Source organism: Trematomus bernacchii, unplaced genomic scaffold (assembly GCF_902827165.1).
Source record: "Trematomus bernacchii unplaced genomic scaffold, fTreBer1.1, whole genome shotgun sequence".
Classification (NCBI taxonomy): Eukaryota; Metazoa; Chordata; class Actinopteri; order Perciformes; family Nototheniidae; genus Trematomus; species Trematomus bernacchii.
The window spans coordinates 4,960,642-5,022,379 of NW_022987714.1; the positions used below are offsets into that span (position 1 = coordinate 4,960,642).

General features: G+C 41.0%; 1 protein-coding gene across 2 annotated transcripts; it reads left to right on the forward strand.

Moving 5' to 3' along the window:
• The first annotated feature begins 27,269 nt into the window (after positions 1-27,269).
• sema3d (sema domain, immunoglobulin domain (Ig), short basic domain, secreted, (semaphorin) 3D) lies at positions 27,270-60,545 on the forward strand. Of its 2 annotated transcripts, XM_034141827.1 has the most exons (18): positions 27,270-27,544; positions 34,785-35,042; positions 38,773-38,933; positions 41,091-41,153; positions 41,244-41,363; positions 41,449-41,542; positions 42,044-42,172; positions 43,769-43,905; positions 46,806-46,920; positions 47,118-47,187; positions 47,262-47,406; positions 48,502-48,724; positions 49,143-49,231; positions 49,493-49,534; positions 50,094-50,251; positions 51,971-52,035; positions 52,233-52,372; positions 59,334-59,798. In XM_034141827.1, the coding sequence occupies exons 2-18, from the start codon at positions 34,835-34,837 to the stop codon at positions 59,796-59,798; spliced, it is 2,424 nt and encodes an 807-aa protein (XP_033997718.1). In that variant the 5' UTR covers positions 27,270-27,544; positions 34,785-34,834. The 2 variants fall into 2 exon arrangements, with proteins under 2 accessions (XP_033997718.1, XP_033997719.1); XM_034141828.1 differs by lacking the exon at positions 27,270-27,544 and having other exon boundaries at positions 34,835-35,042; positions 59,334-60,545.
• Positions 60,546-61,738: the final 1,193 nt, after the last annotated feature.

Sequence of the window (61,738 nt, forward strand, 5' to 3'; positions counted from 1 at the left end):
TGTGTGTGAGTGTGTGTGGTTAAACTTGAACAGGGCTGATCAGTCAGCCTGGGAATTCTCTCAGGGACAGATGAAATCTTCAGTAGCGGGATGAAAAGGGAGCAGAGATAGAGGATGGTGTTTGCCAAATTAGCCTGAGATCTGATTGGATTGACCGAAACTTGTCTGTGTGTGGTCACATTGCGTGTGTGTGTGCGTGTGTGTATTGTGTGATTATGTGTATGCGCTCATTGGCAGAGTGGTGTCTTTACAAGTTGAAGAGAACTCCTATTGGGCTGTAGGGGTCATGGGAACTTGCTCTCTCAGGGTCTCCATTGGCCATCTCATCACACACCCCCACTACCTACACACACACACACACAAACATCTGAGGTTGTAGTGTGACACGATGCTTCTCCCAGCGTCCCTCTCCCCTCTAGAGCAGATTAGCACCCCTTGTATATGCCAACTCGTTTGCAGCTATACAGTACATGTCTTAACCTGTATTCAAGGCCCTGTGAGCCACTGATCCCACCTTTTGAGCTACATACTGTAGGTGTTTATTACCCATGTTCTTCCATATTGGTGCCCATAGGTGGCAGAGTAAAGCTGCCAAGATCAAAACATGCAAACCTAGGCAATAGGATTACAAAGTCTGAATAGAAAATGCAGAAAATATGGAAGGAGGATCATATGTGATGTATAGCTGAAACTGCATGTATCATCCTAATCAGGACTGGGAACTGCACTCCTTCAACGACCCTTTGCTCAGTGTGAGCAAATGAGTAAAGAATGGCAGAATGTTTAAAAATGACATCAAAAGTGATTATTCTTCTGGAATCCGCCGACAATATGATGCATTACCTCAATTAAGCTCGTTTTGGGGGGTCGGATGTTTTGCAATCCATTAAGCAATATGCAAATCACCGTGTTTGTTTGGGGAGGTCGGGGAAGGATGAGGCAGAGAGAGAGAGAGAGAGAGAGAGAGAGAGAGAGAGATAGGAAAATAAGAATTTGGTGTAATTCGCCCGGCTACTTTCCTTTGCTGTGGGCCTAATGAGGTATACATAAACAGACAGAAAGACAGGCTCATACATAAACAGACACATCACATTAAATGACTTCTGTGGTGGTTGTTTGGACTTATGTATGTGAAAGTGTTTTCCTGTTAAATCTTAAAACACAATGAGCCATAGTTTGAGGGGGTTTGGGATATCATTTGTATATTCTCACCTCTAGATTTGTATTTTGAGTAAAGAGAAATTAAAACAAATGTATACTGTATGTGTGTTTTTGTGTGAGTACATTAAGCATACATGAGAGAGCAGCACACTTTCCTCTTTGAATAAAAATGAAGCCCTCCAATTATTCCTCAACAAAGAAGTATAAGCAAATAAGAAAAATAAATAATTAAACTGACTTCCAAATAAAAAGGTCCCGTTGAAAACATCACCTTGCTGCCCTTCGGACTCCCTCTCTGTCTTTGAGAGAGTAAGTGTACGACCTGTAATAAGCTAATCCTTGTGCAGCCGTGGTCCGACCTGCTCAGGTTGACTGTGTTCGCTCAGGCTGAACCATCACTGCACTGTCGCCTCTCCAGCACTTAATGAGTTTCTGCTCCGTGGACAACTTGGGCCAGAGAGATTACATATAAAACAGGGAGGGAGAAGGACAGAGAAAGACAAAGAAAGCCACAGAGAGAGAGACGTGGGGGGTTTGAGCAGTGAAGCATGCCAGCTTCTCTAAGGTGGGACAAATTGGTTCAGGCTGGAGTTGATCTTGATTACTGATGGTCCTGTTCTGCCTGCACTGTCCAGCAAACAGTAACCTGAACATCCTGGTTAACTTAATGATGTCAGCAAATCAATATAAACTCTGATACGTTTTCAAAAGTCATTCAGGGGACTGCTGAGCCTCCAGTGGCACTGGCTCACAAATGCCATTTTGCCGATGAATTTCAATATAAAATCACAGAATCGCCCGAATGAGCAACAATTGTACAAATTACTGACTACTGTTTAATATTCACAAACACCAGGCATCAGTGTTTCTAAACACAAATGAATACCAGGGTTGAAAAAGCTAACAGTCGTGGTATTAAGGGAGTGACTTCAGGGGGACTTTTGTACGGATTCAACAAACAAGACACTTGTTAATTAGTGAGTTTAATAGATGCTGGTAGGCACGTTTTCTTTATGCCACGTTGCCCATTTTTTTACTAGCCTAAGCTTACCGCTAGATTCATATTTAATGGACACATCTGAGGGTGTAATCAATCTTTTTATCTAATTATTGGCAACAAAGTGAATATGCATATTTCCTTTCCTTTAATGGAAATTAGACATATTTAACCTTGTGGCAAGGCCTAATTATGACTTCTGCTTACACAATAACAAATGTTTTCTATGTTGCTGGCAGCTAAAGGGCTGTTGCAAAATGTTAGTTTGAACAAGACTTTTACTGAAATTGATATGAAATGAAACAACTAGGGCTGTCAAGTTAACGCGTTAATAACGCGTTAACGCAAAAAAAAATTAACGCCACTAATTATTTTAACGCGATTAACGCATGTGTATTTTTTGTCCTCGGCCGCCCCGTAGTTTCAGAGCGCATCGAGTTTAAAATACCATCTACAAGCTGATGCTGACAGCCCTACTCCTGCCGCCCGCTTGTGGCAGACCACACTTCCACGCTCACCGGCAGGCCCGGACTGGCCATCGGGAGGACGGGGAGGGTGTGTGTGTGTGTGTGGCGCGACTCGCGCGAGCGAGGCACACTTTACGTGTTGTTGTTGTTAGCATCTGGTGCTAGCTAGCTGCGCTAACGGATATAAGGAGCTGTTTCAATGACATTTCGCCGACAACTGCGCCGAGCACTTGACTTTATGCAGGTAGCCAGACAGTGGGACATTGTACGAAAAGTCAGCACACTCAGCACGGATAGGAACATGATTGCAGCATCCAGGCAGCTCCCGTTGGAGCATATATGCCTTGCTAGCTCCAACGATCCATCACAGTGTCTCAACATTCTCACACACACACACACACACACACACACACACACACACACACACACACACACACACACACACACACACACACACACACACACACACACACACACACACACAGTATTATTGTATGAGAGGTTCCAGGTTGAATTGAGGCGAATATTTGTAATGTTCAGGTTGTTGTGTTTAATATTCATGAGAATATTTGTCATTGTTCAAATGATAATAAACAAACATATAAAGCATATTTGTCCACTCATATGTTGATAAGAGTATTAAAAACGTGAAAAATATCCCTCTAAGGTACATTTAGAACAGATAAAAAATGTGCGATTAATTTGCGATTAATCGCGATTAACTATGGACAATCATGCGATTAATCGCGATTAAATATTTTAATCGACTGACAGCCCTAGAAACAACATTGTAGGTCAGAATGTAAGCATTTTCCTTCAACAGCTACATTATTTAAAGTGTTTTATTTGAGTAACCTTCACAAAACCTTAAAAGCCCTCTCCTCCTTCAGCTGATGGGATTAATAGCTTCTGTAAACTGCAGAATGCTAAATCACACCCACACAGGAAGCAGGACACAGTCAACAGGTGTTGTTGTAATGTTGAGATGTTGTGGACGCACAGCACTATTTGGGGTGGATGTGGAGGACTCGGAGCAAAGCAAAAGTTGTCAAATCATCCCTGAAGAATCCCTGCCAAAAGCCGGATGCGAGCTGCTCCCAAAGTTACTGTTGTCAGACGGTTTTCTCTTAAGTTTCCAAAGTATTACTAGTTTTCATTGCTCACCAAAAAAGAAATTTGAACCACATGTTGCCGACGTCGAGTGGCATTGTGTCACATCAGAGCTCATAACCCTCGCTGATGCAAGTGTTTCACCGCACCTGAATATGGAACACAAATAATCAATGCCACTGTGATTTCAATATCAGATGGCTCAGTCTAATAACAATGCCTCTATTATGTAAACAGATGTTCCATACAAAAATGGATCCGAATACGGACAGCACTCTAGATCTAATGCTTTTGAAATAAATGAAATAAATCTTCCTTGTAGTTGTTTCCCTTTCCCCCTTTCTCCTCTTGGGCCAATTACAGGCCGAGTGGAATTTGTTCCGTCTATGTGCATCTCTCCGTCTGTGACCCCTGGGCTCATTCTAATGCTAAACTACTTTTCATTTGCTAACGACGTGGCAAGGCTACAGTCGGACCTTCTGAATATGTATGGAGGCAGTGAGAAGAGAACAGGTTTTATGGAGATGTGGATCCATTGCTGTCGCTTTCGCTCCCATAGTCCGCTCCATTACTGATGACCCTGCACAGCACATACAGAAGACAACTGAGTGTGTCACTAGTTGTGAGTGTGCCACATAATGAGTACCTGTGTGTGTATGTGTGTTGGTGTGTGTGTAACCCCTCATTTACTCGTCCGTCATTGTGTCATTAGATCCACTGATGCAGAGTAGGCATGGTTCTACACCTAATAGCACTTCTCTGATATGCAAAATGAGCTCTCCACTGCACCTGGCATCCAGACCGCACTTCTCATCAGCGACAGTCTCCTCACCCTAATTTGCTTCCTGTTCAAATGTAACAGGAAACCACTCATACAGTAAAATGTTTTGTTTTGTCCGCCTTGATAATAATGTGTTAAGGGGCTTTTCGCTGAATATCTCTGTATATATTTATGTGGAAAAAAAAAAGGCTTTGTTTAGGTGCAGACAACGGGAAATGGGAAAATAGAAAACAGGCTACAGATGGGGATCATAGTGTTGCTACAGGTGTGTTACATTTTGCACATACTAACATTGGTATTATATTTATTTTTGTCTGCACCAATAATGAACAACAAATCAGTGTAACAATCATGTAATTTATACAGGAGGATGTTGATGACAGCCCATTGCTTCGGTAAATGTATTAACTGTGCTGAATTATCTCCGATACATGTGATAATTAATCATCCAGTGAAGCTCCTATTAACCATGTCTTTGAGTGTGTCTGTCTGTGTGTGTGTGTGTGTGTGTGTGTGTGTGTGTGTGTGTGTGTGTGTGTGTGTGTGTGTGTGTGTGTGTTTGCGTGTGTTTGTGTGGGCAGAAGATGGAACACAAGGTGTGAAAAGCGTATGTGACTACAGGCTGCAGATAAGACAGTCAAGTCGTCTCTCCACAGCGCTCTTTTTAATCTCCTCTCCTTGACTAAATCTAAATAAGATCAGTTGGGTGTTTAAAGTTTTGGCAGAGGCTGAGTCCTAGTTTTTCCTCCTAATCGATTACTAATGCCTGGCAGTAAGAGTTGTTGCGCTGTTAAATTGCTCCTCAAGGGATGGAGCGAAGTCAATATATAACTGAGGATGGTTTGAGTGTCAAGAAACGTGAGTGAGAAGAGCCTACGTCACTTAATATACCTTGAACAAAAATGCCTTTTAAAATGAAAATCCTTTAAAGGTTTTTTCAGGTTTTACATTGGGTCTACCGTAAGCCTCGGTATTAGTTTAGCTTGTCCCCATGAATTGTTGTTGGTTTCGGATTTTGATCCACAAGAGTCTATAATGTGGTACATGTTCGTGGAAGCTCTGCTGTATGTGTGTCAGATTGCAAAGGAGGAACAAACCCTGCATACCTATCTAAAAAAAGGTTGGGAAGGGACACATCACCATGACAACACAGGGAGGAGTAGGATGTACGCCATTAAAAAGATGGAAGCAATGTTGTGTATCCTGGTATTTTGTCTCCAACACTGACAGAAAAACACACGTGTGTAATTTTGTACTGATGAAATAAAATGTGCTCACATGAACGCACATACACACTCGCATGACACCTCCTCTAACACACACCCACCAAGCACACACATTTTGCTAATCCATTTATTCAGTCCTTGCCTAATTTGCCATGGCGATGACAAACTGAAGTAATTTCCTCTACATCTTTTTATTCCAGTTCAATGAACTCTAAAACAATTCAGCTTGAACTTTGATTACTTGCTGCTCATTTGCATAATCTTAGTTCAAGTCAAAATGTCCTTATGTCGGTGGGTTGAGGCAACCTTGGAAGGCACATGTCAAACATTTATCACATGTTTCCCTACTGCACAGTGCTTATTAATTAATTTCATGTGTATCAGATATGCCAATACCATCAGCTGCTTTGTAGTCATTAAAACCATTTATCATCTTGATTGAAGTTTACTTAAGGGTCGTTTTTGGAAAACAACAGTGAATTGCTTTGAACCAAAATGGGCAACTATTATCAGTGTGAGCCAAACAAGTCAGCAAGCGCAAAGTGAGATTTAACACACAGATAATAGGGACATCTAGTGGTCACACAGAACAATGAGCAGGCTTTCAGTATGAGCACTGAAACCTGTGCTAATGACAAACATTAGTTCTGCTTACAGTTTCAGTTTTTCTCCTAAGGTGTGCAAGACTTTGTCTCCAGCATCTCAGCTTTGATTTAACTCTGTTTTCACTGGCTAGCTTTATCTTGTTTTACTATATCTTTCTCTAGTGTCTTCCATCACTGCAAGTGTATACGCACACACTCACACCCCCGTGCGCACATACACAAACACACTTTCTCTAGCTCTGGGAAGGTTGCTTTTCCTCTGTGACATCAGATGTATTTAATCAATCCAGCTCAACCCCAGCTGTCCAACATGAAGTGTTTCCCAATTATCTTAATGTGATTTGCTCCCTGCTGTTGGCTGCGACACTACTGATTACAATGCAATAAGATGCTGAGTGAACACACACAACCCCACCACTCACGCACACACAAACATGTTTTCTGTCTTCTGTGCTCTCCTGTCATCGTGTAGCCAGTGTGAGTAATGACAGGACAAGCTAGGACAAAGGGGGAACCAGGAGACATAAACCCCAAGAGAGGATGGATGGTGGGATGGAGGGAGAGGATGGATGGAGGGATAAAAAGGCAGACAGATACAGAGCTTTCCAGCAGTTCCACTGTCATCAAAACCACAGTGGGTCCTGCAGGACGGCAGGGCAGACATCATCCCAACAATGTGGTGACAGGGCAGACGATACGTTAAATACGCATTAGGAGGCACGTCACAACCCCTACAGGGACCAGGCGTACAGACGGAATAGAAGAAGACACAAAGAGATGACAGATCGGTATATCATTGCCTCGGCCTCAGAGGTCTTGTGAATCCTAGCTGACAACATGAACTTTTTCTGTCCCTCCTTGGCTTAATCCTAAACGGTTGTATACAGAAGAGATAACAGTTTTGGAGCCTGAATAACTTTGTGATGACAGTGTGAACTGAGGTCAGCTAAAAAAGATAGTATGTGGGAAATGGTGGGTCCGAGGTGTAGAGATGTGAACATACAGCACAGCACCTTCCGTGTAGGATCAGACAGCTGACTGTGCGAGCAGTGCAGTGGGTCTGCTGTCAGCATGGTGGCTTTCGTGACATACGAGAGGAAGGAGGGTTAAAAGAGGCAAAAAGTTGTGGTTCTCTTGGGTATTCTTTGAAGACCACGAGCCTATAGGAGATGGTCTGACCCCTGGAGCTGCAACCACTCTCCAACCCCCCTTGTAACCTGGGCACAGGAGAGAGGGGAATAGAGAGAGGATGGAAATGTGCCGCTGCTCTGTTTTTGGAGCCTTGCGGCTGCAGAGAAGAATAACATTTGCAATGCCAAGAGCCTTAGCTTAACCACAGATCATTAGAAAAACAGTAGGCAAAAGGAAATAAAGAGGATGAAAGGGTTCATTCATTATGTATTATGCACTCTGCACTATATAGTTATGATGTAGATTTGGTATGGCATAATATTATCAGTACAACACTATTATTTGATCAGACACAATATGCCTTGTGTGTGTTTAGTCCACAGGAGGCTGATGTGGAACACCATGAGATACGACCCCTTTTGAAATCCAGAAGCTTCACTCCATCACTCCATGTATTGCCTGTAAATATTGACTGAGTTTTTCAAAGTGCTCATTAGAAAAGCATTTTCTCTTTGTTATCTTGAATGTAAATATTTGTGCCAATAAATTTCACGCCCCCTTTTAAGCTGAAAATGGGATATTCGTGGTTAATGAATACTGCAAATCTGGTTTAGCGTCAGCTCCTTGTTTTTATATAAAAATACATCAACCACTTGAACTTAAGCTGCACTGTTTGCAGCATTTTAAGGGTAATTGCCTCTTTGTTGAAGCATCACTTATTGTACTGCCAGAAATAAGTTCTGCAGCTGCTTCATTACCGAACTGTCCTCAACATTCATATCTTTACTATCAATCTTGAACTAGATGCTGACATTTTCCTTACATCGCATCTATCGGCATCGGCTCTCAGCCAGAGAAAACACTGATTCATCCCTTCATGTGTCAGACATCTTGAGTTGAGAGCACGCAAGAACTATCTGATCTTATGCTGAGCTGCCATTATGAAGTTAGAGCACCGGCACTATAATGGCACTCCTCTCCCTGTTTTCAATTTCACACTCAATAGCTTCCATGTGGTAGAGCTTAATTGGGGCATCATCAGGGGAGTCTTTGAATCCGTATGTCTTTGTGTGTGTGTGCATATATACAGTAGGTATTAATGTGTGTGTATGTGGGTGAGTCAGTGTGTTTCATACTGAGTCCCACTGTTTTACTGTGAGAGAAGCTTTGCTAAGACACTTTTATGACTACCCCGAAGCAGGTTTTTTAACAGTGCTTTACCCTTAGTGAACACACTTCACTGCACGCTCTTTAAAAAACATCAATACGTTTCCATATCAAAAACAGAAAAACCTCTATAATAAAGTAAACATCTGGAAGTAAAAACAACAAGGCAGCAATATTTCCACTGCGGTGTCTGTACAGTTTTAAGTCCTGGGTCATAAAAGATAATGAATACATTGAAGTAATCATAAACAACTAATATAATGCACATGTCCACAAAAAACTGTGTTTACACTTAGAATATATCGGTGTGATATACACACTGCCAATAAGACAGCAGATGATTTCCAGAGGGAGAGAAAACTAAGTGAGAAATATTGACTTAGTGCTGCTGCTGTTTTCTTTGAGTCTTTTGTAAGTGTCTTTTTCATATTGGGATGAGAGAGGATTTACAATGCTTGATCTGGATTCAAAAATAATGTTACATCAGGTTTGGTTTAGACAGCACAAAACATAATTGAGTCATCTCATCTGAATATGCAGACAAACTTTTTTTAGAAAACAAACTAGAATGTGGGCCTTATTGATTATCCTTTGATTACATATATTTGTTACAGTCTTCCAGGTGCATGCTCTGAGTTTGACAGTTTGACCTGACAGGTTCAACCCAGCTCACAGACATCAAACACATCAACCTGAAGCTCTATCACTAACCACACATCAAAAGGTCTCAGTACTCTCCGGCTCCATCTGTCCTTTCATTCCTGACAGTCACTCCCTAGGCCCAAAGGGACCCTGTCAGCTCTTTGCTCGGCAGTCAACACACCATTTACTTTTCAAGATAATAAAACAGTTCCCTGGTCTCAAGAAAAGAGTGAGTCCATGAAAATGTGTTAACAACATTGACATTCATTGACGGAGAGTGCAAAGTTGCTTCAGCTAAGTCAGCAGGGGGCAGTTTAAGGATGTTGTCAACAGCACAAGGGTAGCTCTAACACAATAGAGATCTATAATCCTTGGCATGTCCAGCCTGGGGCCCCCAAATTGTTCAAGCTCTCTTCCTTAGCGGCACCCCTGAAAGCATCAACCATCACTGTATTTTTCTTTGTACTGTACATCCAGTGATGGCTAATAAAATAGCTTTACCCAATGGCTATTTGTTCAGGTTTAAAGGGCAGATGATGTTACAAAGCACCATCTTCATAACTGTATATAGTCCTCACTAACACTAAGAAAGTGGATCACATCACTCCTGTTCTGAAGTCCTTACACTGGCTTCCTGTGTGTCAAAGAATAGATTTCAAAATACTGCTGCTGGTTTATAAAGCTTTGAATGGTTTAGGCCCAAAATACATGTCTGACCTACTGCTAAATTATGAACCATCCAGATCTCTCAGGTCTTCAGGGACTGGTCAGCTTTCTGTCCCCAGAGTCAGAACTAAACATGGTAAAGCAGCGTTCAGTTATTATGCTCCAAATATCTGGAACAAACTCCCAGAAACCTGCAAGTCCGCTGCAACTCTTACTACTTTTAAATCCAGGCTGAAGACTTTTCTTTTTGCCGCTGCTTTTAATTGAACTATTCACATCTTAAACTGCACTGTACTGTAACTTTTAACTTTTATCCATGTATTTTTTCTTTTAATGTTTATTTTATTATCTTTTCTTTTTAATGACTGATTTTAAATGCCATTTTCATAATGTCTTCCATTTTTGTAAAGCACTTTGAATTGCCTTGTGTTGAAAGGTGCTATATAAATAAACTTGCCTTGCCTTGCCTTGCCTATATAAATCTAAATCAATATTTTTCTTTTATGTCTCAATCTTAGGAAAGCAGAACAGATGTTATATACAGACACTGACCATATGGATAGACAGGTGGCTCAAGGTTTATGCAATAGCCAGGGCAGAGAGCATACAGCCGTTTCTGATGTCTTTTAGGCTTTGATAAATATAACAGAGTAAAGCCCCAGGACAAATGTGCTGCAGCTGCAAAGATGGAGTTAAAAAGTAAAATACCAAATCCACAAGTAAGGAGGGAGATGCAACTTGATTTGCTCAGTTCAAACATGACATCTTAATTGTATAAATGTGTGTTGGGAATCCTTCATTCAAATGCATGTTGTCATAGGAATTCAAAATGGTTGTCCAGTTGCATGACTTCCCAAGATTTACAAAGTAACCAAAAATGTCAAATATGTATAACACTCTGTTTTTCATGTGGATAAGCCAAAACATTTAGTGACTGGGTTTTATTATTTTTGATAGCTTTACATTTGGGGAAATGCACATTGTTGCCTGGCTCTGTTCAAAGGTAACACGATTGGCTTACATCATCTCTTCATCATCATACAAATGATAATCCATCCAAAAACAAAAGTTTGAAACCAGGAAAGAGGATCCTTATACCTTTGCACCGAGCCAGGCTAGCTGTTTCCTTGAACAGCAATTAGGTTACACATGAAGACATAAAAACATAACAACAGAAAAACAACAGAAAAACAAAAAGGACATCATACAACATGGTTACAGGGTTACAATTTACATACCTAACAACATTTACAGGTACCAACAGTATCAGATTGCATAGCATTTATCCCAGCTTTAAAAACATGCAGTGGAACCAAAATGCTCAGTTTCCATTCTTTTTGCAGACTGTTCCAAGCAAGAGGAGCTGCGCACATAAAAGCTTTTGTCCCTAAGTCAGTCCTTGGCACATGTAACAAAACCACATCATGAGATCTCAGGCAATAGCTACTTTCAACTCTCCGTGTGATTAGAGAGCATATATAAGATGGTAGTTTACCCAACATGGCTTTGTAGATGAACATGTACCAATGGCTGAGCCTCCGTACAGTGAGTGAAGGCAAACCGCCCCTGGCATACAGGGTACAGTGATGAGTTAATACTTTACAATTAGTAACACATCTCAGTGCACTGTGATAGGCGGCATCTAACTTGATCAGGCAATGGGCAGGTGCATTCATAGATCAGATCACCATAGTCCAGCACAGGTAAAAAGGTCACAGAGACTTTTCCTGGCCTCAAGTGAGAAACAGAACTTGTGTCTGAAAAAGAAACCTAGCTTCACCCTCAGCTTTCTAAGCAGATTATTGACCTGAAGTTTAAAAGAGAGGCAATTACCAAGCCAGATACCAAGGTATTTATAATAGGCAACCACTTGAAAAAGTGTGTCTTCCACATTTTTTAATTATTCCTAGTAAATCTAAGAGGCAGTTTATATGCTGGAAGAATCTCATGCAGTACAACTAATATAAATGATGTACATGCAGTACAGTATATCTGACATTGTTGATGTTTCACTGACTGAAGACATTTAAAGGAAACATTAGAGTTATAAAGGATTATACAAGATGGCTTTTAGGGCACAGAACCCTTCAACAAAGGTAAGTGCCTAACATTTCATACATTCACTTTATTTTGGACTGTAGCTATACACTCCCTCTGACCTGTACTATAACTGACAGTAATGGAGACGCTATGAAAACAATATGCCCCATGACTTGGATTCTATCACACTAAAACCAATAATGTACACACATTTGCAGCACGGTAAAGGGTTATGATGAAAGGAGGATGTGTCACAAATGATGACACGGTACATTAACTATAGCTACCAGCTTTATCCATTAGAAGGGCTTGACAAAACTGGCTTAAAGAGCGGAACAGAGAGGCAGGCAGAGGGTTTGGGCACTGGAGACCACATTTTTAAACAGCAGGAGAGTGTATTTACAGACCTGACTTATTCTCTCACTCAGCCAACGAGTCCCTGCAACAGGTGTGGTGTATCAAACTGCACATGACTGAACATGAACACTATAATAATTGCCAGAGCTTTTCTATGAAAAATGCAAGAGTGTTTCCCTGCATTTGTATGAGATAATGCATCTGTGTGTGTCTGTGGGTGGTTGTGTATGTGTGTGTGTGTGTGTGCGTACATGAAGGCAGGAAGCTAATCAAATAAAATACATTCCATATTAATGTGATTTATTACTGCTGTGTAGCCAAAAATCTGATCTTGCAGATCGTCAGCAGGGGGAATAAATCTATATCAATTCTAACTAACGACACATGCCACAGGCCCCAGGATGTGTTGTTTTCCTCTTTGCTGACAGCCTGTGTTCTTCTGTTCGGCCCTAAGGGATTGTGGGATTACAGAAGTCTGCTCTAGTTTTACTGTGAATGATAAACGTAAGAAAGAAATCCCAAATACAGAGCAAGAAATATACAAATCTTCATTCATTCAGACATGAATCAAGTGGTCACATCATATAATATGAATTTAAAGAGATGAAGATTATTGAAGTATTATATAAAAGTAGAGTTAAGAAGGCACAATGACAAAGAAAGAAACTGGAAAACTGGAAAAACATGTCACGATTTCCTCTGTGCCACTGTCAGAGGGAGAAAAGCTTGTTAAGTAGAGAGAATATCAGCGCTCTTACGGTGTCTACCTGCCAGTCAGAACATTATCACTAATTGGATGGTGCCATGTTGTAACCTAGGAAACAGTGGGTCATGCTCAATTCACAACCCACAGAAATGAAGGTCATCTCACAATCATAAAAAACATGCGATTCTCATAAAAGCATTTTTTCCTGTTACTGCACGTCCGTCATAATGATGTTTCCTCTCAGTATGCGTCCACATTTCAGTGAAGCCATAACCAAGTTGGTGGTTACTGTGGCAACATAAATGTCTTATCCCATTGCCTTTACTCTTCTTTGCAACAGTTGGACAAGGTCATATTGTATGTAGGAGCAATTCCCAAAGTCATAGATTATATTAGACCTCGATACATGATATGTTCGAAACAATGAATGCTTTAAACACAAACTCACACACACACACACACACACACACACACACACTAGGTGACCTTAAGCCAGAGACATCATGATTGATTACTAGCCTCAGGCTGTCGCTCTGTCTGAACTTCCTGGTTTTTAAGTCTTGCATCCTGCGAGGATCACTGCTTTCTGTGATGTGATTAACTCTCCAGAATGAGGTCATGATTCATGCTGGGGTCTTCTAACAGGTAGGGGTTACACCAGAGATCAGAGACAGTTTCCCAGGTGGTCTGGCTTAGGGAGTGAGGAGGCTAAAGGTGGGGTGGAGGGGGCAGGAGGAGAGCCACTGGTTGTTTGTTGGGGTTTAAGGTTAAGGTCTGGGTTGAGGCCAGATGAATGGGAGGCTGGGCCTGAGGGAGCTTTCCTTTTATCCGCTTTAGAGGGAGCAAAGTGGTATTAAATGTAAGGCTCTTCACTTTATTACTTTCTTAACTAAGATGAAAAGATTTAACTTCGTAAACACATTTTACAGTTTAAAAAATATTTTCTTTATATTCACTTTCTGATTAGAAAAACAATACTGCTCTCATATCTTTATGCTAATGGTGAAGCTACAGCGAGGCGATGGTTCATGAAGTTAAAGAGACTAAAAGAAAGAAAAGAGTTAAACAGCTAGCCTGGCATTTGATACCTTTAAAACTCACACATTGACACATTATATATTTTTGATGTATGTCCTTCAAAACCAAAGTGTTAGAAACGTGTAGTTCTACATGTAAATAATGAGCTTGAGGAAGGCTGGTGGACAAGCAGTTTGACCCAGTTTCCAGTATATATTCTAACTTAAAGTGGACCTATCATGCTATATTATAATAATATAGTGTAGGACCATACCTATATAAGGCATATTTAAACTTTTTTTTTTTCAAAATACCAAACAGATCATGCATTTTAGCCATGCATCATTTCGCTCAATTTGCACTTTTTTAGCCCTGTTTTTGCAAGGGCTGATTCTGTGAGAACAGCACCACCTACAGGCCTGGCATATGTACTACAGCGTCTCCAGCGCTTTAGAACGGCAATGGCCGTGGCTGTCTCCTCCTGATTGGTGGAGAGTTGGCCCAATAGCCGTAGCGCCACTGTCCTGACGTCAGGATAGTGTTCAAATCTGGATCAGTTTTTATCAGATCCGTTGCAGCCTCTTTTTTAGAGATTTGGGTATGGAGGAAAATAGAGAGGGTTGTGTTTTCTGACACTTGGTGAGTTCCCTGGAACACCGGGGACACATATTCATGTATAAAAGACGTACAAAAGTGCATTTTGCATTATAGGTCCCCTTTAAGCTAATGGCCTCATGAATGTAGCTTTATATTGACTATAAAGATAGTGGTATTGCTCCTCTCGACTAATTCTCAGCAAGGAATTCAAGTAAGACTGCTTTTTTGAGTAATTGACGATGCCTTTAAAAGCGCTATGAAAACACAGGCATTCATTGTTGATTTTTGTCATTTCTGAATACACTGAGAATCACTTTAAAATAAACACACAGTGAGACTTTGTCTTCCCATGTTTTGGTCCACCACCATATGTAGATTCCTCTTTTCTGTCTGTCAATCTTTTGAAACCCAATGCCCTCATATGACCCCGTTAGCTTGCTAATTGAGTTTCTTCCGTTTACAACCATATGGTATTGGTTTCAGTTGCACTGCTCCAATCTAATGAGCAATCCCATGCGGGAAAAAATAAAACCCTTTAGATTTATAACCAGCTCCTTTTAGTGATTCTAAGGACTGACCCCCGTGATTTGAAAGGTTAAAAATTCATTGCAAGCTAGCACAAACTGGTCATTACCGCAAATGAAAAGCAGTGAAAGGTTTCATTTTCCAACTTTATCACTGCTTTACCCCTTTCTCTCATCTCCTCTCTATTTATTGCCAATTTCTCTTATTACGGGAGACAAAGTCAGGCAGGTTTAATGTTCCAGTGCTACCAAGATATTCCCTTACAGCAACTTATTCATACTCTAGGAATAAAATAACATTATTATAAAACAAGAGTCATGTAACTTATAAAGATTTGCAGTCCTATGTAAATAAACAAAGGTCATGCAGTTTAATTCCGTATCTCATGTTGCATGTTGTTGCTGTTCAGGTTTAAAAACAACACGTACTCTATTTATTATGTGCTTTAACACAGTACTGCATCTGTATTAATGCAATCAGCCGTTAAAGATTATGGTTCCATGACACAATTAGGTGTCCATGCACTAGTATGGAGCAATGGAGAGAATGGTGCCAGAGATTGAAACTCCATTTATAAAACATTGAGCTGTTACTTTTATCGATCCCATACGAAGCTACACACACACACACACACACACACACACACACACGCACGCACGCACACACACACACACACACACACACACACACACACACACACACACTAACACGCACGCACGCACGCACACACACACACACACACACCACACACACACACACACACACACACACACACACACACACACACACACACACACACACACTAACACGCACGCACGCACACACACACACACACACACACACACACACACACACACACACACACACACACACACACACACACACACACACACACACACACACACACACACACGCACACACACTCGCAAAGGCTACAAGTTGCTCCCTGTTTCAGCACCAACACCCTTCAGGTTAATAAGCATCACAGTGGATGGAAACCCTGCCACTTCTTCTAGCATATATCCCTGGCTTATCCCAGTGCCACTTTCAGTTCACAGTGAGTCATTGTACCAATCACTCCTAATTTCCTCTCCGGTGAAGGCTTGAGCTGTGTGGTAGCAGCCTGACACAGCACCCATTATGGCCTAATGGAGGTGAAGGTGTTTTTATGGCTCAGTCTGGCCCATTTAGCCAGTCAGGTGCCACACAACCCTCTCTGAGGACCTTATTACAAACTTACATGAATACTTACAGACATACACATATACCTCACGTCTCCCACCTTGCCGGGACCCTGGAGTTTGGCCCCTTCCCACCTAGAAACTTTGTTGTGCCTGCATCATGGCTTCTACTGAACCCCTTAATAAGTGGCCTTATTTATTGGAAATCCTAACTGCTGCAAATTGTTTCCAATTATATTAAATTGGTCAGTTAAATCTTAGGCTTATACTGGACGAAAGTGACTTACTGAACCACCTCAGTATGTATTGTGACCATATTAGCATTGAATTTCTCTGTAACGACACTGAGGTTCCTCAATAATCTGAATGTGTTGGTAATTGGATTCTTAACTGCTCTCAATTGTTCTCAAACTGTAATAGAGTGATTTATGGCCTCCAACAGGCCAGCCAGCACCAGACTGAGTGTTCCCCTAAGTGAAGCCGTAGATTAAAAACACACCTGAGGTAGACAAGGTCACACTCCACTGGCACGCACATTATCGTCAACGCCTCCCTCTGAGACTTAATGAAAGTCATGTAAATGCATTTCATTGTCATAATGAAAAGGTGCAGAAATACAAGCCCAATAATAACTGAGTGAGTGAGTCAGTGGTGCAGCAAAGAAGATTAGACACAACAGCAGAGTTAATGCCGTATCTGTAATTTGATCATATACTGTAGTCCAACTTTGGCTGTGTTGGCACGTCTTTACTAACTTCCAGGGAAAGGATGGGAGGCAGTGACAGTGTTCCTGATAATCTAAAATAATTCCCATGGTTTCTGGTATTTGTTGACAGGATTGAACAGAAACAGCACAGGCAACATTTTCCCCGAATACGTGAGAGGTCATTTGCATGCTCAGTCTCCAAACATGAATGTTTACAGTATTCCAGTAAGGGCAGGGAGGTTATCGCATAATTCATCTCCCTTTCTATGTTGTGCTTTTTCTCCTCTGTCTGCCCCTCTCTCTAGCCTTTATATGCTTGAGTGACCACAATTACCAGCTGAACGCAGCACAGGATGCGGCAGTGATTTAAAATGATTCATTTAAGGAATGCGGATCGCTGACACACTCAAACACATACTCCCACTGCAGCCCTGCATCCCACCCACATGCACTGAAAAAAGACTACATGTATCTACACTAATACTGTAAATTGAGTACACTCACATCCTTTTAAATGAACCACGTTAAGAATGCTCGCCTTTTCAGACTTAGCAAAAGTGAAATGTGGTATGAATGTGGTTTATTTTTTACTTTTTCTAGGGTTACCACACAAGCACACACCATTTGCTCACTGGAATCAGACCGCAACCACTGTTTACTTTGGAATGTCAAATCTTGACTCCATCTTTAAAGGCAACCTGTCTCAATGTTTGCAAATGTGGGACCACCTCAGGGGATAAGACCCCCCTCTCTCACCACCCCTGACTGAGTGATGATGTTTGATAAGCTGTGAGAATGCTGCAGTAATATTCAGCCAAGTTGGGCCACAGGCATTGCTGTTTCTATCTGCCGTCCTCCCTCTCCCCTTGAGCTTTCTATATCTACCCCCCCCCCACTATGTGATGGCCTGAAGGTGTAGATATGAATCACATGTCAACAATGTATCAGTAAAAAAAAAAAAGAGGGATCCGGAGAGAGGGAAGGTGAATCAAAGATAAGAGAGCTCCACCGTCCCCACTGGCACACAACAATTAAGCCTTCTGACAGGAAGTTGAGTGCATATGCCTCCGGTCTCCATTTCCTTACCCCACTGCCAACATCTGACACTCTCTGATGACAACACATATTGAAAGCAATAAATGGCCAGAGAATAATATAATGGCATCAAGCCTATTCACTGAGAGCCTTGCGTCGGCTTGCTTTGTGATGTCCCTCATATCTAGTTTCAATTTTCTTCTGACTGCGATGTATACAAATAATCTTACTTTGTTGTACTTTTTCAGTTTCTAGCTCACAGAAGAGGTTAAATTAGATGTGAAATGTAAATAAAGTTTACATTTAATATCTATTACATTTGTTAAACACTTAGCAGTGAAGGATAATAAGATCAGTAACTGAAACCTCCCTTGTTTGAGTCATTACTGTAGATCTTGGATTTATTTGACACATTGGGAACAGCTGACCGAGGGAGGAGAGGTCTCCCTGATAAAAAGACATAGCACAGCTGTTCTGTATCACAGAGACACATACGCTCACTAACTACACAGGGGAGGATGTTGTTAAATGTGTTTTGTTCAAAGACTCGCAGACCATCTGAGGCCGCATGTAAGCCTCCTCCCCTGAAGGTGTAATTTGCACTCTATCCTTCTATGAGTCTCTCCTGTCTTTTTCCCTTCTAAAAAATGCTATTGGCTTATCAGATGAGCTCCACAGATGTGTATCTCGATAGAGAAGAATGTGAAGGCCTATCAGGACTTCAGACAGATGTCAACTCAAACACTTAGTCCAGATACATTACAAAATATAACAGTAAATATACAGTAGAACATTCTGTCTGGATTTGACTTGAAGGAAATTATGTTTTTTGACAGGTTGGATTGATAGAAGAGGCAGCGTTAGGGTTAGAAAATCCCCAAGATCCTTTATCTATTCAGTAGAATATGAAGCTCAAGCTAACGTATGCAGGTTTTAATATCTGCTACAGTACACCCGTTCTTAGGAAAACATTAATTTTCACAAGATAACAACCATCCATTTCCTAGGAAGGACAGACACTCCCTCATCATAATCAGTACTTTCCTCCTCTTTCCTGCACAAAAAAGATACATTCTAGAGAGAAAGTGATGCTGTTGGCTGATCTTTACTTGGAACCATTTGGGACTACCTGAGTGAGACATTGGTGGTTTCCCTTTGGTTATTTCCTGCACAGAATCGTTTGAGATACAGAATCAGTATGTTTCTGTTCACAGAGTGTTAGGAAAAATATCACTCGTCACCGGCTTGGTCTTCAATATCAGGATTCATGTATTTATTATCCTTGCAAGAATGGAAGTAGTCATCACACACAGAGCTGCATGGGACAAGTAGTTCCCTGAATAGTGTCCTTGAAATGCTTATGAGAGAGTGTTACAGTCACAAAATGCAGAATACCGGTTCAAAGCAGTATTCAATGTTTAGTTCAGATGAGCTAAGGCCCACGTAAGCAATAAACATGACAGTCATATGTCTATCAGATAGACATATGACTGTCATTCAGCCTCTATGGAGATAGACTCTATCTCCATAGAGGCTGAATCATCATGTTAATCGTTGTCACATAGCTATCATACAGTATGCCTAAAACGGTGTGTCTGACTCCTGACGCTCTTCTAGGTAATCATACATCCGGTTACGTGCACAGCTACGTAGGGACTTTGTTATCATGTGCTACTCTGATATTAGAAGGGAACATTCAGTATTTTCCCAACACAGAGGAATACCCTGTTCACCAGCTGGTATACAGCAAATACCTAAGACTACAAAATGAAGAGAGCGAAAAATATACAAGATAAATAAAGTTGAGTCTTTCTTTGTTTTTCAACAAATGCACCTATAGCGTTACTTGGAGATTGAAGATGTATTCATGGCTGAATTAAACGGGAAACGTTTAACATGTAGTGATCACTAATTTACTCATGTTACATAATTCACTCATGGAACTACGGGTTGGGGGCATTGTTTCTGCACGGACACATATGTTGACTGTACCTACTGTATACCTACTGTGTGCCCTCCTTTCTCTTCTTGCCTTCTCTTCCCGGTCTTCAAGCCAGCAACATGCGCTTTTCTGCTGCTCAATAAAGTAAACGTTGCACCTTCGATGCACCGCCTCCGACTCTCATCTCTCGGCACTACAAACAACACTTAAATAACTCTTCTAGCCTGAGTGTGGTACATGCTTTATTATTGGATTTCTTTTAACCCCCTTTTCAAATGTTCTTTTATAGAGTAACATACCTTTTGGTGTCTCAAGCCTTCTGTCTTTTTCTTCTCTCTTCCCAGCTGCTCTATCCCACCTGTTTCCACTTTCAGGTCACTTCACTCCTACTGTAGAGCTTGTTCCTCTCCAAGCCACAAAGCTGCATTTTCCTGCTGAAAATAAATAAATAACCACACGCTTACACACTTGAAAATCACTAACAAACTTAACATATAAATAAACAAAATGGAGACGGAGGAAAACTCATTTTCTAAGTGTGTGCTCACTCTCAACCTCTCTGGCTGTATGTTTTTGCTACAGTTGCCGTCTAATGGGCCTACGTGTTTAGTGTTTACCTTTGGCAGTATGGCTTGCTGAATTTGGAAATGTGCGTGTTTAAGTGTGTGTGTGTGTGTGTGTGTGTGTGCGTGTGTGTGTGTGTGTGTGTGTGTGTGTGTGTGTGTGTGTGTGTGTGTGTGTGTGTGTGTGTGTATTTGGAAAATGCATTAAATTGGGCTGTGGGTTTATTGTTTAGACTGCGAGGCTGTGATGTTTGAAGCTGCGATTGTTTGCCTCCCATTTAGTCTGGGAAATGCACTCTGTTAGTGTTTTGTTTGGGTCCCTGTGTGTGTATTGGAGGAAGAGAGAGCCCATCAATGGAGTGGCTCAAGAAAAATGTGTTTTTATGCCCAAGAACAAGTGTTTGTTTGAAAGTGAGGTGTAAGAGAGGTTTTATAGGAAGTAACAGTAACAAAATAAGCTCTCAATAAGATGAGGTGGTGTGTTAAAAGGCATTGCAGCACATTTGCCTTTCTGGCAGTAATTGAACATGTACTCAAATGTTTCACTTGAGTAAACATAGCTATATTATTTATGGGTTGTAGATTATTCTCCATCTCATTATTTCTGTGTCATGCTATGTGTGTAATGTTTGTCCTTGTCTAACATGGATAAGTAATTGGTCTGCAATTCTTGGCAGGCAGTCCTACACAAAACATGGCTGTTTTGGCTGTCATGCTATTAATTAATAGCATGACCGCTTTGTTTTTAATGCTACACTAAGCAATGCTAACAATTTTTCAATCTGGTTCATTTTAGCAGGGCTTCTTAGCTGTGTCTTCTTACTGTCGTAAAATAGTCTGAAATTGAATCCAAACGTTTTGTACTTCCTTGTTGTTCCATGAATGAGAAGCAGGTGAGGGTGGGGGAGGGATACTTTTTTGTTCGATGGCTTAGCTACAAGCAGCATGTCAAACAACTCTCTGAACTATGTTATGACTTATTGATATAGGCCTATTGAGCAGATTCTATGGCATGACTTAAAGGAAACCTATCATGCTATATTTAAATGATATATTGTAGGGCCATACCTATATAAGGTATATTTATACGTTTCTGTTTTCGAAATACCAAACAGATCATGCATTTTAGCCATGCCTCATTTCGCTCTATGTGCTGTTTGCTGTCTACGGGTCTGATTCTGCTGACCACGCCCCCCTGCAGGAGAGGGGAGACGTGCTCTGATCAGCTGCTGGGCTGTCAGAAGAGGGGGAGAAAAAGAGATCTCCGTCCTCCGTGTTTTATTATATAGAGTCGTTATTCATTTGTTTTAAAGCTCAATAAATAACAAAGAAGACCTTTGACCGGCATTTTTCTAATTTTGTCCGGAACATTTCAACTTTAACGGACATCTTGACCGGCGAAAGAAACTGAAACTGAAACTCTGTCGCACGGTCCCCTCGTTCCTTGGAAGAGGCGGAGAGGTGGGTGTTTGTCATCTGCTGGTGGACTAACCGGAGAGAATTACAGTGCTTGCCTCGACGGGGAGGGATTGCATTGCATTAAAGCAGCGGGAGCAAACGCTTGGCTCGGGGAGGGAGAAAGAAAGCCACAGCGGAGAATAAACAGAAGGGTAACCATGGTAACCAAGTCTTCTTCGCTGCTTTTGTGGCAGACTACAGCGCCACTTACAGGTCTGGCATATGTACTACAGCGTCTCCAGCACTTTCGAACGGCAATGGCCGTGGCTGTCTCCTCCTGATTGGTGGAGTTGGCCCAATAGCCGTAGCGCCACTTTCCTGACGTCAGTAAAGTGTTCAAATCTGGATCAGTTTTTATCAGATCCGTTGCAGCCCCTTTTTTAGAGATTTGGGTATGGAGGAAAATAGAGAGGGTTGTGTTTTCTGACACTTGGTGAACACCTGGAACACCGGGGACACATATTCATGTATAAAAGACGTACAAAAGTGCATTTTGCATGATAGGTCTCCTTTAAATAATGTGGCCCAAAATCATAAAAATGTATATGTTTGTAGGGACCACCCCCTTGTTTGGTTTAGTCCAGCCTGATAAGTCAGTGAGAGGGTATTTAAAGGGAAGTGGGGCTAGGTGTGTGGTTGTTGCTTTTGTAACTGGACATGTTGCTTCCATAAATGCCCACAAGAGCTGAAAAGTAGTGATGGCGAGATGAAGCCTTATGAAGCTTTGAAGCTTTCCAGCCAATTGGTTCTCAAAAGGGTTCATCAACAGGCAGCAATCTCAACAGTGTGATCTTTCTGTGAGTTCCCAATGAGTAAAGCCTTAGAATAATTCTAAACAATGAACATGAAATCATATTTATGTATGAATATTATGTATATATACCTGGCCAGTTACTCTTACAACAAATTAGTATTTGCAGTAATCAAATTAGTCATCATTTTAAAATAAAAATGTAAAGAGAGTAAAATGTATGTTGTCGACAGATGGCACAATATCTTTTTGCTTGCTGTTTCAACAATAAAAGCTACATGCTTAACTTGTTAATTGAAGCAAAAAACCTATTTTAAACAAAAACACAACAAAGCTCCTGGAATATGTTGAGGCAGCAAAACGACTTTGTTGGGTTTAGTGAAGGATTATGATTTGGCTTAAAATAAGTTAGCTTGTTACATTATTTCAGTTAAAGTCAATTTAAAAGGGTCAATGTTGTCCTTTGGTTTCAAGCAGGACAGGATGCCAGTCTCCTTGGTTAAAGTTTGAAACTATTGAAGCATGTTTCCCCCCAGGAAACCCAGAGGTGGAGCACATTTGAATAAAGTTGTACTTGGACTCTCTGCAGCTAGAAAGTGCAGAGAGGCACTTAAAGATGGATCTTTAGGTTACAGAGTGACATCCATAGTGTTAAAAACAGCCAGTCAGGTTATATATACGGCACTGTTGCTGTCATCCCAACACAGCCATAACCTTGATGTATGCTGACAATGGTTTTAATGTTGGCCATTTAGTTTTATTGTGTTCACTGCCATTCATCATTTTCACAGTACATAAAGAGTGTCATGGTTACCTTTCTGAGATTCACTGAAGGAGAAGCTTTTGATATACTGTCTGTGGGCATAAATGCTGAAGGTGTCCTGGAAAATACTTTATTCACCTCTTATATCAAAGTTGCCATTACACAACAAACATTTGAATATTCACACATTTTGTATTGTGTGTATCTTTTTGTCTGCTGCACTTCACATTAGAATTTCAGGGGAAACGTAAAGTCCCTCTATGCTTGTTGACATGTCCTGTTGAAATCTAATTAATGATCCTTATCCCTTATCATCGATAAGTAACAATCATTGATAATTAGCTCCAGTCGTAGTTAGAGCACTACAAGCCTGGTGGCAGCTCATGAAATCAAGATTAGTTAATCAGTTCAAGTCTATTGGCACTAGGGCTTGGAGGCCTGCATGTGTGTGTTTGTTTCCCACATAGGACTCCCTGGGTGACCAAGCCTGGCGGACGGCCCTCTCACTGGAGATCTTCACGATTACTGTAAGAAATTACTCACAGATTGCACTGCCTTCTGTACCCTAACATCCACTATTTGTGTGATTATGCACAAGGCCCTCTCCCACAAGAATACCACAAGCATGTTAAAAAAGCTGTTTCCTTCTGTAAACAACTGAGGACTGTGGACTTACTAATGGAGCATTTATGCCCAAGTTTACAAGATGTTTGGCACTCTCACTTCATTTCACAAAGCATTTCACCCGGCAGGAGAAGGCAACTTCACATTGCTTAAGAACCTTAAGAAAATGAGACAGGGATTATGAACCAAACAATGAAAAGTGATATATTGGCCACTTACATATCCCAAACACATAATGTACGATTGAAAGTGTTTCCAATTTGTAAGGAGTTAATCCCTTTTGAATGAGAAAAGATTTCCCATCCTTTAAATCTCTGCTTCTCTACATCTTCAGATAACACATTCTTCCTCCTCCAATGTCCATGATCTTCTCTTGTTTACATTTGCGTAATACCGTCACAAATGTGTGGGAGTAAAATCATCCCGATCCAAGATGGTATATTTGACTGAAAACCACTAACTGCTGATTTCACATTTCTGCAGCTTCCCACCTCATCCAGAGTGAACGGTTGATCCTCCTTAATGGAGGATAACAACATTGTAGAAATGACTGGGGATTAAGAGGCTATTCTTTGGTTTGCTTTACCATGTCTTGTATTGCCAAATCCTTTCCGTTCACTCACACAACATCATATCAAAGGATAGGGATATTAGAAACACAAAACAAGCTACTATTGTGTAAGAAGTGGGAAGAAACAAAATGATCATGTGTGTAGGCATGTCTTTGTGCGTGTGTGTGTGTGTGTGTGTGTGTGTGTGTGTGTGTGTGTGTGTGTGTGTGTGTGTGTGTGTGTGTGTGTGTGTGTGTGTGTGTGTGTGTGTGTGTTGTGGGGGGGGGGGGGGGGTAGTGAACACATTCATACACACATCATGTTTTCATTGTAACCACATTCCGAAGTAATTCAACTCCATTTATACTTGTGTTGCAAGTCTTAGCAGACATTTTGTTGTGACAATATCTCTTTTAGAAAACTGAACAATAGATGAACAACTATTTGTTTTATGGTCAGATTTCAATTAACTGCTCCAACTCCTAATTGGACAGATGGACCGCTTGCTGTGCTTTCATCAGTCTTTCCTCTTGATTTTTAAATAACTTGACAGCTGTTCTAGGAACATTGCCAACTTCATCTTGACCTACAATTAAAACAGTGTCTCAACTAATTTGAAAGAAAAGAAGATGTACAGTGCTGTCACCATCACTCTGTTTTGAGACTAGGAATGTTTGGAACAAGTTCAAATCCAACAAAATGGCCACAAACGGTCTACTAACCATATCATAGGCATTTTGGAGCCGTGCCTTGTCCTAGGGGTTAAGACCATGAACCTTTTTTTCCCATCCCTCTCATTCGTCTAATATTATCTACATAGGCATAAGAGCATGTATTTATAATGTTTTGGGGGGAAATGGCAAATACTTATATTTTACTTTGCTAGACTTGTAACTTTGTGTCTGGAGCATGTGAAATGTATTTGATAAGTTAAAATTGAACGCTTCTTGGCGAATATCCCAGAAGGAAAATTGTCTAATTGTGGCTTTTTTGTGGAAAAATGTGAACCTCACAATGTTAAATGGTACAGGAATGCACAACATGTTTAACACAACTCTCAGGAGAATGGGCAGGGATGGGATTGACAGCATGTTTAACGTCATCAAATGTAACGTCATCAAATGGTTTTACTCGGGTGTGTGTGTGGGAGTTGTCCTGAGGAAGTACACACTCTGACACTGAACCACCCAACAGGGAGGGAGAACTATGATTTAACCTGTTAACCTTTAAACTATTCCTCTTCCGTAACTGGGACAAATTGCATCTGTTGAAAATACACACCCTCAGAGCTTGAACAGCAATAGGTAAATTACCACCAAAGTGCAATCGCATGCGTATCCAATCTCACCTTATGAGTGTGACACACTGCTACTCTTTTTTCTGGGTTCAACATTACAGCTCTCATCCTAAACGAATGTAACCTCAGTGAGTATTTGGCTCTAACCCTTCTTCAACTTCTACTAAAGTATCAAATTATTTTGTGGCTTTGGACTGGCTCATCTGTGTGCACATCTCTGAGAGTGCCAAAAAAGAAATCAATGTTTACTTGAAAATCTATCTACCAGAGGATTGTGACGGCACGCTCCAGTCTAAAAGACACGCGGCCAAAGAATCCCGCCCAGCAGGATCTGGCTAACCCCAAATACAGCTGTTCTGTCCTCTTAGAAGAGCCCAAGGGAAACAGAAGGAACGGTTCAGAAAGATCAGCCTATAGGCCATGACTAGACATGCATGCTCACATATCCCAAATGTAACAATAGTCGGTTAATCCCAGTGGCATGGGACGCATTTTCTTTATAAAATTAATTTTAATCAATCCCATTTGCTAGAGAAAAACTCATACAAGGCTCTTTGTCTTTCTGCTCTATAGCATTATATTCTCATTCTTATTCTATCATTGAGCTCATTTTATTTTATAGCTAACAATTCTGTACAATTTACATTGTTTTAAAGAGGATTATAAATGGTAATTCATGACTTTACCAATGCTTTATGAACCATTGAACAAATGTGAGTTTTCAGGTTGTGAAAACTCCAACAGCGTGACACTTTCTTGGTGTTTTTCCATAAAAAATACTCCTTCAATGGACTGCTCCTCCACTTCTGGAACAGGCATGGCGAGCATCTGGACCAGAATCCATTTGTAAACAACTTTTGAACAACATTTGCAGCTGCTGACTTGATAGTGTATTTGATACTCCATCCATAGCCTACTTTAAGTAGGCTATAGAGTTGTTAATGTGTGTTAATTTTAAAACATATAATAGAAACCAGCTAAGTAGGCTACTTAGCTGGTTTCTATTATATGTTTTAAAATTAAAATCAATCTTATAAATAATACTTCTACTTTTGCTGGTGTTTCTACAATTTGAGAATTTACCACAATCCACGTTCTCAATTCAGTGTTGGCTGGCAGCTGCAGATGCTGAGGGCCCCTCCCCTCCAGCAGGAGCATAATTGGGAGTTTACCGTCTGTCTTTCCCGGGGCGAACTGCCACAGAGTAACCAGCCATCCAACACACACATACACACAGAGAGAGTGCACCGAGAGTTCAAGAGCGCAAGAGTGCGTTTGACTACAATTAAGGGGAGTGGAAATACTTTGGGGAAGTTTTAAGTTTATCCATCCATTTCCTTTTGGTCTGGACGACGTCGCGCAAGTGTCCGTGCTGAAGATTACGTTTGTCTGAACGTCAGACAATTAGGGACAGTGCCGCTTCTGCCCTCTGTGTGGGCATGTGTTGCATGTGAGAAGAGACGGAGTTAAATGCGCAGGTAAGAGGAAACAAGCAATAACGACAACGAAGATGCAAATCATGCCGTAACGTGGAACTCTGATGTACTTTTTAAGTTCATTTCATGATTTGTAGATATTGACTTTCCAATTCGAAGTAATGTGTAATGTGTAATGTCTCTTGCGACGGTGATTGATGTTGTCCAGAGCTTAGCTGATTCGAAGAAAGAGCCATGTATCAATTCAGGTTTTACTTTAATTTAATTTAATGTTCATATGGTTTTGACACAATGGTGTATGCCGGTTATATTTTACTTTTCAAAACGTATCATTCGTCAATAACGTGTCTATCTAACATTTTGATATTTCATGTACAGTATTCTATTACTTCTGCAACTTTACACATTTCCTAAATCCAACTTTTGAAAATCAGGATTTTGGGCTTGTCTCTCTAAAATGTCAACTTTTTAAGAAATTCAGGACAGCTTTTCTTCTTTTTGTATTAATGATGAGGAGCATAACCCTCTTGAATTGCTGAAAATGTAAAATAATCAAAGATCTTTACATTATGTTCAACAGAAAACAGCAATGTGTTTTTTAACGGTGCTAACACTAATGGGTTGAAAGTTTCCTTTAGGATGTAAAATCATAAATGTGGCATTAATATATTCACACTTTACAGTTAATTAAGCTGAATGTGCAACCTCATGTCAATGTGTCACAGTGTATTTTTATTTTAATCCGCTGACAGATATATGGGGCACGATAGATATAAATATATGAGAAGTTGGTTGAGTGGCAGAATGTTATGGTATACCAAATGTGCTTGACATGTGTTTAGACAGTTTTTGATGAGGGGGGTGAATGTGGGGGCTTCAACCTCAAATTAAATGTGACAAAGTGCATTTACACAGCCTTTTCACTCCTCTTTGATAATCCAAGTATTCACATTGCATCTCTCCAGTACATTAAACATGCTATAGTGAACTTACTTGCTTAACTTATGGAACTCACTGGGATATTTGTGTTTCTGTGGTTTAGCGTATTGGGAAAAAAACCAGCCATGTGGGTTTAGTGTAGTTATTTAACCATCGTTCCCTTCCCTGTAAATCAAACAGTCTCAAGGACCCACTCTGCACTTACTGTGCTTCTAAAGGTTTATCTAACTCCCTACAAGGCGCTTTGTGTTGAAGGGGTGTTATAGAGGCAGAGAAACTATCGAAGTGAGGCAGAAAGAGAGATGGGAGTTGTGCGGATATTGATTTCCCTGGCAGTGTTTCAGGGCTTTCGATCAGCATGACTGGGGAAAATAAATGATTTCTGCTTCGGGCCACAGAAAGACAACTTCGAAAAATCCTGTCTGATTTTCTCCTTTAAACATTGTCCAAACGTTACGTCACTGAAGTGGTGTCTGCCAGGAATACTTAATGCAGACCACTGTATACACAGCAGCTGCGGATGGAGCAGACTATGGGCTGCGGCTGAAATCACAACCTGGAAATGTACGTTGGGACTTGGAAGAGAATTTTGAAAAGTGACAGCATGCTTTGAAAAAGGTTTCTAGTCTAATTTCTGTGAGAGCTCTTTTATAGTTTGGAAAATAGATTTGTTAATAAGTTATAATGCGATTCTGGTACGTGGTTCCCTTCCCTTTGTTCAATGTATCAATGTTTTCAAACTCATTGTGCTAACCCTGAACCACCTGTGCTTTAACTCACCACTGTTCTTGTGTTCTATGTTGCTTGTCTGGACCGATCAAACATTACCCGTAAAATAATCACAGCAACAACATGAAGCTGTGTTATGAATGGCCTCCAGCACCATTCCTGCGCTCTGTGACGGCGTCATGGTGTTCAAAGCTTTTTCCTGGACGGTGATGAAAACTACAAACCTAAAGAGGTCTTTCTCAAAACTCAACAGGATTTGGTTGGGGAGCATTATTGAAACAGATTTGTTATCCTTTTATATGGAGTTTCCAGAATGCGTCTTTGAACACATACAAAGTAGCAAGCACCTTTACTGCAGTGGTGATGTTAGTGTGTTTAAAAAGTCTACAACGTCTAGGTGCCAATGACTTGCAGACAGACATTTCGGCTAGGTTTGCCTGCCCTGCAGCTATTTGGCCTTCCTTCTGTCTGTACTAAACTACACTGGAGCTGGGGTGGAGATAACCACATAACAAAAGCTCTCCCAGGACTAGGAAAGAACAATAGAGATACTTTCCACATTTGTTTAAGTAAGTAATGCTCTTGAAAGGAGTTGTTGCATAGCATACATGGGTGTACCCTTATATCCTCAGGCCGTCAGGAGAGTGAGAGCACTTACAACTGTCAGTCTCTGTTTAGTGTTTTCATGCCCTATTACTCCCATCTGCCTACCTCAGGATGGTATTAGCTTACACACGCACATATGTTCATACATGCAGACTCTCATACACATTCAGAGATGCAGGCTTGGGTCATGGCCCGTTCATCATGTGTAGAGTTACTTGTGTTGTTGTCCCATATTAATCGGCATGTATATCCATACTCCGTTGTCTCAGTTACACGGTTGTTTCTCTCTGTTCTAAATAGCCTCTCAACTTTGTTTCCACTTTGTTTTTCCGTAGCCATCCTCTCTACTGAAAGGAGTTAAACCCCAGATCCAGTGTCTCTTCCCGCCCCCGCTCTCCCACCTCTCCATTCAATCTTAGTGTGACAGCAGACCCGAGCTGGCACTGTCTGACAAAGATCGGAGGATTAAACAGCAACATTAAACATAAAGCGAGACTTAAACAAAGGCAACACAAGTAATATTATGTGTCTTTGGTGTATTTGGTTACCATACCAGCAGTTTCGTAGAGTATTTCTTACCAGTGTTTTCAGATAACAACTAAGGAAGGGACAAAATGTGGACAGACAGGAACTCAGGGCTGGTATTTTTATCCCTATCCTTAGGATTTTCGCCACAGACATACTCTTCACCTCCAAATAGCAAGGACTTCCACTGGAATGTAGTCCGGTCTGGGCATTACCGTCCACCGATTTCATGCGTAGAGGTTTCCCAAGCGTGATTGTCATGAGATGTCTGTTATTTTTAATGTGGTTGTAATGTGTTTATGTGATGCAGAACAGGGCCGGAATGATTCACTCTGAGAAATCTTCTCATACTCTTCTTTACTAGCAGTTGAGTTAACTGTCAGAGTTGTTTAGTTGTGTGAGAGGGGCCTCCTGAAGTCAGACAGCCGTGGTTTTCTGATTTATAGGATTTATTTGCAGGTAAATGGCTGCAGGAAATACAGACTTTCCTAATGTCAAGGGATCAAATTATCCCTGTTCTAGTCCAAGGAGAGGTATTAGATATCCCTACCTCACATGTTTTTCTACTAAGCATCTATTCATGTTTTAGGGCTAATTAATGGCTGCATTTTTAACTTCAAAGCCCATCTATGTCTTGATCACTCGGTTTGGATGATTAGGTTTTGCGCGCAAGGGGATATTTTGGCAATTTATTTTTGCATTCATTGTTTCGGAGTGATATGTAATTTCCCAAGAGATACACATTCTGTGCGGATTGATACGGTGTTTCACTCAGATAATGTGGGGTAATGTTTGTTGTTGGAATCTATAATGAATTACAGCTTGCTGCCTTGATGTTTACTTTATGACTTGACTAAACAAAGTACTGAAAAAAAGGAGCTATACAACAAAAGCCGCTGAAAAGCTTTAGTGTAGTATTTACGTTGAGGTTTTTGATCTGAGTCCAGAAAAATATTACATAGCCACGAGGATCACATGTTTCATATTTACTTGTTCTGTGGCAACAGTTAATTCTCAGCATACGGTTAAATACCATTAAGCTGTACCTAGTGTTTGATGTGTTAACATTATTAAGGCAAAATAGTTTAGATTACAAACTGTTGGACCCTATAGATGAACATTCATATTTTGTATTGGTAGCCTTAGGAGACAGAGCTGACAGTGCTATTTTCAAAAGTATTTTAGTTTGTTATTGAAATAAAAAACACAATATATACAGTGCCAAGACATAAAGCTAACATTCTGCGTCTGTATTTGAACAATGTTTAGTGTTCCTTTTTACTGCCATCCGAACTATATGTTATAGCCAGCAGAACAACTTTAATGCTTTTTCTATATGCTTTATCGTTTGTGTTAAGTGAACACACCAACAGTGTGGCCTGGTGGCTGTCCTGCATGTTCCCTTTGAGACATGAACTCACACAGACTCACTGGGGAGTTGCATGCTTGCTTAAATACAAGGTAAAAAAAAGATGATTGACTGTTGCCAAGAAAAACAACGAATGTCTTGAGAGCTAGAAACAATTACCTATGTTGTTCTGCCAGGTCAGTGCCTGTGGTCGGGGAATAAAGACAAATAGCCTTGCTAATGCACTCTGTCCTGTGGAGATGGAGGGGTTTGATAATAATGTACGCTACAGGGCACCTGGGTGTTGCTAAATGCCTCATTAGGGGTGGTCTCTGTGTGAAAATGCCCATGGCCAGAGTGCTTCTTCACCATCTGCTCCTTCCTTATGTCTGCTGACAACTTCTGTGAATATTGTTTCTTTTAAAAGTCCGGCTACTCTACATGTCTAACATATCACCCTAGTAAAAATAGATTATATCGGTAATTAATGGCTGTTGGTGAGTGGTCGTTGACTTCGCACACCATATTGGTTTGATGTTGAGCCCACCACTGGAAAGTCCGGTTTATTTGAGGTGGTGACATCTATAAAAGGCTATATGTTGGGCCGAGATCTGAAGCAAGCAGCACCATATTTGCTGCTAGCTTTAAATCTGTCACCATCGCCATCAGGATTGTTTCCCATCACCCCCTGCACCGTGTGCCGGCCATGCTGCCAAAGACAACAGGGGCTGTAGCCGCCAGGAAACAGGGGTGTTAGCTTAACTCACATGGCACAAGCTGTCTGATTCTTCTCTTTTGCACCTCTATCTCTCACACTCTTTCTCTCTATCTCTCTTTTCATCTCCATTATCCACCATTTCCGAAGTATCGACTGACTGGCAACGCATATTGTGTCCACCCTTGCTATATCGTGTGACGATCTCCTGTTGCCACTTATTTCTCAACAAATCCTGCTCTTCTAACACTTGAGCTTCCTCCTTAGTTTGGGGTGTATTCTTCCAGAGGGGTGCTGCACAGGCCTGTACTGCTGATAGATGGTGGCACTCAAGCGGTAAAGAGAGATACATTACTCGAACGCTACTCACATGGGTGAAATCGTGTCACTGCGCCCCTGAAGATACTGTAGGAAGGATGAGCCCCACCAGCAGCACTATCACTGTCGCTCACAAAGTGTGCAACGACCGCACAGCTTTAAACCGGCTCCGTTTCTCACTCTCTTTGCCGATTGCCCATCCATCACACACAGCTCTATATCTGTATTTCTAACCCTGAAGGTGTGAAGGTGCCTCAATTTGTCATCTTAAGTAAACCGCAGTCTGTTTATCAGGGTCTAATCCTCTCCAGTTTGGAGCTACGGGGTTTTGGATGTTTGCCACTCTGCCCTGATTCTCCGTAATGAGCTCAAGTTTCAAACACCAGATGCCAAAACTGGAGAGGGAAAAGAAATGAGGTGGAATGATGTTGTACTTTTACAGCTTGAATTTGTCTGCCAACATGCCATGCAAATCTGTGTGTGTAAGCTTGAATTAACGTATGTTCATTGAATGTCAATTTCTCTAATTACATTACAATATTTGGCCCTATTTATTCCCTATACTGTACGTCCAATTCTTCAACATGCTTTGTTTCAGTGCAAAGAGAAAGACTTCATTCTTAATTTACAGAGCACCTGTGATGCCAAATGCGTCTTCATCAGAGTCACCATGCTTGGTTTCAGTACTTGAGCTGTGTGAGTGTTTGAAACATCCGATCTATTCATTTAGGTTGACATTGTTTATGTTGTCACAAGACAGGTTGATTTGTGTTATCGGACATGGGGGTGGAAAGAAAGTAATGAGGGCAATTTAGCAGTAAGGTCTTTGGGGGAGGCATTCTTTTGATGCATTCATTAATTTCTTCATCGATTGTTTGGTTAATTAGTAGCTAGGTGGCTGTGGAATGTGCAGGAATGCAGGTTTAAAAACACTGTTCTTCGGCAGGGTGATGCACTACTGTACATACAGAACTGGCATACAGAATTCAGTGGAAGGTTGAGTTAAGGATGCACCCCTTTGCTTGAGTTGGCACAAAGAAAGAAACTTGTGTAATTGTGTTGATTAGAGTAAATCAGCAACAATAAACTAAGAAATACATTTCAATTCAGATACCTATGAATAACCAGAGAGTGGTTTCTAAATTCATGCAGAAGTTGTTAGTTGCTTGTAAATGAGCTCTTAGTTTCTGATTTATTTCTAATAATCTCTTATTTATAATGTTAGCAGAGAAAACAACATCCTCTCTATTGTCAGTTGCATGTCCTTTGTTTTGTGGGATGATTCTATTTGCATGCTTGAAAAAGCATAGTTTTATTCACAGAACAGGTTGGACAAGGCTATTGGAAATCAGCACATAGAAAAGAGTAACCAAACAAACCCACTGAAAAATGGACAACTTTTAATCTTACCATCTTTGCTAGTTCAAAAGGAAAACATTGCCATATGGCGGATTTCAAGTTTCATCCTCAAAGATTTCACTTTGTCCATGTTCAATTTGTACACGTCGCTCACGTCCTTCTTGCTTATTAGTGCTAGAAAAGGCAGAAAGTGTTCCCATGACTGTTCACTCATATGTCTCACTTTGCATTGAGTGTGAACTAATGTCTGTGCTACAGGCCTCTTTAATGCACTGTGAAGTCCCAGACATTACATGGCCCATTTTTTTCACAGGACATAAAGCAGGAGATGACAGGGTCATCAACCAATGCTGAAACTATAAAGCAGTATCATTTAGCTTAAGAATTAAATGAGTTATCCAAGTCAAAAGAAGATAGAGGAGATAGGGAGGACGTGAAAGAGGCATAGCCGAGTGAAAGATTGTAGAATGTCACTGTTTTGTTAGAGTGACCTTTGTTTTGGGCAAACAGATTTAAGGGCGACACAAAAGGGAAGCCAGTGACAGGCAGCAGCTGATGTAGGACGGGTAAAGAGAGGGGACATGCCTGCAGGGCTCCATGGTGAAACGACTGAATAGTCACAACAGAAACCCGTGTGCATATCCTGCGCAAAGTTAGATGAGACTGCACACACACTCATGCACACACACATGTATGATTGCTCCTCCCTTGCTTGACTCTTGACTACTCCGGTCTACCTCCAGGGTTGCAGAAAAGGATAGAGTGAAAACGGAACAAGACCACTCCAAACACCATGAAGAAAGGGGACTTTGTTAATCAGAGTCGGAATGAAGTTGGGGCTCTACACTGCATGTCTGGCAGTAATTATGGCAGCAAAATGAAGAGGATTAAGGTACTATCCCATCCAGGGTTCACATTAGTGGGATTGATGTTGTTGGCCACCCTGCCTTTTGGAGCAAGCATCAAACAAACTGTCCCAAGGGTCAAACTCAACTACAAAGGTAAGAAAAAGTTTTGATTTGTCTGAGATTTTTTTTAAATGTTGTTCCATAATTGACATTTACTTTAGTACATTTGATTACAGTTTGAACCAACATTACGTTCGGGTAATTTCATTTTACATATTTCATTGTGTGCCTACAACTTTTATCATCAGCACATTTGCACCTATCTGTACTTATTGTATATAAGAGATAAATTACCATAAGCATTTCAGACATTCAATTTGCATCTTTAAAGGCATTGTTTAGCTCTTTTTCTCTCTCCTTATAACATCTGTCCTTATGTGTCTCTCATTCTCTTGCGGTTTTGTGCACAATGCCAAGAGGAAAAGTAAAAAGAGAGTATATTACACTCAGTTGCGCTGTTAAAGTCAATGGTCTTTGAAACAACACTGTAAAGTCGAGTAGGAGCTATAAGACTCACTTACTGATTCATTAGCCCACCTCTTAATCCCCCCTGTTTGTAAAGTTAGATGGGTATGAGAATATTCCCTTGTCACTTTTTGACAAACATGCCATCTTGACATAACCGTATAACTAAAAATTGCAATCAGTTATTGAAATGTGCTGTTGTTCAGTATTATTATAACTCTTACTCTTGTACAATACAACCAATGCAGAATAACAGTTCATGGTGATGCTCTCGGTCCATTGGAGACTCTCGTTCAAGCCGCTGTGTGTATATTAGCCGGTCCCGGCAAATGTGCACTGCGTCTATGTGTTTCGTTTTGCGTCAACTGTTTGTTTTGTGCCACCGGAGAAAAGCTGAATTATGGTTCCCCCTAAAACCCATCCTTAACTCCCGTGTAAACTTTACTTCAAAGTCTCCGTCCCTTATGCGTTGTATCAACTACCAGAAACCACACAAATGAACTTCAGTCTTGGTCCATAAAATTGAATTCCCACTTGCCTAAAAGTAAACTCACTCTGACTTTAACCTCCAAAGGCACTCTTCTGGTCAAAGACTTCCAAAGCCCATGGCTGGAAATAGATACACATGTATGTCCCGTGTGTCCAACATAAATATATGTAAGTAGCTGAAGGAGTAATGATTGCTGTGGACAGTGTTTACTCAGCAGTTATTCTAGCATTTAGTCTACAGTTTGTCTCGTTTAATGTTTTTTCCTAACCCACCAGATAATAAAATAAAGCACTTTATTATTTCACATAGCATTTTAATGGGGCCATATATATGAGAAAACTTTTTTGATACTCTATCAGGGTGTGTCTCTTAGCTTTGACTATGACTAAACTTTGCTGTTCATGCAAGAGGCCTTCTGAGAAAGTAATGGTTTTCTTTTCAGACACCAGATTAACAACTGTAGAACAATGTCCATTTTTGGCTCTCTCGAATCGAAGAAGAAGCTAAATAAAAGCAAAATCACCGCCAACCCAATGCCCACATCATTCACACATAACTTGTCATCGTCTCATCAGTGTACGCTCTTCAAAAGCAACACCACCCAGCAGTGATCACTCTTCAACCATCACATAACCCCCCCCCCCCCCAGTGAAAGCACAACTCCAATGAGTGGAGGGTGAAACGATCAAAGCAAAATCATCCCTGATTGAATGAACACCTCCAAAACAACTGCCTTGTTCCCCAAACTTATGAACTCTCCACTTCAAAAACACAAGTTCAAGTTTCGTTCAGATCCACATCATATACATCGAGGCCTTCTTCCAAATAAAGTCATCTGGTTCAAATACTTTTAATATGCTGCACATTCAGATTATTGTGATGACTTTGTTCTTCATGTGCGACCAATATTAGTTCATTACGTCGTTGCAATCTGTCATTAGTTTTGTGGTGTGTATAACTCCAGAGCTACATTTTACAAGTCAAACTGTAGAGTATAAGCTCAATTTAAAGGACATTTTCCTCATAGTAAAAAGTTCCACAATATAACGCTGCAGTATTTAACTAACTAATTTCCTTAAAAACCACACATCATAACACATGTCAGTGATTCATCTGGCTGTGCAAAAAGTTCACAAGTAACGGTTTCTTTATTTATACGTTCTTATAAACATTATTGGCTGTGACGTTACTCTGTGTCTTCTGAATCCAGAGACATAACCTCATATACCACATTTTAATAAAGGCAGAACAAAGACAATGATCATGTGAGAAATACAGCCTAACCTTAGCTAGCTTAATGCAGAGCACATTAAGAGGTAGGGAAGTCTTATACATATGACGTGACTCTTCTTCCAGCACATATGGCAGATTTATATTCTGCATCATTGCAGCAACTAACATCTTTTCCACTTCCATGCTCTTATATAAAATTCAACCTTCAGAATTTTGCGGATGATTAAGCATTACCTTACTCATCCTTTGTTAGATAGTTTGCTCTTGAACAATAGCAGACATTAAATCTAGTTAATCAGCAGCACCTAAACCTGTTGGCAGCAAGCCGACATGGTGATGTCTTACTCAAATACATGTGTGGATGAGAGTGCCTCAGAGCTCCAGCAGAGGAGCTAATCAACAGCTGTTAAGGGGGATGAGGGCTCTCCTCTCTGAGAGAAGGTGTGGACCACTATAGTAAGCGGCAACAGCTAAACAGGCTGTTTGAATGGGCTCATAGTGCTACGTGTTTACAGAGCAGATTAGCGTTAGCCAAAGGCTAGCAGGCCTAATCTCACAGTGAGGTTAGTCTGCTGGGGGCATGATGTTCAGGGGTGTGAGATATGAGCATGTGGCAGTGCTGTGTGTGTTAGCTTGTGTAAAGGAGGAGGTATTAAAGCAAGATTGCGTGGTGTGGAGGGGTCGTAGAAGTTAAAATATTGAAGGTTGGTAACCTCTCCAATCCTTCACACCAAGAGGGTAATCACAATGTCAATCCTTTCAGAGTGACTCCCAAAGGACTCCCCCACACTGAGCCTGTGTTTATTCAAGGCATGTTGCTATACTGGTGAAATGAAAAGAGCCTGGTGATAGAATATATTTACTAAGATCAAGGAGATCAAGGACACAATACTGGGCTGAGAATGTAGTCAGATATGGAAGCTGTGAATCAAAGCGAAACTGCACCGTATATTTTACATTTTATGTACAGTTTATTTAAAATATACAACTATAAATCATAAAGAAGTTAAAAGCAAACTACATCATCATCCTATGGTTGAGCACCAGGTATTCCACATGATCTTATCATGATCTAATCTCACATTGCCCATGACAGGCCTATGGAACAGCTAAAGTTCATGTTTTCTGAAGATGTTCAGTCATTTGTAAAATAAGGTCTAGTCAGGAAAGATCTGAAAGAGAGATGAATGTTGTTGGACATCAAACATACATTTAACATCTGCTGTTCAACTATGATATTTATTCATGGTTTATGAAAATACCCTGATGAAGATATATCATAGTGCATGCACCAAAGTACTGTGCTGTGAAATGAGTCTGCTACTGTATCTCTTCTCTATCAGCATGTGTAGCTAAGGTGTTAAACCACAGAGGATTAGACATGTTTTAGCTCAAGCCAAGACTTGTCTTCTTTTATGTAAGAGGAAACCCAGTGCTTGTCTTTGGGATGAGTGAACTGAAGAGAATAAGTTAAACTTGACAGCCTAATCCTGCTCAAATAATTTGTCCAACATAGTGTAATTCAATGCTAGATGGTGCATTTTTAGATGTGAGCTCAATGCACACATTGTACTGCAGAGATGTATTAATCTCTTTGTTTGTGTCAATGTCTTTCTTTTACTTGCTCTGGGCCAGAACTGCTGCAAGCCGGCAGTGTATCTGTGTTTTTGGGCCCCTCCGATGGCCTCCACTCCCACTCGCTGCTGCTGGATGAGGAGAAGGGTCGTCTTCTGTTGGGAGCGAGGGATAACATCTACCTGCTCGACCCTGACAATCTGGCCAGAGCCCCAAGAAAGGTAAACCATGTTGGGAATTATACAGAATATGCAAATTATATATAGAACAATATTAAACATTCCAAGGCCAAGATTCAATCTAGTGCAATACATAAACAGCAGATTGTGAGTTTGTAGCTGTCACGGCCATTTGTTATACATGACAGGTTGTTTTGGTATACTCTGAAGTGTTTACAGCTGTTTTAAGAATCCCCAACACCCTCTGACCAGAAAATAGTGGTCTAAGATATTGAACTTTCAATAGGAGATGGAGTATCTGCTCCACACAGAGTAAAATGACCCAGTCCTTAGACATGCAAACGTCCTAATATCCTCTGTCATTTACTGTTAACAGCTCAGTATTATATAGATCATAAAGACTCCACATGCTTCAGCCCATGACCCTTAAATGAAGCTTGTCATTAATTGGGGTGATTTTCTTTCCCCCATTTGTTGTAAAGCTGAATTGAACCCTGACGTGTATTGTTTTAGAGAAGAGCTCACCTTTCAGTCACCAACAGTCTGAAACTGTCTGTCGGGCGAGGTCAGGGTCACCATGTTGGAGGACACACGCACAAGTATAAACACATTTAAGGACTACACACACTCACACTTACACAAACACACAAATGCATTTGGACAGATGCCATATGTTAAAGTTTGTAGATGTGAGTGTGTGTTTATGCAGCTGAGGTTGATCCGCAAGTGGGACGACTGTGTGTTTATTTGATTTGTATCTGGTTATTTTAACTCTTAGTGTTGTCTTTTTGTTGCCTCGATGGTTATTGATACTGATGCCAGGGAGATATGCACCGAACGTTTAATTGTCTTTGCCCTCTGGGACCAGCCCTTTACAGTGAATATGATCTAGAAAAGCAATCTTGGTGTTTATCAGTTAATGAAGAGACATACCTCGAAGAAAGGGACCCTCTGGTACTGAAACACAAACAAATAATCTCTGAGCAAACCTTCCAGGTGTTTCTACCTTGATTTTTAGCAGATAGCTGCTATGTTGTTAACTTTTTACTACAGTCTTTAACAATCCACACATGCTATGGTTAAACTGGGCCACTGATTACTTCATTTTCTGAACTTTAAAACCAGTTTAAGACCTTCACAGGCTCCACACCGTACTCAGTCGACACATCATGTTGTAACACTGGCTTTCTGTATGAATTCCTTTGCGGCATTGCATTGATATGGAATCATAAGATGTTTTAATATTTATGCAAGCGTATGTTGACCCATGAATATGTTTGGCGATAGCTCTCCTTGGTAGGATTTAGGGGAGGTAACACGCTAAGCACTTAAGCCTGTTATAACACATGTGTGAACAGGATGGGGAACATTGATTTTATACGTCCATAGCTCTCTCGTACCAGCACCTGGAGCCGTTAATTATTGTACAACTGAGTTCAGCTTTTTAATAATCCTCAATTGTCAAAGAGAGAGGTGAGGAGTGAACATTTTGCAACGCTGATTTTATTTATATAGCACTTTCAATATTACACTGGAAATTGTGCAGGCCAAGGGGGAGTACAATGCAAAATTAAAAATAACAGAAGACCAACCGATACAAACGCCAAAAGTTCAGAGGGAAACAGAAATATAGAATAATATTATGCCTCTGAAGGGGATTTTGTATTGAATAAAGAACTATGGTACCTGTACTTCTCTGGTACTTTGTTCCACAGTTGAGAGGCCTTCACTGTAAAGGACTGGCCTCCTCTTGCGTTTAGCCTTTAAGAGCTACTATAAAGGACTATCTGGAGGATTGTGAGTTGCACTTAGGCTCATTTAAGGTGAGGGGGTCATGAGTTTACTCAGGAGAGCCCATTACATCGATCCATGAAATCTTATATTCTACTCTAAAGTGCATAGAGATTAAAGATACTAAAACACGAGTATTATGCACTCCCCTTTTAGATGTTATGAGAAGTCTTGTAGCTGCTTTCTGAACCTTCAGCAGGTTGAACTTGTTTATTGTTATTTCATTATTTAAAAAGGTGTTATTGCATTTCAACATCCTGGCACAGATGCAATTAATATGTTAATGACAGTGTGCAAAAAGGCTTAAACACCTAAATTATAGTTACATATACTTGGAAAATAACTGTGTGAGGATGTATTTAGCATTTGAGATGTGAAAATGTTCTTCCTTTTTTTATCTGCCATTAGATTAACTGGCCTGCTCCGAGGGACCGAGTCGAAATGTGCAAACTGGCAGGAAAAAATGCAAATGTGAGCACTTGACTACTTCAAATCATATCATCTCTTCATCATTTTATAATAGCTAATCCTTGCCCTTTTTTCTGTCCCTGCTTGTCGTAGTTGGAGTGTGCTAACTTTGTTAGGGTCCTCCACAACTACAACCGAACACATGTTTATGGCTGTGGGACAGGCTCCTTCCACCCCACCTGTGCTTTTATTGAAATCACTGGCCGCAGAGAGGTAAAGTAGACATGAGAGAGAGAACATTTTGAGTAGTTCATTTTGACACAAGGTCAGGATTTAATTTAGTGAAACTTTCTCTTAGGATGGCGTGTTCCAACTGCTGTCGAGTACAGTGGAGTCTGGCAGATTGAAGTGTCCTTTTGATCCCCTGCAGCCATTCACCTCGGTCCTCACAGGTACCATCACAGAACACTCTGACAGGCCTTTTTTGCCTTATCTGTCCCGCACCAGATTTCTTTGGCTTCACGCACCATTAAACCAGGAATAAATGATGTTTCTCCTTAAGTCTCTACTCAGCTATTTGAGTAAATTTGCATTTGTCATGTGTCTGTTTTCCTGGCACTTTTCTGTCAATTATTTTGCTCAAGAAAGCAAAGCAAGCAGACATTTCCCAGGCAGCAACACAGTCACTTGGCAGACACTTGTAAACAGCAAGTGCTTTTGAGCCTTATCTCTCCTTCACATGTTTGTTTCTTGAAATGTTTTTGTAGATGAGTTCACCGAGGTAAGTCAATGAAAAATGGAAGGAGCGAACTAGAAATGGAAACTGAAATTTGAATAATTTTCTTCTGGTGTACATGTTTAATTAGATTGTGAGAGGCTACTGCTCTTTGACTTTCCTTGTACAATAATCTTCTATATGTGTGGTGATTGATTGACCTTTGCTTGTAATCCAGATCAGTACCTGTATGCCGGCACATCATCAGACTTCCTGGGCAAAGACACAACGTTCACACGCTCCCTCGGCCCTCCACCTGACCAGCACTACATACGCACTGACATGTCTGAAGAATACTGGATCAATGGTACACACATGCTTGCACATATCCACATTAGCACGCTGAGTGCACTCAAAACTTGTTATTGCTTTTTCGCCTCTCCACTGATACAAAGAGCCTCTCTGTGCCCTCAGGATGGTTATTGGCATTCCAATGCGGAGGAAACAGCCCACTTATTCATTAAGCTGGAACTTTTATATGAATGCCATAGCTGAACAGGGACCGCACCTACGGGGGGAATTTACAGTGTGCCACAAAATTCACAAGCTTAGTCACACAAGCGCAAAGCCACACACACATTTACACACACACACGGGCATGCCCAGTCATCACTGATGAAGGAAACTTCTCTCTGTGTTTACAGTCTCCAGTCTCAAGTGTTTTACAGCCACTGATGGGTCGTCGTGTATCAACAGTTGTCACCGGGATCTAAATCCTTACACATGGTCTCCACATTTCACAACCAGGCATTCAGAGATATTTGGAGTAATTACGTCACCGTCTCTCTATAGGTGTTTGAGGACTGCTTGTGTTGGCGCAGGGCAGGCAGAGAGAGAGAGAGGGAACACGTCACCTCTTGCAGTGTTTCTGCCTTTGTTACTTCTTTCCAATGCTGCAGCACTAACACTGACCTTCTGTCGCGTGTGTTAGCAGCATACATTAAGCAGTTCCTGTCGGAGAATCACCCTCTGGGGTTTGGCTCTGATTCTAGGGGTGGAGCTAAAGTGAAGTCATTTCTCTGCAATACTTAAGTCTTTGGACTTGTTCCCGCCTGAGTCATGACAACATGCTGTTGATTGTCTCCTTTCATCACTGCTGCTTTCAACATCATATCTAGTATGCATTGTTTATCCTGTCACACTGTGCAACAGCTTAACATGGTTATCACTGATTAATCTAAGCATGTTTGTTTTCTAATGTGTTAACTTGTAATATTTACTGTAGCACATTTATTTATAATACATCTAACAGCTATAGCTACTAATAATTAACAGATTAAGATTTGAAACACAAATGTTTAGGATCATTTATAAAATATTATATATTTGTTTGAAAAACACTTCGATGCTCTTTCTTTTTTGATCTTTAAAGCTGCAGTAATCAGTATTTTCAAATGACCATCTCTCATGGTAACCAACTTTGCAGTGTCCCTCGCGATCTTTCACAGAAAAGCAGAGCAAGAAGGACAGTTTATGTTGGTCTATCCATTGGGTGCCCAGAAACACAAATAGAAAAATAATGCTAATGTTGTTCTGTGTCTATTTGATGTAAATGGGACAAAACTGTTTGCCAACATGTTCAACTTTTTAAATGTTTTTTGATGTTCTTTATTTGTTTTCAGTTTGCTTTTACTTACTGCTCTTACCTAAATAGCCTGGCATATCACTGCATTAGCCCATGTATCAAACTGTATGTCAAATTGAATGTACATGCAGCCTATGCATAAGCTTACTTCACATCATTACATCATAAACCCAGCTTTCTGTAGGAATAGTGAACGTTTGTAAATAAACAAGTGCTAGGTGTAGTGTTAATCCCACCTCAAGGCTGCAGCTCATGGCAAATCCATTACCTGACTTATTTTAACAATCCCCCCTCTCTTTTCTTTTCTCCCTGCTTCAGAGGCCAGGTTTATATCGGCTCATCCCATTGCAGACACCTACAATCCAGATGATGATAAAATATACTTCTTCTTCCGCGAGGTTTCGTGGGAAGGCAATGACAAGAGCATCCTGTCTCGAGTGGCTCGTGTGTGCAAGGTGAGATATTACACAAGAGGGAGGAGGACAGTGCATAGGTATACAGAGGCATGGTGGTGAGGATATGACATATGGGGGGACAGGTTGTGGGGAAAGGGGAGGGTTAAAGCCCAAACAAGCATACTTCTACATTACACAGACTATGGGAACCATTTGGTAATATGAATGAGTGAAATGGTGCATGTAAGATAAAGTAGGTAGGACTATAGAGGAAAATAGCAGGAGGGAGTCATGACTCCTATAGTGATCTGATGGTCTTAGGGTCTTTGTGGCAGCCACTACAGAAGTGTTTTCTGGAGGAGGCCTTCCTGATACATTCTCCTTTTGTAGTCATTCAAAAGAGTCTGTCAGGGAGTAAATCATGTTTTAGCCTCTTTGTACCCTGCTGACGGGGCATTCTCAGTTCTGCTGCTTACATTGTCACTGAGATCGATTATTTGCACCATCTCATTGTCATATTTCTATAACCAAAAGGATTTGCTTGCCTTATCCATTCAAAGGGTAATAAAGAAAGGCTATTTTGTGTGGTTCCATTACATTACATGAGACTATGTTCATATGGCAGATGTTTTTTGTCCAATGCAACTTACAGTCAGAGCATTCAGCCTCTACTGGAACAAGAGCTACATGTCATCATTTACAAATGGCTAGAAATGCAATGCATGCAAAACTACAAAGTCAAACAGAACCATTTTTTTAATCAAAAATTCTGTTCAGTTGTTAGATGCTGCAAGACATCTGAGAGGCGTATCATGTTTCACTGCCCATTAAGTTATATTTGTCAGCAGGACAAAACAACTGTTAGCTCGGATGGCACTGCACAGCTAACTGAGGACAGAACAGATTCATAATTGGGGACCTTTTGTATACCGTACAGTGTAGCATTAGTCATTCCAAAAGGGACTAGCCCACACAGCAATTTCCTATTAGCATTCGGAGGCCTATTGCTACATTCTTAGAAAAAAGCTTTCATCGTGTTTATGACTTGGGAGTAAGCTGTAAGGCAGACTGGAAGGACATTCCTCTGGATTACAGTCTTTTTCCTTCTCTTTCAGCTATCTCTCTCTCTCTCTTTCTCTTTCTCTCTCTCGCTCTCGCTCTCTCTATGTTGTTTTTTTCCTTTATTTTCAATAATCAAAGAAGTAAGGGCACTTCACTTCAAGCGCTTTGAAGATTATCACCATTGTAAAACATCCTCATTAAGGGCTTCCATTTTTTTGGAGTGTGTTTTTGTGTGTCGAACCATAACAGCCTTTCCTGTACAACTAAAGCTTATTAAGGTCCTTACACACCATGCCGATTTTCGGCGTCGATAGATGTCGGGCCGTCGATGAGCGTCGTGTCGCCCTACTCAGATTGGTGTGTCTTGGTGTGTACTGCACCGTCGTGTCTTTTCGGCCGTGCCGACAACTTCCGCCGCCGATTCGACATGTTGAATCGGGAGGCTGTCGGCCAAAGGCTGTCGGCCAAAGAAATCACTCTGATTGGCTGTTCAGCTTAGCGAATCAGTACATGAGAAGCGCAACGGAAATGAGGGACCCAAACAAACTATTAAGAAGGCAAATCTGAGATTTCATTTAACTCCAGCTCTCTACACAGGTTCGGGAAAGCCCCATGAGCTTCTCGCTGTAGAGTGAAAAAGGTCCTTACACACCAAACTGACACCAAAGAACACCAAAGAATACGTCCCGACGGAACGTCGCCTCACCTCACGTCCTCACGTCGCCTCACCTCATGTCGCCTCGCCTCACGTCTCCTGTGTCTTGGCTATGTGTCGCACTGGAACACACCGCAAAGACTTCAGCCGACGGCCAAGTTGCACGTACGAACTGCGCATGCGTGAGTGGCAATAACTCTCCTTACCAGCAGGCGGCGGTAGTGTGTATTCGTCATTCAAAAGAGGCAACAACCGGAAGACAGACTGCGTGATAACCGAGAGAAGAAGAACAGACTGCGTGATATAAACAAACAACAAATAGTGTGTGTGTTCCATTTTCACTCTACAACGAGAAGCTCATGGGGCTTTCCCGAACCTGTGTCGAGAGCTGGAGTTAAATGAAATCTCAGATTTGCCTTCTTAATAGTTTGTTTGGGTCCCTCACTTCCGTTTCGCTTCTCATGCACTAATTCGCTAAGCTGAACAGCCAATCAGAGTGATTTCTTTGGCCGACGGCCTCCCGATTCAACAAGTCGAATAGGCGGCGGAAGGTATCGGCACGGCCGAAAAGACACGACGGTGCAGTACACACCAATCTGAGTAGGGCGACACAACGCTCATCGACGGCCCGACATCTATCGACATCTATCGACGCCGAAAATCGGCTCGGTGTGTAAGGACCTTAAGTTGGTGAATCCACATTTAATGGGCAGGATCTCTCAAGTGTTCTACTCCTTACAAAGAGGTGCACTTGAATGCTCTTACATTAGCTCATTAAAGGTCTCTACTTAAACAGCAATTCATATGCTAAGATAAAACCTGCATTATCAGTCTGCAGCCTCGCTTCATTTCAATACTTTTCCAACATGCTGCACTTTTGTTTGTTCCTATCTCGCTTCATGTTTTATTGTCGGCTCTCTGTTTTCCTTTCTTTCTCTTCCTTTCCCTTTTCAATTACCCCCGACTGTCTTTATACTAACAAGTAGGTCTCCTTTGTGCTTGTTAAATAAACAGATTCAAACCAGCGGCATGCGGTTTACCTGTTTATTTTCCTTATTAGCGCAGGAAATCAGTCAGGCTGCGATGCTGCGTGCCTGTTTGCAAAACCAATAGATTGATTACAGTTGGTTTGTGGTAAAGTACAAATTGTATATTTATTATTTGTGGTTGTCCGTCTGGTTATTTGAGACAGCTGCAATGTGCTGACTATAGTTTTCTTAGAGTGACTGTGGTTGTGTTTCAGAATGATGTGGGTGGGCTGAGGAGTCTGACCAATAAATGGACCACCTTCCTCAAAGCCAGACTTATATGTTCCATCCCTGGACCGGACGGAGTGGACACACACTTCGATGAACTTCGTAAGTGATTGTAGGATTAAATGTGAAAATCTAGGCCACTATAATACATTTTATCTTTCAAATTGGCCTTCTGAGAGCAGTTAAGAAAGGGACAGCATTTCCAACTCGGCAGTAGGAAAGTGGTAGACATTTTTTTTGAGTGCAGATAAAGGTAAACAAACAAATATCCTTTATTTTGTTCCCCCTTTTTCCAATAGAGGACATATTTATGCTTCCTACCAGAGATGAGAAAAACCCCAAAGTGTATGCAGTGTTCACCACCTCCAGGTAAGTTAAGTATTAATCATACTATCATCAACATCAAAGGCACTTTCTCTTGAACCCGTTCCCTCTTCTCTCAGCTCAATTTTCCGTGGCTCAGCAGTGTGTGTGTACAGCATGGCGGACATAAGAGCTGTGTTTAATGGACCCTACGCCCACAAGGAGGGGCCCGACCACCGATGGGTAGAATACGAGGGAAGGATACCCTATCCCCGTCCTGGAACGGTAGGTTACCCACTAAAGGGAACGACATTAAAAATGATTTTCTATTCACAAGTTGGAATATAATCCTCTATGTTTTTGCTAATTACAGAATAATAAACATGGCCTAATTTAAAAGTACTGGATTCAAAGAGTGACATGTTCATGATGCTGTAGGTTATGCATGCTCACATCTGCGCATGATGTATGACATAACCTTGGCTTTGAAGAGGTTGCTCAACATATTAATCAGACTCTTGTTTTATTTTGTTTACAAAATGTAATCAAGGAAGGGAAAGGGATGTATGGGGAATTCAGTGTATGCTTCAGGTGTGCAGCTGTTAAAGCTTTAATATATACAGCATGGGGGACCTTGGGTGACACAGATGTTCCAGATGTGCTTTGCCTACGCAGGGTGTCCGCGGGGTCTTAAAAAGTATTAAAAGTTGATAAATCAATTTAGCGAAAATGAATGCTATTAAAAAGTATTAAACGGCATTTTCCAAGGTATTACATTTTGTAGCTTGTTTTCAATAAGTATATAAATGGTCCAAAGAGGTTGTATTCTACAGTGTGCCTGAATGTAATCATTGCGTAGGTGTGTAGTGTGATTCTGTGTAGTTTATTTATGGCATCCCGTTGGATTTGACGTCATCTGAACAGGACATTGCACGCTCACTGCTTGATAGCGCGCGAAGGTCCGTTTACGCCGGTTGTTAAACAACATCGTTATGGGGAAATGCAATTTTGCGTCCAAATGGTTGGAAGATAAGGAGGAAGGACAATCAATACTGTATATAGTAAATGTGAGGTAAAGTGTGTCGCCAATGTAACCGGTTAAAACTCCAAGTGGCGATGAGGTCTTAAAATGTATGGAAAGGGTCTTAAAAAAGGTCTTAAAAGGTATTAAATTTGACTTCAGGATTCCTGCATACAGTATACCCTGCTACTGCTGTTCTGCATTTGACCACCAGAGGGAGGCATGCACCATTACATTTTTATACACAAACCACTAGGTGAAGGAAATATGGGAAACATACACAAGAGACACTCAGTGCTTTAAATCATCATGTCATTTTGAACATTTTGAATAAGATCAACATTTTGTTTGTCCTTCAGTGTCCCAGCAAGACATATGACCCAAGGATCAAGACCACCAAAGACTTCCCAGATGAGGTGGTCAGTTTTATTCGATTCCACCCTCTCATGCATCACTCTGTGACTCCTCTGACTGGCCGACCCGTGTTCACACGCGTCCGAGTGGACTACACCCTGACTCAGATCGTGGTGGACAGAGTTTTGGCAGAGGATGGACAATATGAGGTCATGTTTCTGGGAACAGGTGAGAAACCCACCTCTCCTCTCAGTCTTCACTTGGAGTTCTATTTTTGACCAACAGAGGGCAATAAATCACCATAAATTGTCATCAGCCATTGACACTTTTTTCCTGATGCGATTATGGTCTAGTTGTTAGAAAGATTTATGAACTTAAGGTTGCAGTATTCTTACTATGGTACATTTTTAACAAAGCATTTCTCAAAATAACGTCCGAGGAATGTGGAAATTGTGTCAGTCCCTTAGAGAACAAGAGTAAGAAGAGTATCTCTAAGGACCAAAAGTGCTTGTTTTATTGATACAAATACAATATTCATACCTGGCTGGTTCAAGTAATTCACATTTGAATGGAACATTGATTTTGTGTGGTTTGCTTGATTCATCTCAATCACCCCTTTTGCTTCCCGTCTCACTCTCTGTCGTAGATGCCGGCTCAATCCTGAAAGTGGTGAGCATCACTCAGGAGAATTGGTCAACAGAGGAAGTGGTGCTCGAAGAACTCCAAGTTTTCCAGGTTTGTGCACACACACAAATACAGAAACAGATACACAGATTTTCATTCACTTCAAGTCTTTGATAAACGATGCCAACTGTCCTCTAGCTTTCCTCCATGGGATAGTGAAACATTAATCATGCACAGCTAGAAACTGTGCACCACAGATGGATTTTTCTGAGCTATTTATCCACAAACTCATCTGTTACGCAAAGTACTCCCACAGTGTGTAAATATTGAGGTGATAAAGCTGGTGACGTTTATTTGTTTTACTTTTTGCAGGTTCCCACTCCCATCCTCAGTATGGAGATGTCTTCCAAACAGGTTCGGCATCATTCTCGGCATCATTTTACTATTTTCAAGTTGTGTGTATAGGTCTGATGTGGCATGAAAAAAATCTGTTTTTTCCCCAATTCATAAACTATTCAATTTCACCCTCTCTCTTTAGCCATTTTTGTATAGCTCTCTCTCCCCCCTTGCCTCATTATCTTAGGGTCAGGGGTGTCAGTAGACACTTCAACTCCAATCATTGCTTCCATAAATCTCCAGCAGTGTTCACCCTGTGTGTGTGTCTGTAAGTGCATGCTCGCTGGTGTTTTCAAAATGTTGTTTGGAAGTTCAGCCTAGAAATCTCCATAACTTAAGGCGAGTCAGAGCAGGTCCTCACTGACATTTGTAAGAACATCCTTGAATTTTTGTTGTTAAGAATTTTAGCTAAATATACATGAGAAGAAAAACCTGTGATGAATGTGTACTGGAAAAAAAAAACGGTCATAATTTTCTGCATGTTTTGCAATATCTAACCAAATGAATTTCCTTTCTAAATAATTCATTTGAACTTGTACCTTCCCTAAAGCAAAGTGTGGTGTGTGTTTCATTATAGCAACAGCTCTATGTGGGTTCAAGTGAAGGGCTAGCCCAGGTCTCACTCAGTAGATGTCACCTGTATGGCCAAGCCTGTGCTGAGTGCTGCCTGGCTCGAGACCCCTACTGCGCCTGGGACGGAAACACATGCTCTCAATACGTCCATGCATCCAAGAGGTAAGATACAGTCTTGAAAATTCACAATCGTACAGCATTAACCAACATGAAAATGTATCTTTATAATTCTTTTTTTTGTTAAGAACCAGTAGATGGATACAGTATTCACAGTAAACATATAGGAATTAAAAATCTGTTACTCTTTGCACACTCAGGACAGGAACAACAATGGTGTGCCTGTTGTTGACTCGTGAACTTTGTCAAAAATAATGACAGGCCATGGTAACTTGTGCTCAAATGTTCTAGGTTATGAACCCAATGCACCCACTGTACATCGTTTGTTAGGTGTATTCTGCTTTACATCACTCACCATATAAACAAAGAGAGGTAACGCTGTGTTTATAAAAAAACACATTTTATATCAAGGTCTGTCACATATCCAAATCTGCTTTAAACTGACCCTTTGTTGCCCTACTTATCCATGATGTGTGTGTGTGCCTGTGTGTGTGTTTATTCTTGGACTGTCAGGCAAAGTTCATAGTTCTTGCTAAATATGTTTTCTATTTTGGCTCTTGTCACATATTCAGCATTTTTCCATTCCAAAGGTTATTAGTCCATTTGAGGCATTGGTTTTAGATGCTGTTCCTCAACTGATTAATGCTACTGTCATTCCATACCTCTACAGTTCACTTCTTGGGTGAAAAAGCACATATGGGTGTTTTACTGCATGTGTTTTTGTTTGTGTGCTTGCTCTACAGAATATATACCCTACAGTTAGAGGTCACAATGCCATATTATTGGCCAGTGGGGATGCTGTTATGGTTTGTGGAAAAGTGGAGTTCCTGCGTTTGGTTTCCAGTGCTATTTGAAAGATGATCTCCACAGTGTCAGTGAGTGTAGGCTACAGATGTCCCATCACAGTGGACTGACAGAAGGTGGAGGAGGTAAAATCAATACAAACTGAAGGAGCGGAAGTGAGCCAGAGGCCAAAGAAACATTGTTTGAATGTCATTTTTGTAGGGAATAAATAACTCTGGAGTAGACAGAATGTCTTCAGAAGTTGTGGTGTATTTGCCTAAGGTTTTACAGGTGTTAACTGGAGACACTGAAGGTTAACAGTAATCACCCTAAATCACATGTAAAGTGGTTCTGAAAAAAACCTTTGCTAAAGGCAATATTCAGGCAACTTCTTCACATGTTCATTCATTTAGAGATGTGTAAGAGGTGTTTTTTTTATTTACTTATTTTCTCCAATCCACCTACACCAAGGTTATGTTTCTGGCTCTGTTTTTTTGTTCATCTGTCAGCAGGGTCACTGAATAAACTACCGGCCCACAATTCAATGAATTTGGAATGGGTATCATAGGCCAAGGAAAAGCCCATTACACATAAGAAAAATCCAAATCACAGGGGGTGGAATACAAAAAGTATTTATAACTTTTGTTAGCAATTTGAGATCAGTAAAATGATTTCCCTACTGGTAAAATGCAAGTGAACTTTCACTGAAGTTCGTAAAACAAATAATCAGAAACAGCTCTCAATGTGTTGTTTGAACAGTCCAAGCTATACACAATAAATCATCCTCTTTGCCAAGTGCCATTCTATTTTTATGTTTTATATTTTTTAAGGTTCTGTCTCAGTTGAAAAATAACTGAAAAATGATTGAATTGATGATTTGTGTGAGAAAATATGGTTGTCGGCACTGTCTCTTACATTTGATCAAAATGTGTATTTCCAATCTCTTGTAATCTATTTACACGTTGCGTGTTTGTTTTCCAGGCGAGCCAGAAGACAGGACATCAAGCATGGAGACCCAGCCAGCCAGTGCTGGGACACCAAAGACAGTACGTAGACTTTGTTCTTTTAATAAATGCAACCTTTATCTGTGTTATTAAGAAAATCTCTCTGCGAGCTGTAAACACACATCCAGGAAACAGATAAATGAATTACTTAACAAGTCTCGAGAGGATACCTGCAAGACATCTTTTTTTTTAGAACCAGAGGAAAGAGTTTGGATCAATAACAGTCGTGTTTTCTGCAGGTCTTGTTGGGGGACGGGTGGAGGAGAGAGTCCTTTATGGTGTGCAGAGCAACTCCACCTTCCTCGAGTGTATCCCCAAATCTCAACAGGCTCAGATCCGATGGTACATACAGAGACGTGGATCTGAACGCAGAGAGGAGGTCAGAGAGTGCACTAATCGACACACACACACACACACACACACACACACACACACACACACACACACACACACACACACACACACACACACACACACACACACACACACACACACACACACACACACACACACACACACACACACACACACACACACCACCATCACATAAACTATATTTATATATTCACTTTGAAGTTTGAAGAGGGACTTTGTTTTCTTACTGTACAGGGGTTACATTTTCTTCATGCCAAGTCTTCAATCTGAGAACATGGGCAAAAAACAGACATTTGTCGCTGCAACAGTAATTACTTTGAAACATCTGAAAACACACATTGGTTTCTCATACAGCATCTCTGTATAGTATGTGTATTCACTCTCTGTCCTAAAGGGCTTGTTGGAGCTCCTGCCCCCCCCCTCTCCCTGTGAGCCCAGTGTGCTCTGATTGGTCGGGACGTTGCGAGGCTCGTTGCTGCGAGGAGCGGACAGGTTTCCGGGTCGGCGATACAGCGAGAACAAGCAAAACTCATCCTGAACACACACAAACACTCACAGCCGAAGTAAAAACAATAAGTGTGGCTTGATATTGAGTAATAAAAAGGTTTATAACGCTGTGAGAATGGGTCTGCAGAGAGTATTCTCTTTGGGATTCTCTGCGATCCCAACTCGTTTATTACCAGCGTTCAGGGAGCTCTATGCAAGTCAATAACTTGGCTAACTAACTCCCTGTTAGTTAGCCAAGGGATCCTGGTGTGTGAGGTGCTCCGCGGATTGGTCCATTTGGGCCAATCCGGTCATTTGTTGTTGATTTGGGTGTTCACACGTCACAGGACCCAGGAAGCAAACAATGGAAAATGAGAAATCTCCACAGAGACGTTTTGGGGCAGCATAGACAGGTATTTTCTGTGTTAGAGTTTTACTCGCTACAGGGTGTACTTTGAGGGGTTTTGACTCTGCAGACCGTTTACATGCATAAAAACCTTCATAACACACAAGGGGACGGGTAATAACCGGAAAAGCATGACATGGGCCCTTTAAACTCTGAAGCAACTGTTTATAGCACAAATCACAATGCTACTGGTCCTGCTTATCTTTGTAAAGATTGTAACAATGCTTGGACACAGAGAATGCTTTTCACAGCTTACAAGTACTAAATAGTCAGATGGATAACCAAAGCAACATTTGTTGTGGAGTTAGAGGTAATATTGGATCCATTCAGGTTCTCACTAGTTCCTTAAATAAGGTCATTATTGATATTTATGGGTGTCCAGGGCTTTCTGAAATGTTTTGCAGCCCCTCTCTTATCTAGAAAGGTGAGGAATGACTCAAACCAGACCCATCTGTGGGGACGGGGCATTATCTGTCTCATATGAAAAATTAGGGGAAAGAACACTGAGCATGACATGTAATCTTTATTTCACCTAATTTTTTGAAGTAATGATGCTGGAATGCAACTGTGGATCGTAAAAAAAGTTTCTGGACACTTAAGCTGTTGAAAATACTTTCTACAGCCAAAGCAACCTTAGTTGAAAATGTATATGACGATGTTTGTCGTGGTCATTGTTGGTGATAGAATAAATATAATCGTCCTTTTTAGGCCATATTGTGTGTTATTGTCCAGCTCTTGCAAAGTGTTGAATATTAAGAACTGATTTACAAATTTGTTAAACACGTTTGCTCTTTTATCTTTGCTAATTGTCATTGCCTGGGACCAAAGTCACTTTTAAACTCCTTGGAGACAGGATGTTGGACAGAGAAGCACACACAGGGACAGAGAGTTTAATGTGTTTGTGTTTGAGGTGCTGAAAGGAACTCATTGATGATGACACTCGTCTCCTGAAACAGACAACAGAGAAAAGCTTACTCAGCACCTTGGTGCCACCCCCTCACCTATACAAACATACAAACCTTCCTCCACCCACTGTGAGTGGCCTGTATTCCACTCAACCCACTCTCTCCTCTATCTCCTCACTTCCTGCTAAACTTCTTTACTCCCACGACTGGTCCCATGTCCTCTCTCTCAGGGGGAATGTAAACAAAATGACAGGTGCAAAGGCCACTAAAGACCCATGTGTTCCTTAATAGGCCCACACAGCAGAAAACCTGCGTTTTCTTTGGTGTGTGTGTGTGTGTGTGTGTATGTGTGTGTGTGTGTGTGTGTCTGTTTGCGTTTTTCTTTATGATCTCCTAAAGCAGAAATGCATAACAAAGTGCTCCCTAGGGATAGCCATGTGTTTTTTGGTAATGAACACAATGGGGTGTTTTCTGTGTTTGTGTGTCTAGGCATGCAATGATATTTGACCTATTGTACTCTAGACAAAGTGATGAAGAAGTGAATGCAGGAGTTCTTCCTCCCTTAGGATTGTCATGTGATAAACACAGAGCTAAACAAATACAATGTGCAGAATATGTTGGATCAGCAGCAATTCAGAGTATTTATAAAGGCAACACGTCTAACAGATTTGGCTGTGATCATTTACATACATTTTTACGAGACTAAAATTGTAAATATATTCTCTGCCAATGTAAAGATAGAGACAGCCACCTCCTAGACAGGCAGCCCAATACAAATGTTTTGGTTTTACTTTCTGTCCAAAAAATGATATTAGACTGAACTCTCAGTTATAATATAAACTTGTAAGCAAGTTTGTCATACTTATAATGACTGAGACCCAAATAAACCATATGGTTCATTAATACAACATAAATTAAAAAGACAGTTCAGCATTTGCATGAATAAATAAACAAATGTATTTATTTGGCACAGCAGCCAGTGAATATTTAAAATGTTTGTACAGAAAAGCAAAGACCAAAGGAAACTGCAGCACAAATGCTTGAATTGATAAGTAATTATACACTGCTGAAAGATACATTGTTTCTACTAATGGGCTAACAAAAAGGCATTTAATTAACATTTTGGACTACAAACATGGCTTTCAAACTGAATATGCCAATTAGGAAGTGATTTGAGAGAAATATTTTATCAATTCTGACTGTGAGTCTAATACTTCTCAAAGTTTTCTTTCCCAATCCCCTCATTGGCAACAGACCTTTAGCTTTACAAATAAGTGGTAGTTAGTTTTCCCCAGATTGAGGGTTCATGTTTACAATGAGGCACTTGATTGATCGATTGTTTTTTTGGCTGAACCACAGCAATGCTGATGACAGTCAAAACAAAGTAAAAGAGTTCAAGTGAACCACACCAAGCTGGCAGTCAAAGAAACACTTTACTTCTTCAGGTGTGTGTGTGTGTGTGTGTGTGTGTGTGTGTGTGTGTGTGTGTGTGTGTGTGTGTGTGTGTGTGTGTGTGTGTGTGTGTGTGTGTGTGTGTGTGTGTGTGTGTGTGTGTGTGTGTGTGTGTGTGTGTGTGTGTGTGTGTGTGTGTGTGTGTGTGTGTGTGTGTGTGTGTGTGTGTGTGTGTGTGTGTGTGTGTGTGTGTGTGTGTGTGTGTGTGTGTGTGTGTGTGTGTGAATATGAAAACCATGGTGATGTTAAATCAAAACACCCAAAGTTAATCACGTTTGACACATTTTTGTGTTAAGATGAATTAACGACACAGGCGTTGGTAGATAGTGAATATGATGATGGTGGGATAGAGCTTATCTCTCTCAGCTGGACATGTGCTGTTGAAGCAGGTGATTTCTGAAGTGTCTGGCTCATTTCACCCTCTCACTCCCTGTGCTTTTCATCCCTCTCCGTTTCCATCTGTCCGTCATCCTCTTCCCTCTTCTGTCCCTCAACCTCCTTCATCAGTCGCACCTTAATCTCTCCTCACTTAATTTCAGCCTTCACGCTCCTTCTCCGTCTACTTTGTTTCCTCATACTTTAAGTGACATCTCCGCTGTTTCCCACAGTCTCTTCCCTTCTGCGTTTCCCTCCACACTTTCTGCCTCCTGATGGGTTTTGATTAAGGCATCCTCAACCAGCTGCTCACAGCACCTGCATCACACCACCAACACACACACTATCCCCTCGTAAAAAGTCAGCTATTAAAGATTTGAGCTGGAAAAGATTCCTCAAGACTTTCTCACAGCATAATTTTGTTTGTGCGCATCTGTTAGTACCGCTGTGTTTGTTCACCTACCAGAGCCAGGAATGCAGGCCCATTAGAAAATAAGAAAAAGCACGAATTATGTAAAATTGTATCCATGGTGTTCATTAGAACCAAGCACAGCCTGCCTTAAAGCAAGATAAGTTATTAACCTGACACTTAAGATGTGCTTACATCTTAAACCTTTAAACCACTTACCCACAATCTTACTAATTAAAGCTGTGTTTCATTGGATTACACCACATGCAGGCAGGCTTGGTCACTGTTACATTCCCTCCTGGACTAGGGGTACCAAGTGCAAAAATATAAAATAACCGGGCGAGAGAAAAGAGGAGAGGAAACTGATTTGTGAAGCCACAAGATGGTCTTTTAATTGACAAAAGAAAATGAGGTTCACCAGCCAATTTGCAAAGCAAACTTAAGGTAACTAAGAACAACTTTCTTCTAAAAGAAAGTGACTAAATTAAACAATACACAAAGGTAAACTGGAGCACATCTAACAATGAGCAAAATACAGGTTAACCTAACAGGTAGGGATGTTACGTATTGCGCCGAGGCTTCGGAGCGTGTGTCGAGTAATCCCTGAAGCTTTTTGTGAAGCTTGTATCGAGGCTTGTATCGTTTTGGGCCAGTGACGTCATCGATGACAAACGAAGCCTCGCTGCCTGTCGATACCACGTGACTGCTTCAGAAAGTGCTTTAGATCGGTTGAACCACAACGCTCATAATACCCATGGATGTATAATAAGAACCATATTACCCCTCCTGTACCCGGGCCCGGTGACACGATGGAATTAAGAGAGCTCAGACCCTCACTTATATAGAGGTCAGAACATGTCATAAGTATAAATAAATAAAAGCATAAATAAATGTAGGAATACAAACATGAATAAATAAATAAATGAATAAATACAGGTTCAACTATTGAACAATACGTATTTTTTTTGTTAATAAAAGCTACAGCTAAATGAGATAATGTAGTTGATAACTGTATTCTTTGATATGGTTTAGCCTTTCTCTGGCTACAACATGGTTAAGTTTACGAATATTATTAAGGAATACAAATCCCTCTTTGCAATGTTTACGAGCCTCCTTAGGCTTTTCAATCACAATCATTAAACTGGAATAAATACAATATTGTTAACATGAACATATGATTCTATGTTGGTTGTTTAGAGTTATTCTAAGGCTTTGCCTTTACTCATTGGGAACTCGGTATGAGATAAAGCACACTGTTGAGATGTCACATCTGCCTCTACACACTTTGACCAACAGGGGGGTTTGTGTTCAGATGAAGCCCATGATGAAGCCTCATGAGATGAACCCTTTTGCAAACCAATTGGCTGGAAAGCTTCAAAGCTTCATAAGGCTTCATCTCACCATCACTACTAACAGGTCTCACACAAAGACACAACACATGCTGCACATGTCACAAATGCAGCCAGACGAGAAGGAAGAGAGCGACTGCCGCCTTTCTCAGGTCCTTTATGGAGGCCCTGATTGGGGATTGGGAGCACCTGAGGAAGAGGCTGCACCTGGAGGGAGACAATCAGGGGGAAAGGGAGAGAGACACACAAACACAAACACCCCCACACAAGCACACACACACAAGCACCCACTACGGCACGTAACAATCACACATACAAATATGTGTGTACCTACAAATACAGAGCTTCATACAATTTGCTTTAAAGCTGCATCACTATTCCTTGAAGGAATAGGCTTATTCAAATGCTGAGACACAAAGAGGTACACGAACAAAGACACACCATCTGGGTGAGTTTAAATGACTGGCATTACGTAGCCACAGATGCCTTTGTTTTGGATGGCAGAGGGCCCCGGCTTTAAGACACACAAACAAACATATAAATACCAATCCAATGAGCAGAGGCATTGCATAAGGGAGTTTTTATGTTTTTGATATGTATCCCATGTGGTTTGTAAGTCAGTTAGGTGTGTGAGGAAATGAGAATGTGATGGGAGACAGACTTGTAGGTCTAATGTCGGTAAAGGTCAAGATCCAAAGAGTCGCAGAGGCCTGGGGGTCTGCCTCTGGCTGGACAACACATCATCAGTGTCAGACCTAAAAAAAACACACACACATTCATATGGAGAAGGATAAACAGGCAAATATTCATGCTTTCCTACATGCAGTTCGCGCCTGTGCCTCCTGCTCTAGCTGTCTTATCTTACACCTCTGGGGGGTCGGAGCAAGGCTGTGGGAGGTATGCTTTTGAAGCATCCACACACACACACACACACACACACACACACACACACACACACACACACACACACACACACACACACACACACACACAGCCATGCTCTTTTGCTGTCCTCTGAACACAGCTGTGTTGTTTTAGGCCCTGACAGCAGCCATACCACCTGATGAATCATTATGTATGCTAAATGAGAAGAGCGGACCATAAACATTAGCACGCTACTTACCCTACTTGAATGTGAATGTGTGAACACGCACACACCCACACACACACCCCACACACACACCAGTTTTGCCAAATACCTTCTTTAGCATCTGCTTACTGCTTACACTCATCATGCATCTTAAGATATCTCCACGCCACATAATGACCCCTGGCTCCCCAGCCTGAGGTTGACACTCACCACACCCAATTCAATATGTTTCCTGTTTCAGGGGTCATTACCATGTTTAACGCACCTTGGATACAAATCAGGTGTGAACATCTATGTGTGTACAGGGTGGCATCTATCAAGCAGGTGATTTGTAATGTTAAGCCATTCGGATTGATTGTTTTGGGGGTTAGGGAAAAATACTTTCGTGTTTTATTGAATGAATTTAGAGTCATGCAAGGAAATATTTGCCTGATTTTGTTACCATGACCTTGTTCTTTGTGATAAAGCTCTTATCCATTTTTTTGTCCCCCAGGTCAGACTGGATGACCGTGTTGTACACACAGATCGAGGTCTCCTGATTCGCTCCCTCCAAACCTCTGATGCCGGTGTGTACGTATGCGTTGCTCAAGAGCACACGGACTTCACCCACACTCTCCTCCGTCTCAAGCTTCAACTCGTTACAAATGGACAACTGGATGGAAAGCCCAAGCCCAGTGAAGACCCTGCAGTGGAACTACGCCACGGCGTGGATCCCCGGCAGCACTATAAAGACTACCTGAGAGTGATGAGCTCCCCCTTCGGCTCTCTGGAGGAGTACTGTGATTCACTGTGGCTGGAGAAGAGGCCGACAAGAATACGGGGACGAGGCTTAGGAGGTGGAAAATGGAAACATATACAGGAAATGAAGAAGAGCAGGAACAGGAGACAACACAGAGAGAGGGAGGAAGAGCGGGATAAACAAGAGCGAGGGAGAGTGGTGAGGACAGCAAATCAGTGAAGGGCGTGGTAAAAAAAAACATTCAGGGTTAGTTGTCTATTCTTGAAAAAGCAGAACGTGACACAGAACAGATACATTCATAAGCAAGCTAAATCTAAGCTTGTTTATATGGTGTGAAAGACCAGTATTAATTTCAACGAGCAAATGTAATGAGTATTAAATGAGCAAAGAGAAGTAGCTGTGTATACGTCATTTCTTTCATCTTCTAACACCTGTTCTGTTGTAGAAAACATGCTTTTAAAACCGTCAGAGACTGAATGACCACAGTTTTGCAATGTTAAAAACGTTGCTAAGTTATCTATCAACTTCTATTGCAGCCACAGTGATTATGGAGATAAACTGACCAGATGAAGGATTGCAACATTAATGCCATTTCCTTCAGTTACCACTGGCAAAATATATCTCCCAACCATACAGACTGAAGCATAATGGAGGTGATCCTTTGACCTTTTCCAAAATTGCTGAGATTAGAAAAAAATAAAAGTAGCAGACTTTGCTTTTGGTGATGACAATGGATTCATGTTGAAAGACTGTAAATATTTATATACCATGTACAGGAGATGTGGCATGCTGAATTTAGTCTCATTACTGATTGACATAACTATGATAATCCTGTATTATGCTTGAGCTGACAAAATGTCATATTTTTGTACAAACTTTTCACTCGTATATACAGTACTGTAGATTTGATAGTTTTTCTTAATTGCTGAAAGTTATTTAAATAAATGTTCTTGGAAACTCTGTGACCTGAATGCTTGCTTACTTTGTGTGAAGAGATAAAATCAAAACACAGAAAATCTATGACTGTAAAAATGCAGTCACAGGCATTCTTGGGCAAACAGCAGACACGGTGGAGAATGGACTAGGGTTGGTTCAGCTGAGCCTCTCCTGATATAGCATCACAAGTCCCTGTACACTGTATGCAGATGTCACAATGATTCAGGACCAGCTGGTCTCTTGTATAGTGTGTGTGGGCAACTGTGTTTGTGTGAAAGGGAGTACGTGGGCATTTTCAGGAGAAACCATGAAAACGTGAAAGTCTGTGATCAAACTAAGACATTTTCATAACAAAATTGATAATACTGTAAGAGCCATTTTATGGGTGTTGTTGGCGTGTCAGTTTAATTTATTTATATTTATAGTGCAATATTATTTGGAACACTTGGTGGTGGGGGTTAGCTGCACTGGGTGTATAAAAGGGGTCATAGGTGACCGGAAGAGTGAGGACACAGGAGGAAGAGCACACCAATCTAACCAGCCCGGCAGATGCTCAAGATACAACCATTCACTCAGTAATTAAACCTTGGTAATGTAAACTTTTCAATAACATCATTCTAAACTGTGCCAGACCGGCAAGCATCTGTTATGTGTCTGCGTCTGGATCACTCATAATCCTGTGAAGTAATGGAAAAAAGAATATAGGACATTGGAACAACGAAATTGCCATTACTAATACCATTCAAGTTGCTTGGATTTAATGCTGACAACAGTATGACAAAGATTTCTCAGTGCTACAAAGGTTTTCTCTGTAGAGCTCTGGTGACACACAAATATAAATGTATAGTCTACATTCACTGTCGCACATGGGCCAGCAGTTGGTGAACACAAGCCTACAAACATGCTAAATGTTAAGTAGTTACACCAAAATGGGTTGAGGAAGAATAAAGCCATCTACATGGGCATAAGGATACATCAACAACAAACTATTGTTTTCCGTTATTAATAATAGGTTTGATGCACCACCCAACCACCACCAAATAACAATCCAAAACTGTTTCAATACTACTATGATGCCAAAACAATTTTGATGGCCCAAATACATCTAATGGAGTATTACAAAACAAATTCTAGGTTATCAACTTCATCCAATCATATTTTGCAGTATGCAAGCAAACATGCTTTTCTGGCTATTCTGACCCACAACCCTGATATATGAGCAA

Coding starts and splice junctions, on each gene's coding strand:
- sema3d (XM_034141827.1), top strand. CDS start 34,835: ATGAAGAAAGGGGACTTTGTTAATCAGAGTCGGAATGAAGTTGGGGCT. Junction 41,543..42,043: donor ATTCACCTCGGTCCTCACAG/GTACCATCACAG, acceptor CTTGTAATCCAG/ATCAGTACCTGTATGCCGGC. Junction 52,373..59,333: donor GATCTGAACGCAGAGAGGAG/GTCAGAGAGTGC, acceptor TTTGTCCCCCAG/GTCAGACTGGATGACCGTGT.